This window comes from Nicotiana tomentosiformis, chromosome 11 (assembly GCF_000390325.3).
Source record: "Nicotiana tomentosiformis chromosome 11, ASM39032v3, whole genome shotgun sequence".
Lineage (NCBI taxonomy): Eukaryota > Viridiplantae > Streptophyta > Magnoliopsida > Solanales > Solanaceae > Nicotiana > Nicotiana tomentosiformis.
In genome coordinates, this window is record NC_090822.1 from 78,664,766 (window position 1) to 78,736,854 (window position 72,089).

Below are 72,089 nucleotides of genomic sequence, written 5' to 3' on the forward strand. Positions count from 1 at the left end.
CCGAAACTCACCCGAGGCCCCCGGGACCTCAACCAAACATACCAATCAATCCTAAAACACCATACGAACTTAGTCGAGCCCTCAAATCACATCACCTAACATTGAAACTATGCATCGCACCATGAATCGAACTTATATATTTTCAAATCGTTCAACTTCTAAAACCCGTGTCGAAACCTATCAAATTAACCCGGAATGACGTCAAATTTTGCAGGCAAGTCCCAAATAATATAACGGAGTTGTTCCAACTCTCGGAATCGCATTCCGACCCCGATATCAAAAAGTCCACTTCCGGTCCAAATCTCCAAAAAATCGACTTTCGCCATTTCAAGCCTAAATCAGCTACAGACCTCGGATTTATAGTCCGGACACCCTCCTAAGTCCAAAATCACCCAACGAAGCTAATGGAACCAACAAAACTCCATTCTGGAGTCGTCTTCACATAGTTCCGACTACGGTCAAAATCCTAAGACTTAAGCTTCCGTTTTAGGGACCGAGTGTCCCAAATCTCTCTGAAATATCTGGTAACCGAATTCAACCACACACGCAAGTCAATACACATAATATGAAGCCGCTCAGGGCCTTATGCCGCCGTACGGGACTTAAATTCTCGAAACGACCGTCCGGGTCGTTACATCTTTCCCCTCTTAAATAAACGCTCGTCTTCGAACGTGCTAAGAATCGCCTCGAAGTTTTTGAATTCACTGAAAGTACATATCCAACATACACCCACGGGGGACCCTACGTTACCCCAACCCACCTAAGCCTGAGGACATCATTCCAACTGTAATTTATCCTTTCTATCAACACCGAAAATCCTTAGAGTCAATATTCTCACCTTCCATTTATCTTCAAATGACTTGATTCTAAATCCATAACCGGTATCAGTCTCAACCAGCTGTAACAACTCATGCCTACATCCACAAGGTACGACCACACAACAAAACACACCACATATAGGCCCATAATAACATTTCTGATCACATTAGCTGCCCGAAATCAAAACTAGCACCTACAATTAGATCCATAACCGTTAGCAACCCATTTCAAACCTTCACAACGCTGACAATGATGCAAGCAACATGAAGACCTCATAACTATACACCCGAATTAACAAGTCATAACTGACACCACCGGGCACACACCCCGCAAGCCAAAACTCAAGAAGCACATAACGAAATTGACTAAATATGTAAAGAAAAACACATAAGATAAATATCAAACAAGCCCGACAGGCACAACTCTCTAATAATACCCTACTACGAATCAATTCAAAAGGAAAAATCAAAGTACATGAACAATTCGTAAGGATCTCATCCTGGTATCACCCTCCACCGCGACACGCAGCCCGACTCAAACATATCAAATCATATGGAGTCGCGAGGGTCTCGCCCTCAACTATGAATCACAAGTCGAATACACATCACACCAATGGAAATCTTCCACTAACTCAATTCTGCCAATAATATCTCAACACTTGCTAAATTCTCACCCTGGTAGAGTATCAAATCACAAATTATAACCAAATTTACTCAGGAATCACATCAAACCTACCATAATAGACAACGTGAATTCACTTATAGTCTCGTAACTTTCAATAATTAATAGAAATAAATGATAGACATGGCTATCACTCATAGAAACTCCCAACGGGGTAAACATCTAAACATAATACTAAATCATTAACTCATTCATAAGTGGAACAATAAGTAGGGGAATTCGCCCCGATAAGTAGGACCGAATCAAAATACGAATTGTGCCCCTCTGTAACAAATCAAAAGCATACATTTATGACATCATCTGGCGCAGTGGCATCGAGCCTACTATATGAAACACATCAACGGGTCGGGCCTTCCTCTCTTGGGCGCCCTCTACTCACCTGAATACTCTGCTGTGACACACTTGTCCGGAGTCTAGGACAATCTCTCACCCTGTGGCCGATATCTCCACACTCGAAGCAACCTATCTGCTGACGTGGTTGTGGGAACTGTGCGGTACGGGTAATCTGAGACCCATGAGCACCCGAAACACTCTGCGAAGCCTGAAGTGCAAACTGAACTGGCTGACCCACAAAACCTATACCATGTCGTACCCTGCCTCCAAAATAAGCACCAGTAGATCTCTCCGGTCTACGAGGCCTCCTCACCTCCCTGTCCTCTCTCTCCTGATCTCACATGTACTCTCTCTCACGGCCCCGCTTGTCCTCTTCCTCCTAATCCCACATGCTCTCTACACGGCGAGCGATCCCTACCACCTGCTGAAATGAAACATCTGACTCTAACTCCCGAGCCATGCTGAACCGAATATCATGCCTCAGTGCTTCAATGAATCTGCGGACACGCTCTCTAACTGTGGAGACCAAAGCAGGCGCATGCCTGGCCAAATCACTGAATCTCATGGCATACTCTGGCACTGACATAGTGCCCTGGAGCAGCTGCTCAAACTCTGTGCACCATGCATCTCGTAAGGTTTGAGGTACAAATTGTCTCAGGAACATCTCTAAAAATTGAATCCATATAAGTGAAGCTAACTCGGCTAGGCTACCCAACTCATATGCCCGCCACCACTGGTAAGCCGCTCCCCTAAGCTGGAATGTAGTAAAAGCAACCCCGCTTGTCTCCACAATACCCGTAGTACAGAGAATGCGGTGACACTCTTCCAGAAAACCCTGTGCAGTCTCTGAATCCAAACCACTGAATGTAGGCGGGTCATATTTCTTGAACCTTGAAAGTCTAAGCTGCTCTTCCTCAGATACTGATGCCCTGACCACGGGATGAACTGGAACCACAAGCTGTGTTGCCATGACACCTGGAACCTGACCAACATGAACTCGCTGCTCTGGGGTGGAGGCTGCGGGAGTCTGGGTTCCTCCCCTGGTCTGTGAAGTAGCTGGTGCAACCAGAATCAACCCCGCATGAGCCAATGTACCAAACGTACTCAGGAACTGTGCTAAGGTCTCCTGAAGTCCGGGGGTAATAACAGGCGCCTCCGGTACCTGCTCCCTAACTGGAACTACTGGCGGCTCTTCGACTGCTGCTCTGGTAGGTGCTCTGGCTATGACACTTACTCCTCGTTGACCTCTGCCTCTGCCTCTCGCGATACTTGCTCCGGGAGCTGCGTCGTCAATAACTGTAGCTCATGTCCTCACCATCTATGAGAGAATGGAATGATAAAAGTTCAAACTCCGAGATCAATAAGCTCGCACGATAGGAATGAAATAAGTGAGATTGTCCTAATAGTTTTGTAGTCTCTCGAAGAAAAGTACAGACGTCTCCGTACCGATCCGCAAGACTCTACTAAAATTGCTTATGACTCGTAGCACCTATGAACCTAGAGCTCTGATACCAACTTGTCACGACCCAAATTTCCCTCCGTTTGGGTATCGTGATGGCACCTAGTCTTAAGGACTAGGTAAGCCTAACAATAATTAAAAACAATGACATTATTTAAATAGAATCTCTTACAATTCCCAAAACTGGTAGTACAGGTCATAACCTCTACAGAGTTTTTGATAGAAAAATTCTAAATACAACTGTCCAGAAATAAGAATAAACAGTGCAAAACGAAAAGTTGAAGGTGACTCTGAAGACTACGAACGCAGCAGCAGGTTTACCTTGAGTCTCCACAGCGACAGTCCACACAGCTAGCTAATGAACAAGTACCTGGATCTGCACAAAAATGTGCAGAAGAGTAGCATGAGCACACCACAGCGGTGCCCAGTAAGTATCAAGACTAACCTCTGTGGAGTAGTGACGAGGAACAGTCAAGACACCCACTGGTCTAATAAACTGAACAGATAAAAGTACACGAACAACATAAGTATGATGTCTACATAAAGACTATGCAATATGGCTCACAGTACAGTAATGGCAACCAGGAAGGAAACAACAAGTATCAGCGGAATATCATGAAAATGACACAAAAAGGTGAATGGAACACAACCTAAATCTGGAATCACAAATACATCAAGGATTAATAATAACTCAGCAACTACAACGGCTTTTACATCAGGTTTTAGTCAGCAACTCCACGAGCTACCGAACCTCTGACAAATCACAACTTACGGGTCTCAATATCTGAACTCTAACACTTGGCCTCATGTGCCCTCGTAACATCTCATAACCGCACTGACGACTCATGTGCCAATAGAGTCATTCTCACATAGAAGGCAAGTAAACAAGGAGGAGCATCTATGCTCAACAATATCAAGAACACCTCTTATCCGATAAGAGTGCTTAACTACGTGTATACTTGTGCAAGTGTACTACCATAGTCCATATCAGCAATTAAGCATAAGAAAATAAAAAGAACGGACATCACGTAGAACATTTTCATACAGCTTTCACAAGATAAATCCCACAGAGTTATGTATACCACTTAACAAATATCAACAACAAGAATGCCCCCAGGCCACAGATCATCACAAATCAATCCCTGACACAACTCACATTGTCTCACCACGTGTGCAATAGTAACATAAATGCCCGCCTTGTCTCCCCATACGTGCATAATAATGTTTCCACCTTGTCTTGCCACATGCGCAACCCACGTCTATATATACATATCACGCCGCATGTGCAATTATCAATGGTAACAATAGCATGGCAGAAACCTCGTGCATCCCCACAACAAGTACCACATCAACAATGACAATGATACAAGGTACGGCAAGTAAATCAACTCAAGAACTTTAATTCACGAAGAAACGGTAGAACCAATTCACAAGGAATAACCATAGTAAAGAATGCTAGACGAAAAGAGAACAGCTCAACAAAGGGAAAACTAATGTGTAGCATCGATCCCACAATATACACTTCAACAACAGGGAAGCTAACACGAATCAAATAATGCCAAATAAAACAAGTCGACTAAGATATAGGATATCTAAACTTCTTTTAAGGTTGAGGAAATTACGAAGGATATTCAACAATTCAATTAAGGATAAGCAACGGAAAAATAATCATAACCTCAATTAAGACCGAACAATTATAGGATGAAATAATATAAATTCCAAATAAAGGTAAGCAGTTATGAATAGATAGCATGGCTATAAAGAGTTAACAGTTTCAGTTAAGGCACGTATGAATCAAGTAACAATAATAGTGGATCATGAAGCAATTGATTGTAATTAAGCAGGTAGATGTGAATCTAGTAATTAAGATATATAATCATAACAAGAACAACTGCATATTCAATGAATACAAGGACCAAAGAACCCTAAAAGGCCAACTTCCCACATATAAGTCTGTGCACGCACTCGTCACCTCGTGTACATGGATTACAATCAACATAGAAGACTCAAATCCTAAGGGGAAGTCCCCCACACAAGGTTAGGTAAGATACTTACCTCGAACCAAGCTCAAACGGTCCGTAAGAATGCCCTTTCCTCAATTATCCGACTCTGAATGGTCCAAATCTAACCAAACACAATTGCATATCATGAATACAACAATAATAGACTCATCTAATCAATGAAATCAATATTTTAACAAAAATTCCGAAATTCGCCCTAAAAGGTCGACCCGGGCCCATGTCTCGGAATCGGGTAAAAATCACAAAATATGAACACCCATTCACTCACGAGTCCAACCATATAAGAATTTCTCAAATCCGACCACAAATCTCCTTCCAAAACTCGAAATCTTTATTGAAGAAGTTCTTCTAATTTTTCACAATTTCAACCCCAAAAATCCGAAACTAAATGGACAAAAGAACTATAGATTAATGGAATACAACCAAAAATGAGTTAGGAATCACTACCCCAAAGCTTCCTCTAAAAATACCTCAAAAAATCGCCAAATTTCGAGCTCTCAAGTCCAAAAACGAAGAATGAAATCAAACCCTCGAATTTCACTTTTCTGCCCAGGCATGACCGCACCTGCGACATAATCAGTCGTATCTGCGCGACCGCAGGTGCTCACGGCCAAACCGCACATGCACTTCCTCTCGCTTCTGCGCGCCAAACTCCACTTCTGCGGAGCCGCTGATGCGCACAAATTCTCCGCACCTGCGGAAACTGTCAAGTCCAGCTCTTCTCGCACCTGCCCCTCAATCTTCGCATCTGCGGGCATCGCAGATGCAGAATTTTCCTCGCACCTGCGACCCCTGGCATTCTTCCATTTTTCCGCTTCTATGCTTGCCTCTCCGCACGTGCGCTCCCGCACCTGCAGTTTCTTCACCGCAGGTGCGAAAATACCAGAAGCCTGAAAACTTAGCAGTAACACAAATCAAACTTTTAATCCGTTAAGCACCAGAAACTCACCCGAGGCCCCCGGGACCCCAACCAAACATACCAACCAATCCTAAAACATCATACGAACTTAGTCGATCCCTCAAATCACATCAACTAATGTTGAAACTACGCTTCGCACCATGAATCGAACTTATAAATTTTCAAATCTTTCAACTTCTAAAACCCGTTCCAAAACCTATCAAATCAACCCGGAATGACGTCAAATTTTGTAGTCAAGTCCCAAATAACATAACGGAACTGTTCCAACTCTCGGAATCGTATTCCGACCCCAATATCAAAAAGTCCACTTCCGGTCCAAATCTCCAAAAAATCGACTTTCACCATTTCAAGCCTCAATCAGCTACAGACCTCGGATTTACAGTCCAGACACGCTCCTAAGTCCAAAATCACCCAACGGAGCTAATGGAACCGACAAAACTCCATTCCTGAGTCGTCTTCACATAGTTCGGACTACGGTCAAAATCCTAAGACTTAAGCTTCCCTTTTAGGGACTAAGTGTCCCAAATCACTCTGAAACATCCGGTAACCGAATTCAACCACGCACGCAAGTCAATACACATAATATGAAGCTGCTCAGGGCCTTATGCCACCGGACGGGACTTAAATTCTCGAAAAGATCGGCCGGGTCATTACATTTGCCTAGATCCTTCTTAGCCGCATTGCGGCTCCTCCTTTGCTTTTGCAGGCTCGCACCTGCGATTCCCACTCCGCAGGTGCGATTACACCAGTAGCAGCAGCTTCAGCTGCAATTCCTCAACTCCCATCAAACCGTTAACCACCCAAAATCACCCCGAGGCCTCTAGGACCTCAACCAATTATACTAACAAGTACTATAACTAGATACAAACTTAGTCTAACCTTTGAATCCCTAAAAATAACATCAAAAAACCAAATTACACCCGGATTCAAGTCTAAAGAACTTCTAAACTTACGAATTCCACAACGACGCCGAAACTTATCAAACCACATCCGATTGACCTCAAATTTTACACACAAGTCAAAAATGACATCACGAACCTACTCCAACTTCCGGAAATCCAATCCGACCCCGATATCAAAATTCCACTACCGGCCAAAATTACCAAAATTTTAACTTTCGCCAATTCAAGCCTAATTCTATTACGGACCTCCAAATCACATTTTGGACGCGCTCCTAAGTTCAAAATCACCTAACGGAGCTAACGTAACCATAAAAATTCAAATCCGAGGTCATTTTCCCACAAGTCGACATCCGGTCGACATTTTCCAACTTAAGCTTCCAATTAAGAGACTAAGTGTCTCCATTCACTCCAAAACCACTACGGACCCGAACCAACCAACCCGGTAAGACATAATACAGCTATAAAGTACAAAAGAAACAGAAATGAGGGAAACGGGGCTATAACTCTCGAAACGACCGGTCGGGTCGTTACCCAACGGATCAAAACACGAAAAGGAAATGCCACAACACAAGTCAACTCTCAAGTTAAACTTGTAAACCTTAACCTGCTAATTTCTATGCAATAGTGTTGGATCACGCTTGAGCCCCTTGTCTCCTAATTGTAATATACGTACATGTTCAAAATTATCATATAAACCTATCGTAACATTCAAATCATGAATCCGAGGTCGTGTACCCAAAATGTTGACTTTGGTCAATTCTCTTAACTTAAAGCCTATAGTTAGGGACTAAGTGCTCCAAATCACTCCCGAACCTCTCGGGACCGTAACGATGTATAAATCACGAAAAAACACAAATAGGGGAATGTGGCTCTAGAACTTAAAATAGCTGATTGGATCCTTATAATTTCTAGGCTCACATGGTAAAATATACACGTATCAATAAATTTATGATCCAATTCTTGTGATAACCGAATAAGCATATTTAACCTTCAAAAAGCTTAAAATGCTTTTTTAGTAAATTTACCTATTCCTTCGCATAAATTTAATGAAGATACACTATTAAACTAGGTGACTGTCCGCGTGCTAGGTTAGGTGACAAATATTTGAATACCTTTATGCTATATTTTCTACAATATTTAGAATTATGTTAACAAACTAATGAAACAACAAAAATAAGATCATTTAGTATTAGATCTTAAGAAATGTAGCTCAAAGTAACAATATAAAACAAGAAGATAAGTAGAATAAGAGAAGAAGAGATAACTTTCTAATTTCATCAAGTGTTCAAGTGTATCTCATATCACATTTCATGCCTTTATTTATACTATTACATAGAAGGTTACAAAAGGATTGTCTTAAACATGACATTAACAATTGAGATCATAGGGGAAGATCCTGGAGAGGAGTTATGGAGGTGTGAGAGTTACAATCATAATAGTGATGAGTAGTGGGAGGTTATTTACATCATGGGTGAAAGTTGTGGGAGTAGTGGACATCCACAATTACTATAGGTTTTACAACACTCCCCCTTGGATGTCCAAAAATAGATAATATGCCTCGTTAAAACTTTACTTAGAAAAACCATGTGGGAAAAAATCTTAGTGAAGGAAAAAGAGTATACATATCTGTAATACGCTTTATTTTTTTCCTCGTAAAAAACCTTACCAGGAAAACCCCGTGGGACAAAATCTAGGTTAAGGGAAAAAGAGTACAGCGCGTATCTTATTCCCTCTCATGAAAATATCAATTTATTTTTCAAAGACGCTGCATTCCAATCTTCTATCTCAACTTCTCAAATGTTGACATTGGCAATGCCTTAGTGAATAGAACAGCCAAATTCACATGAACGAATCTGTTGAACATTAATTTCATCATTTTGTTGAAGATCATGTGTGAAAAGAACTTTGGTGAAATGTGCTTTGTTCTGTCTCCTTTGATATATCCTCCTTCCAGTTGAGCAATGCAAGAAGCATTGTCTTCATATAGTGTAGTTGGATTATCTTTTTCATAATAAAACCATACATTTACTGAATATGCTGAGTCATTGATCTCAACCAAACACATTCCTGACTAGCTTCATGAATGGCTATTATCTCAACATGATTTGAAGATGTGACAGCTATTGTTTGTTTCTTTGAACTCCATGATATAGTTGTACCTCCATATGTAAACAAATAGCCTATTTGAGATCGGGCTTTATGTGGATCAGGAAAATAACCTACATCGGCATAGCCAATCATTTCTGACTTGAATTCATTAGAATAAAGCAATCCCATATCTATAGTTCCCCGAAGATATCTAAATATATGTTTAACACTATTCCAATGTCTTTTTGTTGGGGAGGAGCTGAATCTTGCTAATAAGCTTACTGCAAAAGCTATATCTGGTCGGGTATTGTTGGCAAGATATATCAATGCCCCAATTGCACTAAGATATGGAGTTTCATTACCAACAAGCTCTTTATCATTTTCTCAAGGCCCAAATGTATCTTTATTTATGTCAAGCAATCTCACAACCATTGGGGTACTCAATGGATGTGCATTATCCATGTAAAATCGCTTTAAAACCTCTTCAGTGTATGTTGATTGATATACAAAAATTCCATTTGTTACATGTTCAATTTGTAGGCCAAGATAAAATTTTGTCTTACCAAGATCTTTCATTTCAAATTCTTTCTTCAAACACTCTACAACCTTTGGAAGCTCTTTAGAAGTTCCAATGATATTCAAGTCATCAGCATATACAGCTATGATGACAAATTCAGATCCATGCCTCTTAATAAAGACACAAGGGCAAATAGGATCATTTTTGTACCCTTCCTTTAGCAAATACTCGCTAAGACGATTGTACCACATCCTCCCTGATTGCTTCAATCCGTATAAGAATTTCTGAAGCTTTATTAAACAAGTTTCCCTTGAACTTTTATGTGCTTTAGGAACTTTAAATCCTTCAGAGATTTTCATAAATATTTCATTGTCCAGTGAGCCATATAAGTAGGCTATGACAACATCCATCAACCACATATCAAGCTTTTCATGGACTGCCAGATTTATTAGATACCTGAAGGTAATTGCATATACCACAGGAGAATATGTCTCCATATAATCAATGTCAGGCCTTTGCGAAAATCCTTGTGCCATAAGTCGTGCTTTATATCTTACGACTTCACCTTTCTCATTTCGTTTTCGCACAAAAACCCATTAGTTCCCCACTAGCTTGACACCTTCAGGCGTTCAGACTATTGGTCTGAAAACTTTACGTTTTTCGAGTGAAGCCAATTTCGCTTGCATTGTATTTTTTTCATTTTGGCCAATCATTTCTCTATCTACATTCATCGACATATTTTGGCTCAAGATCCTCATCTTGTTGCATTACTTCAACTGCAATGTTATATGCAAAATTATTGTCAACAACAACATTATTTCGATTCCACCTTTCTCCCGTAGAGACATAACTTATTGAGATCTCCTCATTTTCATCATTTTCAGGTACTAGAACTTCATGTGAGGTCTTATCAATTATTATGTCTTTATGCTCCTCTTGAGCAATTGCCTCCATGTTATGATCAACTTGATCATTTTCTCCTTTCCTTTTTCAGGGATTCTTATCCTTGGAACTGATTGGTCTACCACGTTTAAGGCGTGGACTAAACTCATTTGCATTATCATACTGTCCAGCTGAGACATCAACTCAAATTGGATCATTTACAGTTGGAATATGCGATTTAGTAACCCGTGGAAGGTTAGTAAATGCATCTGGCAATTGATTTGCAATATTTTGCATATAAATGATCTTTTGAACTTCTTGTTCACATTGATTTGTACGAGGATCCAAATGAGATAGATATAATACGTTCCAATCTATCTCTTTTTCCAGCTGTTTATTTTCTCCCCCTAATGTTGAAAAACCTGATTCATCAAAATGACAATCAGCAAATCTGGTTGTAAATAAATCTCCTATCATAGGCTCTAGATATTTAATAATAGAAGGAGATTCATAACCAACATATACTCCCAACCTTATTTGGGGACCCATATTTATGCGTTGTGGTGGAGCAATTGAAACACGCACATCCAAAAATTCTTAGATGGGAAATATTTGGCTCCTGACCAAAAGCCAATTGTAATGGGGAAACTTCATGATAACTGGTTGGCCTTATGCACACAAGTGTTGCTGGATGCAAAATAGCATTTCCCCACACTGAAAGGGGAAGCTTTGTCCTCATTAGCAATGGTCTAGCTATTAATTAGAGGCATTTAATTAATGATTCTGCTAGACCACTTTGAGTATGAACATGAGCAACCGGATGCTCAACTTTTATTCTAGTGACCATACAATAATCAGTAAAGGCCTGAGATGTAAATTAACCAGCATTATCAAGACGAATTGTCTTAATTGCATAATCTGGAAATTGTGCTCTTAACCTTATTATTTAGACCAACAATCTCGCAAATGTCATATTACGAGTTGACAATAAGCACAAATGTGACCATCTTGTAGATGCGTTTATCAAGACCATAAAATACTTGAATGGTCCATATGGAGGGTGTATAGGCCCACATATATCACCATGTATACATTCCAGAAATGCAGGGGATTCAATCCCAACTTTAGTTGTTGGTGGTTTAATAACAAATTTTCCTTGAGAACAAGCAGCACAAGAGAATTCTTTAAATTGAAGAATCTTCTTGTTCCTCAATGTGTGCCCATTTGAATTCTCTATTATTTTGCGCATCATGTTAAAACCGAGATGGCCCAACCAGTTATGCCAAATGATAAAATCATTAGAAGTAGCAACGCTTTTGCTTACTATGGCATGTGATTCAATCACACCAATGTTTGTGTGGTACAACCCAGAACAAAATGCAGGCAATTTTTCGTGCACATATTTTTTTCCCACTTTTATTGTAGTAATATAAAGGTATTCAACCTTTCCTTCGTTAGAGGTCTCAACATGGTAGCCATTTTGGCGAATAGCTTTGAAACTCAACAAGTTTCTTTGAGACTTACTACAATACAATGCATTATTAATAGTTAATATTATTCCTCCAGGTAGTAATAAGGTCGCTCTTCCAGAGCCCTCAATTAACTTTGTACTACCAGATATTGTATTAACATAGGTCTTTTTCATAACCAAATAAGAGAAAATTTTCTTTTCTCTTAATATTGTGTGAGTTGTAGCACTATCCAAAAGGCATAAATCTTCATTACTCATCTTGGATCCAATTGAAGACTGGAGAATTTTATTTTCTTCATAAAAAAATATAAGTACACCATGAGAAATACGCAAAAACTAACAGCACCAACAACAACTTAAGTACTACTTGAAAATAAAAACAACTTTAGAACGAGACAAAAAATACTGAAAATAAAAATAACAACATAATTGCATTTTCCAGTAAAATGATTAAACTTTAGTTTTGATCTCCAAAGAAGTCTTCAACTTCCAAATGAGTAAGATCATCAAGGCCTTCAAAATCATCATCATTCAAAGCAAGATTTGCCTCGGCATTGTCATCATTTTTGTTTGAAGATCCTGCCTCAAAATTATTTTTAAAGGTCAATTGAGACTCCATTGGGGTAATAGCAGAAGATGCTCCAACATTATTTGCCTTTCTTTTGATGGAGTTTTGATAAAGCCTAACAAAATGCTCAGGTGCACGGCATTCAATTTTCCAATGACCTTTCATGCCACAGCGGTGGCAATTACCGTTTTTGCCTCTTGAAGGATTGTTTTGAGAACCCATATTGTTCTCTCGTTTGCCATGACCACCACGATTACGATTATTATATCGTCTCTTTCCACTTACATTCATATGGCCATGATAATTATTCTGTCTTTTTCCAGACTTATCACGTCTCACTACCATATTCGCTTCAGGAAGTTGAGCTGACCTTGTGGGACAGGATTCATGGATTTTCAGCAAAAGGGTATTATATTGCTCAGTCACCAGAAGGCATGAGATCAATTCAGAATACTTTTTAAAACCCCATTCACGGTATTGCTGCTGTAATACCATATTTGAGGCATGAAAAGACGTAAGAGTCTTTTTCAATAAATCCTCACCATTCATAACATCCCCACATAAATCAATTGGGAAGTTATTCGAATACAACAGAGTTATACTCACTTACGGTCTTAAAATCTTGCAACCGTAAGTACATTCACTCATATCGAGCCCTTGACAATACCGTAGCCTTAAGGTGATCATACCTTTCCTTCAAGCCAATCCACAATTCAAGTGGGATCTTTCACTATCAAATATTAAACCTTCAAACCTTCATCCAAATGATGACGAAAGAAAATCATGGCCTTCGCGTTGTCCTGGCTTGATGCCTCATTACCCTGAGTAATGGTGTCACCAAGGCCTTTAGCGGCTAAGTGAATCTCTGCATCGAGAACCCATGATAGATAATTCTTTCCAGAAATGTCAAGTGCCACAAACTTAAGTTTTGACAAATTCGACATAGTAAAAATTATCAAAGAAGATAAATAATTAGAAATCGTTAGTATAATAGCGTAAAGAATCTTAAAAATTGACATAATATCAAATTTGTGATCTATATACAGTAAAGTGATAATTCCATAGAAAAGAATACTATTTTTTCCTTTAAATTATTAGTATATCTTTGATGTTAACTAGAACAAAAATATCTTCTAATTTTAACAAAATTTCAATTGTCGAACAACATAAAACAAGTATTCTTCTATCAATTAATTCTATTAACATGAAAATTAGCAACTTTCACATGACAATCATGCAAATAACTTAAAATAAGGAAACATAGAATTATTTATTTTTACACATATCTAGAGATGTGAAAAATTATAAAACTGCATGTTAAAGACACTAATCATGAAATCAAAATATACAACGAAGAAAACAAAATGAACAAATATACCTGAACAACGAAAAGAGCTCAACTTCGTGCTAATAACGTCTTAAGAAATGTAGCTCAAAGTAACAATATAAAACAAGAAGATAAGTAGAATAAGAGAAGAGATAACTTTCTTATTTCATCAAGTGTTCAAGTGTATCCCATATCACATTTCATGCCTGTATTTATACTATTACATAGAAGGTTACAAAAGGATTGTCTTAAACATGACATTAACAATTGAGATCATGGAGGAAGATCATAGGGAGAGGTTATGGAGGTGTGAGAGTTACAATCATAATAGTGATGAGTAGTGGGAGGTTATTTACATCAGGGGTAAAAGTTGTGGGAGTAGTGGACATCCACAATTACTATAGGTTTTACAACACTCCTTCTTGGATGTCCAAAAATAGATAATATGCCTCGTTAAAACTTTATTAAGAAAAACCCTGTGGGAAAAAATCTTAGTGAAGGAAAAAGAGTATACATATCTGTAATACGCTTTATTTTTTGCCTCGTTAAAAACCTTATCAGGAAAACCTCGTGGGACAAAATCTAGGTTAAGGGAAAAAGAGTACAGCGCGTATCTTACTCCCCCTCATGAAAATATCAATTTATTTTTCAAAGACGCCGCATTCCAATCTTCTATCTCAACTTCTCAAATGTTGACGTTGGCAATGCCTTAGTGAATAGAACAGCCAAATTCACATGAACGAATCTGTTGAACATTAATTTCATCATTTTGTTGAAGATCATGTGTGAAAAGAACTTTGGTGAAATGTGCTTTGTTCTGTCTCCTTTGATATATCCTCCTTCCAGTTGAGCAATGCAAGAAGCATTGTCTTCATATAGTGTAGTTGGATTATCTTTTTCATAATAAAACCATACATTTACTGAATATGCTGAGTCATTGATCTCAACCAAACACATTCCTGACTAGCTTCATGAATGGCTATTATCTCTGCATGATTTGAAGATGTGGCAGCTATTGTTTGTTTCTTTGAACGCCATGATATAGTTGTACCTCCATATGTAAACAAATAGCCTGTTTGAGATCGGGCTTTATGTGGATCAGGAAAATAACCTGCATCGGCATAGCCAATCATTTCTGACTTGAATTCATTATTCATGATTTCTTGAATATGATCACTTTTGGAGAAATTTTTAGTCTTTCAATGAACCCTCAATTCGAGTCTTTGCAAATGTAAAAGTTAAACTCATTAGTTATACATTTGTTACGTGGACAATATTGATGTTATCCATATTTAACCTATTTCAAATATTTATTATCCAACTCATTTTTTTTTGGATAATATAGATGGATAACTATTTTCTTTATCTATTTTGCCACCACTAAGCTTAGACTAACAAGCAGTGGTATGACAGTATGAGCACCGCAAATTGAAAATGGAGGAATTCCTGTATAAAGGGTTTTATCTTGATTTAAATTAAATTCATCCTGCGAATTCGAATTAGTTAAATTATTGTTTTTTAATTACTGAAAAGGTTATATGTGTGTGTGTTTGGTTTGCACAAAATTATGGATTTCTCGAATTTACGTTGATTAATAGCCAATTTGAAAAGATCATAAATTTTAGTTAAGAGGCCTAAGCACAGGGTTTTATTAGTTATTGTACCATAATAGAATTTGGTCCCACCAATTCTCATTCAAAATAAATTAAACGAAAATAAAAAAAGGAAGATAGAGTAAATTAAGTAAATGTATCGGTTTCATATGGTTCGCATTACGTATGGTTATGCAATGAACTTTTCTTTTGAGAGTCTTTTGCCTTCTTTTGATTCGTGTTAATTTATCCATAATTAGGGTAAATGCATATGGGCATAATCTATTCTTGGTGTAAACTCACCCTTAAGAGAAGTTCCTTCGTAGTTTTTGGCTATTATTATTACATTAGTAAGGACTCCTTGATACGTAAGATATCCAGTGGCGAAGCCAGGAATTTCCCTGAGTGTTCAAACTGAAAGAAGTGAAAAAAAATTCCGACAAAAGGTATTCAATATATATTATATACATTTAAAACTTAAATTTTACCTATATACATAGTGTAATTTTTCGACGAAGGGTGATCATTTGACCACCTTAAAAAAATATGGCTTCGCCCCTGATGATATCTTTCTTTTTCATACCCTTCAACGTATCGTTTTTTATACTCTATCTTATTCTTTTTCAAGGTCAATAAACATTGTGTATAAATATTTCTTCCTTTCGCAATAAATTTTAATTAATTTTCTTAGCAAAAATACAATCGTTCTTCTAAAATCAAGTTGGTTCTTTGTTACTCTTCTAGTATTCCTAAGTCTACACTCTAGCATTTTTTGAAAGTTCATCACTTGACACAAATATTTAATAACACAAGAGTTCCTACAAGTTTTAATACCGATCCTTCTTTTTCCATTATATTGAAATCAAAGTGTTCTTTCTTCATTGATTGGATATTCTATCACGTCTTAAATAACGAAATATTGAAAAATAATGTTCAAAGGAATTTTACAAAATCGAACTCTGGGCTTAAATCCATGTTGATAGAAACTGGAGTGAGCTCAATCTGACAAAAATTCAAACACATATACAAGCTGATTCATAGCCTGTTTGTCCAAACTTCTAATATCAACTTATTTCAAAAAAAATATTGTTGGTGAGATATAGTTTGTGTTTGACTAATTAATTTGTAAATACTTTTGAATAGTAATTAGTATTTGGTGAAATTTTTAAAAATTACTTCTAAGTGTATTTTCTCAAAAGTAGCTATAACAACTTTTGTTTCTACTCAAAAACACTGTCGTTCTTCTAAGTATGTTCATGGTTCGGTTTGGGTCGATTTTTTCCTATAAAAAAATACTCAAACCAAGTAAGTCGGTTTTTTATCGATTCGTTTTTTGTCGATTTTTCAGTTTTTTCGGTTATTTATCGATTTTTTTCTTAAATATGAGACACTACCAAACGCATATTCCGGCGAGCACATTTTCAACGTAACACTATCAAATCAATTACTCTTTGAGAAATCTATCATTTACCAAGATATATTGATGATAATTGAATCAAATAGTGATGATTAATTTAAGTACTCAATTAAATATCGATTATTTTTAACATGAAATAAATTTTTGTACTTAGCAAAAGAAAACTACCAATCAAACTAAAATGTAAAGACAAAGAATTAGAATAATATAATAGTAAAGAACTAGACTAAAAATACAAATAACTAATATGTACCATTCAATTTTAGAAACTTTATATAAAAATATACATACATATATATATATATATATATATATATAGGTGTAATAATAAATTTAAATAGCTACTTTTATAGTCGGTTTGGTTCGGTTTATTTGGTTATTTTTTTTATTAAAACCAAAACCAAACCAAATTTGAACGGTTTTTAAAATTCAAAATCAAAACTAAACCAAACCTAAAAAGTATCGATTTTTTTGATCGATTTGGTTCGATTTTCGGTTTGGTTTGATTTTTCGGGTTTTTTTTAACACCCCTGCTTCTAAGTGCTTGACCAAACACCTTAACTTTAAAAACAAAAATCAATTTTTGCCCAAAAAAACAAAATTTGGCCAACACAGGCTGTCAATTTGAAAACTTTACATATGAGTAACTCTAGAGTCTAGACCTAACTGAATCGATCTGGTTAATATTACGGTAAGGGGTCGTTGGGTTTTAAAATAAACTAATAGTCGTACCCGCGCGATGCGCGGTCAAAATTAAAATTATTTATTAGCATATTACTTTATTTAAATTTTTGTATGCTATTTTATTTTTATAATATAATAGAAAATACATATTTGTTTATTTTATATTTTATTCTATTATTTTCAATAATATTTTCTGAATAAATAAACTTTTTATTTTTAAAAAGAAAAAGAAAAATTATTAAAAAACAAAGAAATTTTAAATTGGCAGTTTTTTATTTTTTGTAATTTTAGTTTTTTATTTTAAAATAATTTTAAAACTCCAAATTGAAACTACTCTTCAATTTGAGACAGTATTTTTTTTAATTTTTGTTTTTTTATTATAAAATATTTTATTTTATTATTTTATAAATATTTAAATTCAAAAATAATAGTCAATAACTAATTATTAACTAAATAACTAATTATTAGTTACTTATGCCACGTGACTTTTTTCTAGGTTGTCACTTGGCTTAAGGAGAAGACTTTTTCCTCTACTTTTAATAATATAAATATATAGATTATGATGTGATTAGTTATAATGTGATTCGTTTTGCCTCATTTTAAGTGACATTCTTTCCTCTTTTCCTAAAAATCAAGATATACTTTTATATTTAAGTTTAAGGTTACTCCCTTCGGTCCACTTTAAATAATTTTTTAATTCTTTTCACACATATTAAGGAATTTACTTTTTAGTATTAATTAACAATAAAATTGATCATATTAACATTAATTTGCTCACTAAATATATAACAAACTACTCCTAGACTCTTTACTACAAATGCAACTTTAAAATAAAGAAGTTAATTCCTTCGTGATATCTCAAAAATCAAATAATATGGATCAAAAAAACAAATATAAAAAATTACTTAAAGTGAACCGGAGAAAGTATTAATTATCTTTAATGATATAATTTATAATCATAAAAAAAATTCCTTACTTTAGACCATTTAAAGGTTTTTTCATTAAATTTTATATCCAGTCACATCATTACATAAATTGGGAACGGATAAAGTATATTAGATCCCTTGTTTTTAATACCTCGTCACTAAATTGTTTTTTATATTTCTTTTAATGTGATTGTCTATTCCTCCACAGATTAACGCTTATAGACCTTATCCCTTTTATATAAATTCCCACGTGCTTACATGTTTTGTGGGAAAGACAAGTTGCTCAGTCGACATGACTGGTGACTGGTCCCCACCAGTTGCAAATTGTTATCCACACCTAATTTCTCGTCATAAAATTCATCACTTAATAAATCGGCTTTTCTTCTCATTCTTTAGAGCACCTTATCTCTCTTCCATTTTCTCCTTATCAGATTGTTATTACTATTATTTTATTTTTTAATTTTATTATCACTGTTATTTTGTTTTTTACCTTAGTTATCTTCAATTTTATCAGTATAATTGTGGTTATTCCAGTTTTAAATTTTACGTTTTACTTCAAATTAATCAACTACTCTTAAATACTGGTAGTAATATCATTTCAATATATGTATTTTACTTCTTTTTAATTTATTTAAAATATATTATTTTCTATATTTGTTAAATTTTTAATTAATATTATTATTAATTTTTAATTATATATTTAAAATCACAATATTTAAAGTATATTTTTTATATGTTGTGCACAAATTTAATTTAAAATTAAAAGACTCAAAAGTCTTTTTTACATTGTTGAACGCCATGTCCAATCAAATTAAGAAATATAAAATAAAACTAACTAGAAGTAGGATTTATATTCTTTTCGAGTTTTTTTCTTCATCTATTCAAGTTTTGTTTTTTGTTTTTATTTTTGTTACAATTACATTAATATATTTGACTTACTTTTAATTATGATGATATTGTTACAATAAATCTTTTTATTTCTTCAATATCGACACCCTTTGTGAAACATTATGCGTACAACACTACAATTAAAAGAGTATGTCAGCAAAAGTGAAGTAACAATTTTTGAAATTAAAGATTTTAAAAAATTTGTTATCTTTTAAAACAGATTAAAATGAATAGTGTTTACCCTCAAAATCGGATAACAATTAAATTTGTATGTGGTTCTAAGGATACGTGAATTAACTTGACACAAAGCGATGGATTTAATTGCAATTGAGACTTCATATTTCCCCTATTCTTCCTTCATTCAAACTTTACATGCAAACCTTCTATCATTTGTATTCTGATTTCTTGAGATCATTTGTGAGAACTTTGTTTGTTTCCACCCCAAATCATCAAGCACACTGCTATAACTTTCTCTTTTTCTCATATTTCCCTCTATTTTGAAAGAAATGGCGAAGATCTCAAGAACCGTTCCCCAAAAGAAAACTACTTCCACATCAAGGTCGGCCGCCGAGGAGACCGTCCCACGTACCGTCGTTGAGGAACAAGCGGCGGAACCCCTTCTGAGCACGTTCATCCTTAGTGGGTGCTCGGTAACCACTGATTTTAAGGTTGAAAAACCTTCATCCGTACCGGGCCGGTGTGAGAAGGTCTCGAGGTACATCTGCTCGATAACCGAAGATATTCTCCCCACGGTAAAAAAGGATTGCAACTGGGTTGGGAAGGACATGGTGGTTCCCGGGCCCGATGAAGATATCACCACCCATGTCGAGGGATACTTAAGTATTTACACTTATCCCTTTACGCTAGGCCCGTTGGACTCGTTCATCATCGACTTCTGCAAAAGGTACGAGGTGTGCCTGGGTCAGATTCACCCTTCATTTTGGAGGATCATCATTCTTCTCTGGTTCTTCGTGAGTAAGATCGATGGATCCTCGTTCACCGTCGACCACCTTATACGTCTATACAGTCCCGACTCTTTCGGGGGGACTGATTAAACTTGCATGCCGGGCTAGTAAAGTTTCGCTCTCGAGCTTCGATGAAGATCGGGATCTAGGTTGGCTAGGTTGTTTTGTCTGAGTGAGGACCTCGGACCTGATCCCAGCAGAGTACATTTCGTTCCCCAAGAAGTGGAACACAAACGTAAGTAAAGTTTCATTTTTCCAAGATTTTATTTTACTCTCTTTTCCCTCTTTCTTATCGGTGTTTGGTGGTGGTGCAGCTATTGCTCGGGTCTTGAATGCAGTCCCTCGACTCAAGGAGTGGGTCGAGGGCATTATGTCTCAAAAGCCATATTCTGAGCGCGCATAGCGCAAACTTTCGAAGGGCCAGTGGGAGGCCCGTTCTCGTGGTGAGATACCTTTCTTGAGTGGACAACACTTGGGTCTCCTTCGTGCTGCTGAGTTCTTACTCGTTTCTTTTTTTCTTTGCAGGTTTTTCCAAGGATATCACAATGAGGTCTCCATCCAGTGACGTGGATTGCCCCGCTGAGTCCCCTGCTCTGGAGACAGGGTGAGGAGAAGAAGCAAAAAAGGGTTCCGAGTTCTCCAAGCTCGGAGAAGAAAAAACCGAGGAGGAGGCTGGTGCGCAAATCCAAAGAAAGCACTAGCGCCCGAGCGCTTCCATTGGACTCACTCCACCAGCTGAGGGACGAGTCCGAAGAAGAAGAAGAGTTTTATCTAGTGGCCCGACTGCCGTCGCAGCTCGAAGGGCAAGGGGCCTCTGAACCAGAGAGAGGCGGCACTTAATTGCCTCAATTCAGGGGGCAAATGAAGAGGCAGTGGCCGAGGCCTCTGAACCAGAGAGGGGCTAGGCAGTGGCCGAGGCCTCTGAACCAGAGAGGGGCGAGGCCGTTTTGCCCCAAGATAGGGAGGCTGACAAGGAGCCATGGCCGGTGCTTCTCGGGCATAGGACAATGCCCCGAAGGACGTACTTGGAGTGATAGATCTCTCTAAGTCGCCTTCGTTTACTGATTCCAAGATCAACGAGGCTCAGATGCTGAAAGGACGCCCCAGCGATGGGCCCCAAGGGGCGGCAGACCCCTTTCACAACTTTTTTATGGCTTAGACTATACCGCCATGAAGGATGTCACCGGGTTGGGTGACTTACCGGTGCCAAGGAAGATTCCGTCTTCGGGAACCAGTGGGCCTTCTTCAAGTCTGAAACTAGTCAACCGGTTCCTAGCTCCGAGTGCAAATCCTCAGCGGAAGCGGTCGGTCATCATGTCTATTCCGGAGGATGCCCAGGTCCTCTCTTCCCTAGTAGGGGTTGCCAGTTATCTTCGGTGCCTGGTGATTGAAGAGGATCAAGCCAAGATGAACGGGGTGGACGCCCTCTGCCTGTTCAACGAAGCACAACATGTGTTAAACCGGGTAACTTCGGATGCCTCTTGATGACTTCTATTCTATACCTAGATTAATTCGTAAATAATAGATTAATTCATAAATAATCGTAACTTTTTTTCTTTGTGTTTGTAGGCCTCGGTGCTTCACCACGAGACTTTTCTCCGATATCGGGAAGAGTTAAACCAATATGAGGCCGAGATTTGAGGGCTCACTGAGAAGAGGGATGCTTACAAACTTCTCAGCGAGCAATGTGAGGGGGAGGTTAAGAACCTCCAAGTCGAGCTAGAGGCGGCTCGGAAAGAGCACGCCAACTTGGTAGAAAAGGTAAAAGTCTTTGAGGTTAGTGACGACGAGCTAGACTCGGTGACTAACGCTCCGAACCTGCAGGTCCTGCAGAATCTTGATCGGATTGATCAGCTACGGGCAGAGATGGATGTGCTAAAGGTCGAGGCCGAAGAATGGAAGAGCAAAATGGACCGCTTGGCCTCAGAAAAGGAAACTGCTCGGGCATAATTGGATTTGGCTGAGGTCCAGCTTCGGGCTACAAAGGAAAAAGCCTTGGTGCAGACCAAAAAGATCGATGAGCTCCAGTCGCAGCTAAATTCAGTCGTCTTCGATTGAGGAACTTTGCCCAAGGAGCTTGAAATGGCAAAGTAGGTGGCCAAGGTGGTTAAAGTCGATGTCAATGAGAGTGTGGCCCAATATAAGGCCGATGCTGAGGCAGCCCAGGATCGAGCAATGGCTATTGCCGAGCACACGAAGCAGCAATCTCGAAGGGAGATCCTCGAGGAAATGCATGCTCGAGATTTCGACTTATCGGCCGAAATTGAGAGTGCCAAGGTGCTCGATGCCGAGGCTAAGAAGTTGACTTATCCTAAGGATGATGAAGATTCTGAGGATCTGGGTGAGTCTGAGGGCAGAGGAGACCCCGAAGGTCCTGGTGATGAGGCAGACCCCGGTGAAGACTAGGTCGTTTAAAATGGCTTGTACATTTTTCCCTTGTTTTTTATCTTCGTATTTTTTTTTTATGAGGCCGTTTGGCCTTTGTAAAAATTTGTATCGAGGCCGTTTTGGCCTTTGTAAAAATCTTTTGATATGTATATAAAACATTTTTCCCTTCAACAATTTCTGAGATTTTTCCTTTGCTTTATTATATATATTCGCAAAGATTAAAATGCCTTAGCATTAAATAGTTAGGTTATATTTGGAGGTTCGAACAAGCCTTGCCTTTAACATTATTTGGGTTAAGGCATAGTAGGGGTTCGGTGTAACAGAAATTTTCCCCCAACGTACTTAGATTTATAGTTTGTCGAGGGTAGCCTTTAGAACCGGTTAAGAAATTTTAAGGCCTTGTTGTTTTTCTTACGGGCCTCGGATGTCTCCAAGCCATTTTAATATGGCCATAGCCTTTTTAGTTCGGGTATTGCCCAGTGGGCTTGTTACCCCGAGTTATCCGGACTTGTCTAAGATAACAGTCCCTGAGTGGGGATGGCTGTAGCCTTAAAAATCCGGGCATTGCCTAATAGGTCTTGTGTCCCCGAGCTCCGATAGCACGGACCGTCCGAGTTTGTTTTCAGACGGTAGTCCCCGAGTGAGAGTGATTATTCGAACTCGGATTAGGGTGGCTCTTGGGCTTGATACCTTTAGGGGATCAAATATAGGGAATTCCTTAAGAAATGTAAGGAAATTTTTAAAGCTTAAGAAACTCGGATTAAGGTGGCTCTGCTTCATAATAGTTATACATGTGTACAAGTTTCGTGTCAGGGCTCGAGTAAATCCTATCTATGCGAGAACGGTTCATTTAACCGTTTGCCCCTTACAATAAATCCTATCGATCGAGCCGAGACCATTCAATCACGAATTTTCTTTCCTTTCTAAAGTCGATACCCGAGGGCAATGCCCTCCAGTATTCGAAGTTGATCATATAGAGAAGCCTCAGATACTGTTGATGTTATCTTTGATACCGATTCATGACCGGCCTTCAATTCTAAGTTAGAATGATCCACTGTTATCTCGTTAAAAACTTTGTCGGAAAACCCATTTGGGACAAAATCGATTTAAGGGAAAAAGAGTGCAACGCGTGCTTTCAGGCCTAAAAAATTTATGTCGCTCCTTGTTGGTTACCTGCAAGCATTAGTTCAAAATGTAAATAAAAGAAACGAATGGGGTCGTACCTTAGAAATAATATCGTTTCAGGTGAGTTATATTCTAGTTGTTCGGTAGTTGCTCGCCGTTCATTGTTCCAAGTTTGTAGGATCTCTTTCCGGTGATTTCGATAATTTTATATGGTCCTTCCCAGTTCGGCACCAGCTTTCCTTCGTTCGGGTTTTGGGTGCTTAGTGTGACCTTCCTTAATACTAAGTCCCAAACACTGAAGTGTCGAAGGTTGGCCTTTCGGTTGTAATATTTCTTGATCCGTTGCTTTAGGGCGGTCAACCGAACAAGGGTGGCTTCGTGATAAGTAGGTATTTTAACCTTTATTTGCTCTTTTTTACTTGTGTTTAGGGCCAAAATTGCGTGAAGGTATTCCCAGAAACTAATGTAATATGCTTGCTTGCAGGGATTATTCAAAATAAGCCAAATGAGTCATAATCAACTCATAAAGGAGTCAAAACTTGAACAAAAATCAAGCATGGGCCAAAAGATGTGAAACACGGACTGCACAAATATTGTGCAGCCGCGAGCACGATTTCGAGGTTCGCGAAAGGAAGATTCAGAGAGATGGATTTTTGGGCTAAAACATGAATGCGGACCGCGTCAAAAAGGTGCGGCTGCGAAAGTCCCTGCGCGGCCGCGATTGGAATTACACGGACCGCGGTTGCTGAAGTTCAGAGAGCTTACATTTTAAGCAAAAACAAGAAGTGCGGTCCGCATCAAGATTATTTGGCCGCCAAAGTCTCCTACGCGACCGTGAAACCCAGATCCAGAAGTGAAGAACGCAGACCGCGATTAGAATTACGTGGCCGCTAAAGCAGGAGTGCGGCCGCAGTCAGAATTACGCGGCCGCGTAACCTCCACGTGGGTATTTTTGTCCGAAATTTCAGCTTAGTATAAATAGAAATTTTTGTCATTTTTAGGTTATGTTGTGTATTTGCTGAGCACGTGAGACGGCTGGAACTTCCCTTTTGGGCAACTTTGTATTAGATTCACCTTTTAACATTAGATTTTCATCTTTTAATCTAGTATTATGAATTTTATCTTCTTTTCATCTTTGATTTCTGCTATTTTTATGATTAGTTAGACCCATAGCTAGGGTTGTGACCCAACCCTAGGGTGGGTGTTTGATGGGTACTGAATTTTAGGGTTTGAATATTTATGGGTTAGTGATATTTAGCCTAGTTCTTGCTAGAATTGTAGAATTAGTGGTTGTAAACACTTATTCATGCCTTTATGACTTAGTCTCTTCTTGAGAAAGAGATACTAAGTCTAGGAAAACTAGGCTAATAAGGAATTGGGGTGAACTCAAGAAATTGATAGCCCCAATTAAAGAGTTAAACCTAGATATAGTAATACCCGACTTGAGCTAATATCACGTGACTTGCATGAATACCCATTTGGACTTGAGAAAGCCAAATTGGGCAAAATCACTCAAACTATCGAGAGGTATAGAGTGAGTACTTGGGTGAGATAGCTATATCACGATCCCAAATTAATCAAGCTTGTCTTAGATTCTTACTACCCATTAGATGTCCATCCATGTGGAAGTCACTACCCTAGTCCTTTTAAACACTTGAAAACCAACATAAAAAATATTGTACTTAGCTTTAATCATTGCATACAATAGAATAGAATTAGAAGTAGAATCAAAACCAAAATGTGTGGAAGCGTAATTAGGAACAAAACACGCATCTAGACTTAGATATAAACCTAATTCCAAATCAATTAACTCCTTGTGGATTCGTTCCCGACCTTGTTGGGTAAAACTGCATCGACCATCCTCGCTACTCAATAGTAGTGCAGGCGTGGATCCGATCAATTTTTGGCGCCGTTGCCGGGGATTTATACGGTCTTAGCTATATATCTAACTATTTGTGTGTTTTGTTTTTCTTTTCTTCCGTTTTTCTAATTTTTGTGTGTCAATTGCTTTTAGGTACCAAATGGCTCTTAAAGAGGTCCTCGGACATATTCCTCAGGGGAAGGAGGTAGATGAAAATGAAGTGGATGAGGTTCATCTTGAACCTCAAGTACAAAGAAGAGGCCGCCCCCCTCATGATAACGTTCCAAACCCTCCCCCACCTCCTCCAAGGGCAGCACACCAGGTGTTGCCCAATGAAGGCTACGCAAGTGCAATAGTCCCGCCCCGGATTCGGGCGGGCAATTTTCAAATAACCAATGTCATGCTTACTCTATTGGAACAAAGGGGTTTCTTCTCCGGAGCTTCACATCATAACACATATAAGCATCTCAAAGATTTTGTAGACACATACTGGGGGAGAAAGCACAAGAATGTATCTGAGGACGCTTTGAGGTTAAGGCTTTTCCCTTTATCACTTAGAGGGAAGGCTTTAGATTGGCTTGAGAGGCTACCCAACCATTCCATCTCCACTTGGTATGAGTTGGCCGAGAAGTTCATAGCAAAATTCTTTTCTCCGGGACATATGGCAACATTGAGAGATGAAATCCTTGCTTTTAAACAAGAGCCAAATGAACTGTTACATGAGATTTGGGAACGGTACTGGACAATGGTCAAAGAATGCCCCAACAACGATATGATTGAAGCAATGATCCAGCAAACCTTTATAGGGGTATCAACACAACTAACCAGTGTGTGGTGAATCAGCTCGCAGGGGGTAACTTCATTAACACACCATATTCAGAAGCATGTGAAATATTAGATGAGATGGCGGACACATCTTCAGCTTGGAAAAGTCGGGCCAACGTTCCTCAGGGTGACCCTAATGTTATCCACCTTCACAAGGAGCTCCATGATCATGGACAAGCCATAGAAGAGTTGACAACTACCACGAATCAGTTAGCCAAGGCACAACTTCAGTAGGTTCAGGGGCCAAAGCAAGTAAATGTCATGGAAGGAGTGAATGTAATGGTTAACAAGAGGAGACAAAGAGGTCAACAAGTTTAACACAATCAAGATCAATTTGAGCAAAGTGGTAGTGGGTACAACAAGATAACTCTTATGACGATCAAAGTGAAGAGGTTCAATATGTGAACAATTACCAAGGTCAACAGAGCAATGCTCCAAATCAACAACAGTGGAGATCACAGGGAAACAATCAAAATTGGGGTAACCAAGGCCAAGGGAATTGGAATAGTGGCAACAACAACAATCCGAACAATTGGGGGAACAACAATCAAAATTGGGGGAATCAAGGAAATAACCAAGGCAATTGGGGTGGCAACAATAATAGTAATTGGGGAGGCAATGGAAACCAAGGGGGTTGGAACAACAATAATCAAGGGAACCGGGGGTCGGATAGAAAGCATGTTCAAGCAAATGATGGAAAGAAACGCCAACTCCGATGCCCAAATAGCCTCCCACAACACTTTTATCCGAAACTTGGAATTCCAAATAGGTCAAATTTCTCAAGCCTTGAATACTCGCCCTAAGGGGGCACTACCAAGTGATACGGTAGTAAACCCGAAGGGTGGAAACAATACGGGCCATGCTATGGTGGTGACTACAAAAAGTGGTAGAGGTGGAGTTACTAGTACCTCCAATCCAAGAAAGATCGTGAATGATGATGTGGTTGTGCAAGAAGAGGATGATCCAAGAAATGATGAGAATGTGAATGATGAAGTGAGGATAGACATTGATTAAAATGTGAAGGAGACACAAGATGATGTGAACCCGTTTAGGGAACACATGATAGACATACCGGATCCGGTAGTGCCCAAAGCCAAGGCTCCTTTGCCAAGGCCTCCTCCACCATATCCTCAAAGGCTCGCCAAGCAAAACAACGAGAACCAATTCAAGAAATTTATTGATATGATGAAAAGTGTGTCCATAAATGTGCCATTGGTTGAAGCACTAGAACAAATGTCGGGATATGCCAAGTTTATGAAGGACTTGGTAACAAAGAAGAGGTCAATGAACTGTGAGACGATCAAAATGACACATCAAGTGAGTGCCATTGTGCATTGCATTTCTCCAAAGCTAGAAGATCTCGGTGCCTTTACAATTCCATGCACTATTGGTAATGCTGATGTAACACCCCAAAACTTTTTGAAGTACTTAAGTGTAAAGCCCGGTAAATTTTGCAAAGAAAATAATGTTTCATGGTGCTGGACTGCGCTTACGTGTTTAAGGATTGTAGAAATTGTTCGCGGCTTGCAAGCTCGCCGCGGCTCGGACTTTTTGGGTTGAACAATGCACCGAAAAGTAAAGACATATTTTTGGCAAAAAAGTGCGTTTATGCGGTCCATTATGCGACCACAGAATCACTTTGCGGACCGCATAATGGCTACAGAGTGAGGCAGTTAATTGGGCCAGTGGAAAGCAATTATGCAGTCGACTATGCGACCGCATAACTGTTATACGGTGCACTATGCGACCGCAGAATAGTTAAGCAGACCGCATAGTGACCACAGACACAGTAAGATTTTTGGTCATTTTGGACAGCAATTATGCGACCGGTATGCGGTCCGCATAACCATTATGCGGTCGCATATGCGACCGCAGAACCCGTTCCGGAGCTCCATTTTTTGGATTTTAAGGATTGGGTTGTGTAGTGAAGGAAATCTTGTAGAAGAACCTTGTGGTTAAATTTGCATACCTAATGTTTGATAAAATGCTCAAAAGAGCTGAGATCATGAATATCTTCCTAATTGTTGTTAAATTTTGTTATGTCTCAAAATAGATTGGGATTGCTAGAATTTCATAACGTTGTGGTAATTTAAGGAAAGCTCAATTGAGGTATGTTGGCTAAACTTTCTCTCTTGGAATTGAATTCCATAATATTTTCGTGAGTTTCAAAGTATGGGTTATGTATTAAAATGTTGTGGCGTGAATCGTATTTCAAATGAAAGCTAGTATGCCAAATTGTGTGAGAAAATTTCAATATTCTTAAGACTCTTAATTGCTCATATGTGTACCTAAAATCTTGATTGGGAATGTCTTATTGTTGATAACCTATAAAGATGGTAGGAAGTAAAATCAGTGAATTGGGAATATAAAGTATGGCCAACGTGTCAATAGTGAAATTTATACTTGTGACCAGTGGTGCCAATGAAATAAAATAATGTGAGAAAGATTATGAAATGAGCTTTGACTCAACTATTCCAAAATTTACTTCGACAATATAATCGGCTAAAAGTTTATGAACTCAAGTGATGCCCATATGTGGCTGTTTTAGCTAATACTATGCTTTGTAAGTCTTTTTCAATGTGTTTTGCGTTCTTACATATTCATGAGTGAAAATTGTGTATGATTTTAACTTCTGCTTCGACTACTAATCATTTTACTCCATTTATTGGAAAGAAATCTATTGTGTTTAAAGCCTTCATTACTAATGAACTTAAAGTTGTGATTTCCGGAATATTCTACTTTTTGATAATTATGATGATGATCTATGAAAGGGAAGAAATGAAAGTGTGAAATATGAAATACGGCCATTGCGCCATGAATAAAGAATCATATGTATGGCCAAGAGAGCCAATAAAATAATAATGTTATAAGTGGTTGAAAGTACGGATAAAGTGATATGTGGTGTGAAAGGTTATGAGATGTACGTATTTGTACTTTGTTTCCAATGTGATATGAAATCTTGTGGACGGTCTATGAAACGCATAGGTACATTGTGATATGAAATACTGTGGATGGTATATGAACGCATAGGTACATTATGTTATGAAATCCTGTGGACGGTCTATGAAACGCATAGGTACATTGTGATATGAAATCCTGTGGACGGTCTATGAACGCATAGGTACATTGTGTTATGAAATCCATTGTGATATGAAATCCTGTGGATGGTCTATGAAACGCATATGTGTATTGTGATATGAAATCCTGTGGACGGTCTATGAAACGCATAGGTACATTGTGTTATGAGATCCTGTGGACGGTCTATGAAACACATAGGTACATTGTGTTATGAAATCCATTATGATATGAAATCCTGTGGGCGGTCTATAAAACGCATATGTGTATTGTGATATGAAATCCTATGGACGGTCTATGAACGCATAGATACATTGTGTTATGAAATCCATTGTGATATGAAATCTTGTGGACGGTCTATGAAACGCAAATGTACATTGTATATAAGAGTATAGGTGTACGGTATGAATAAACACTATGGACGGTCTACGAAACGCATAAGTGTATAATATGATATATGAACACTAAGGACGGTCTAATGAGACACATTATAGGTGCCCCTTTTGTTGTACTTATTTGTATAGGTTGTTTCAATTACATTATATTATGTGTTCCACGTATAGATCATGTGGGCATTCTATTTTGAAAGAGGATTTCTAGCTATACATACTAGTGCTATTCGACAGTACTAACGTCCTTTTTGCCGGGGGCGCTGCATCTGGTCAAGAAGGGCATTGTCCTCGGCCATAAGATCTCCAAGAACGGTATTGAAGTGGACAAAGCAAAAATTGAAGTGATATCAAGACTCCCTCCTCCGACTTCCGTCAAGGGAGTGAGGAGCTTTCTTGGTCACGCAGGGTTTTACCGTAGGTTCATCAAGGATTTCTCAAAAGTGGTGAACCCCTTGTGCAAGTTGTTGGAAAAAGATGCCAAGTTTGTGTTCAATGATGATTGCATGAAAGCTTTTGAGCTACTCAAGTATAGGTTGACTACCACTCCCATCATTACCGCACCAATTGAAGCTTACCATTTGAGCTCATGTACGATGCTAGCGACGTTGCGGTATGAGCGGTATTAGGGCAAAGAATCAACAAGATATTTCATCCGGTCTATTATGCAAGCAAAACAATGAATGATGCCCAAGTCAACTATACGTTGACCGAGAAAGAGCTATTAGCCATTGTCTTTGCCATGGAAAAGTTCCGCCCGTACCTCATGGGTACCAAAGTGATTGTGCACACCGATCCGCGACACTTCATTATTTGATGAGTAAAAAGGACTCTAAGGCTAGGTTGATGAGATGGGTTCTTCTTCTACAAGAGATTGACCTTGAAATCATAGACCGAAAAGGGAGTGAGAATTAAGTGGCGGGCTATTTGTCCCGCTTGGAAGAGGAGGAGAGGCCCTATGATGGCCTCGAGATTAATGATTCATTTCCGGATGAACAACTCCTCTCCGTGTCTGTGACTGGGATACCTTGGTTAGCCGATGTGGCTAACTTTCTTGTGACTGGTATTGTCCCAAATGAGCTCTCTTCAAACCAAAGGAAGAAGCTCAAACGGGACTGCTTGGATTATTATTGGGACGAGCCATATCTTTTCAAAATTTGCAATGATGGTGTTATCCGGAGATGTGTTCCGGAAGAAGAGCAATTGAGTATTCTTGAAGCTTGCCATTCCTCGCCCTATGTTGGTCACCATGGTGGGGCAAGAACTGCTACAAAGGTCCTAAGCTATGGATTCTATTAGCCTACCTTGTACAGAGATGCTAGTGAGCTCGTTAGGTGTTGTGATGAGTACCAAAGAGCCGGTGGAATTTCCAATAAGAATGAAATGCCTCTCACCACCATCCTTGAGATTGATATTTTCGACGTGTTGGGCATCGACTTTATGGGGCCATTTGTGAGTTCATGTGGGAACACTTATATTTTTGTTGCTGTGGATTATGTTTCCAAATGGGTTGAAATTGTGGCTTTTCCCAACAATGAGGCACGGAATGTGGTGGCTTTCCTAAAGAAAAATATCTTCAGAAGGTTCGGCACCCCAAGGGCTATCATTAATGATGGGGGTTTTCATTTTTGCAATAAAGCCTTTGACTACTTTCCAAATATGGTGTCAATCATAAGGTGTCAACCTCCTATCACCCCCAGGCAAGTGGATAGGTTGAAGTCTCCAACAGGGAGATCAATAGCATTCTATCCAAGACTGTTAATGCAAATCAGACTGATTGGTCAAGGAAACTTGACGATGCTTTATGGGCCTATAGAACAGCTTACAAGACTCCAATTGGTATGTCTCTGTACCGGTTGGTATTTGGGAAAGCATGTCATCTTTCGGTTGAATTAGAGCACAAGGCCATGTGGGCACTGAAGATATTAAACCTTGAATGGGATGTAGCTGCCAATCTCGGGGTAGAGCAACTAAATGAACTTGATGAGTTCCGATTCCATGCTTATTCCAGCTCGTCCTTGTATAAGGACAAGATGAAGTACTTACATGATAAGTATATTCGGAATAAAGAATTCAAGGAAGGTGACTTAGTTCTTCAATTCAACTCTCGGTTACGGATGTTTCCGGGAAAGCTCAAGTCGAAGTGGAGTGGTCCTTTTGAAGTGGTACATGTGACTCCTTTTGGTGCTCTAGATTTGAAAAACAAGAACGGTGAGATTTTTAGAGTCAATGGGCACCGAGTAAAGCACTACCTTGGAAATATTGATGATAGCCACGTTTTGGCATTGATCCATTTCAAATGATGATGGTAACATGCGTCGTGCCGCGACGTTAAATCAGGTGATTCTTGGGAGGCAACCCATGTGTTTTTCTTTCTTTTAATTTTCTTCGTAGATTAGACATTGTTTTGGACTAACTTTTTGTGAAGTGTATGTAGGAATTGGTTGTGCAGTGCAGATAATTGGCAAGGAAAACATTTGGCTAAGTGGTGAACTTTGGCGGACCGCGCTCAAAATTTCGCAGACCGCATGAGCACCTCGCGGCCGTACAATTCTACGCGCGGTCGCATAGCTGAAATGGGAAAAATGCTAACTCTCTGAAGTTGGCCTGTCAAAATTCCTTCAATGTTCGCGGTCCGCATTCAAATTTTTGCGGTCCGCACAAATTGTGCGGCCGCGGCCAGATTTTTGTGAACCGCGCCCGTGCATCTGAGGCAGACCTACAGAAAGGTAAAGAGTGCGGACCGTGACAAAATTTCGCGGTCGCACTCAGGTAAGGCGGTGGGGTCATTGGGTTCTGAGTATAAATAAGAGTTCTTAAAACATTTCACACTTTACGAACCCTAACCTCTCAAACTCACCTAAAGCACTGTGCATCCTTACTTGGTTTCAAACTCAACCTATTCTCATCAATTGTCGATTTCCTACCATATTTTACAACTGGTATGTTCATTTCAATAATTTGATTTTATCTTTTTCTTTTCTTTTCTCTCTGTTTTAATTTTTCTTTTTAGATAGGGTTAGAATCATGCCATAATGTCAAATTAATGCTTAATGTTTGATTAACATATGGGTAGTGTTTGTATGCATAATGAGGGTTGGGGTTAGTAACTTTGCATGTTTAATTGCTACAATTCTTGGGTAATTAGTGAAAACCTTAGTTTTAGGTGTTCATCAGTGCCAATTTATGTTGAATTTTGTGGCCGTGGTCATTCTTCCGCGGTCCGTGATACCCTAGATTCAAAGCACTGATGGTTGTTTAGAATTTGCAGTCACGGTCATTTTTATGCGGTCCGCGATTGGTCTCGCACCCAATCTTTCGCAGTCCGCGCATTTGAACTTCAGAGACTCTATCATTTGCCTTCGCGGACACGTTCGTTTTTATGCAGTCTGCAATTAGTCATTCGGGGCCGCACTCATTTTTGTGTGGTCCGCGGTTGATCAAGTTCAGAGAGCCAGTAGTCTGAGCCTGGCCTCTTCGCGGTCGCGATCACTTTTATGCGGTCCGCGTTGGGCAGTTCGCGGCCACACTCATTTTTGTGCGGGCCGCGATGCCCTATTCTGAGAAGCATTGTTTTTCATTTCATCTGTATTGCTTTAACACATGATTGAACCCCAATTCTAATTGTCTTTCACTACTTGTGTGTTGCAGAAAATGGTGCGTTCTCATGGGGGAAGAGACACTTCAAAGGGGAGGGCAGAATCCTCCCGAGGCCGGGGTAAAGGAAAGCAAACCTTACCTATAGCAACTCAAAGGGTAGTAGGCAAAAAGGCTACCCTCGTTAGACCTCCTGCCGACTCCTCGGACACAAGTGAATACCTCCCATCCCGGGAGACGTCTGAGGGGGATTCTGTACAACTACAACCGGGGGCTCAATCACAACAACTCCCCGACAGATTCCATTTAGTCGATGATCCTACCTCCTCCTCTAGTTCTTCTGATGACTCAGAGGGAGGTAGTAAGGCATCCGAACCATCTTCCCCACCTGCTACAACACCTGATTCAACAGCTGCCCTAATAAATGTTGATGATGATGACGAGGTCCTGGATGATGGGAGGGGGTGACACAATTATGGTAGGCCTGGCTAGATTAAAGAAGCCGGAGGTGTGGGCTGATAGGTTTGTAAGTGAGAAAGTGTATGGCAAATTTCGGTAATGGTGGCCCTAAAGGTCGCTCAGTCTTGAGCGACAATTCATAACAAAAGACCTAAGCCAGCATAATCCAAATGTCCTACGGTAATTTACGGAGAGAAAATGATGGAAATGGTTCACCTTCCGGTTGAAAGATGCCAATTAATACCTCGTCAATGAATTTTATGCCAATGTTTCCCACATCAAAAAGGGTACAAAGGTGATGAAGGTCCGGAACTTGAAAATCCGATTTGATAGAAACACATTGAACAGTTATGCAGAGTTTGAGGAGGTCAAGGCAGTGCAATATCTGGAGAAAGTAGCCTTAGGTGATGCAGTTCACCCATGGCTAGCTGAGATACTTGATATTCCGGGGACAACACCTGCATGGCTCACAGCTGGAGTTCAAATTATCAGAGCCACCCTTAACTTTGAAGCAAAAGGGTGGGCGACATTCGTGTGCAACCGTCTTGACCCGTGCCAGCATGAGAATGTCCTTCCACTCTCCCAGGCAGTATTGGTAGCTTCCATCATGGCCGGATATCCTGTTAATGTAGGAAACATGATGTCCTACAACATCTCCAATGCAGTTCAAAAAGAATAAAGATCATATCCCTACCCCAACTTCCTCACAGAGTATTTCCACGACCAAGGGGTAGAGCCGAGACATTTTGATGTGGAGGTGAAGGCTAAAAATCCTTTCTCATGGTACCACCTCCATGGAGTGAACAACCCTAAGTTCAAGGGTAAAGCCACTATCCCCACTAGCCAGTCTAAAGAGCCAGGGGTAGTGGCTAACGGGTTAGTTGCCGATCCCTCCACAATAGCCAGTACTTTTGCCGGAGCAGCTACCATGCCTCCTCCATGCTCCAGGCCATCCATCACAATGCCATTATCTGTTCCTTCATATTCTACCTACCCTCAGACTGCACTGCGGGTTTCACGGACACTATCCAGCCTCAACAACTGGATGCAGGCAGCTACCACAAAGCTGACTGTCCTATCCAGTGTAGTAGGAGCACAGTCTTCAACCCCATCAGAGCTTCAGGTACCTCCATCATTGGAGGAGTCTTTGAAGAAGATTCTGGACAACCAGAATAAGATTCTGGATGACCAGAAGAAGATCCGGGAGACTCTTGATACACATGGGAGGATTATCAAGGATTTGGGGAAGCAGGTGAAGAAGATGCGGAAAACTCAGGCATCTAAGGATTCGGTGGAGAAGTTGAGCAAAGAGGTTCAAAAGATTTTTTTTGCCGGTGATATTCCACTAGACATGATCATGGGGGAGACAGCCCCAACAACACCTACATCAGTGTATGAGGCATCAGATACAGCAGCTGGCCAGTCTGATGAGTCGGCTACCACTACACATATTGCTGAGGAGATGATCCAGATGATCAAGCACCCCGTGGTCCCCCAGTTAGAGGATGTGGAGATCCAGTTAGAGGACACGGAGGGAGCTGATGATCATATGATGTCTGAGGACCTCACTCATGTTCCTAACCCGATGCAGACAAAGACCACATAGGGAGTTCTCTTGACTCTCTAACATTTTCCTGATCTTATTTTGATATTAGTATTGAGGACAATGCTATTTTTTATTTGTGGGGGTGGTCCATTTTGATTTGATTTGTGATGACATTTGGTATGTAATAACTATGACACTATCTTTCTTTATCTTTATTTACCGTTATTTTCACTTTTGGTATGTATATAATTTTACCATTCAATGTATATATATTCATTTACATTATTTATATATTCGTTTACTCCATTTTGTACATATTCAATTTACTTTCTGTAGTTTACTTCATAACTTCTTTCATTATTTTTCCTTAATAGCTTAGCTTTTTATTTCTTCTAGTAGCTTCTTTTTAAGTTTTTAGCTTCTTTTTACAATATGTGTGAACAATAAGCCTTTGGTTTTCTTAATGCAATGGTTCTTTCCAAAGGTGGATGTTGTGTGAACCGGGTGGCTCTTCCCAACGATGGATGGCGTGACAACCTTCTTAAGGGATCGAGTTTGTTTTCTTTTTTATTTTGGTGTATATAGTAGTAGTAATGAATAAAACTGTCTCAAGCAGGCTTCACTTGGTACTAACACATTTACCTTCGACCTCATGGTTAGAGACAAGTTGATTGGCAAAGATTAGATCTAGTTGTGACCTTTAGACTCTTGCATTGACTAAAACAATCATCGAGTGATTTCCTTGAGCCATTTGTGATTTCCAATCTTAGTTAGGGTTGTTGTGGGCCCTCGACTCTATTTTTTTCAACAATCCAACAACTTAAGAGGTGAGGTATTGAATTGCAAGTCCAAGTCCCGTGCCAATAAGTCTAGAACTTGCCCTGAATGTTTTTCTAGGCGAAATTCTAAGTGTAGCTCGACTTGAGAAATGATTGTAGGATCCTTGGTCCAATTTGAACTTTGAAAGCTTCTGTACCCTACCAATATGATATCCCTAGTCAACTCCTTTGAGCCTAAGCCTTTTTCATTCAATAGCCACATTACAAGCCTTTATCCATTCTATAATGACCCTCTCTTGGCACCCAATCTTTCCTTAGCATTCATGTTAAACAATTGGCAAAAGCATAAGTTTGGGGGAGAGACGGGGAATTTGAAAGTGATAAAAGGTTCAAAGAAGAAAAAAGAATTGTTGAAAAGGAAATTCAAAGAAAATGAAGAAAAGTCAAAAACGAAATACATCCAAAAAGAAAGTGAAGGTTGAAGGGATTCAAAGAACGCAATGATGAAAAGCATGGAATGATGAAAAAAGGAGAAAACTGATTGTCATGAGTAAGAAAGAGTGACAGTGTGTCTCACTAGTTCCCCTAAGGAATAAGAAAATGACTCAAAGAGTCAGAAAGTATGAGCCGAAATGACAAAATGGAGTGCTTAAGGAAAGATGAAACCATCATAGTTCGATAAAGGCCTACCTTGATCCAAAAGCCTTCATTACATCCTGTTAAAGCCCTATATGATTTCAAGTTAAGTGAGCTTACATTAGTGGTGATTTACATAAGGAGAAAGATAATGGTACTTAGAGCCGGACTTGTGGCATTCTTTTGAGAGTGATGAGCGCACTTCTTCACAATCCTTATTTTGAGTGGTACATTCTAAAAAAGTAAGATTTGCTCATGGAGAGTAGAGGAGGAGAAGTTTGGGATCCACAATGACCTATGTAATAGAGTGAGCTTCCTTGATGAATTGATTCAACTCTTGATGCTCTAGTGTCACATTAGAACTATAGTACTCAAAAGGTCGTAACGTGATATTGTTGATAATTCATTTGTGTTGAGGGTAATTGTTAGTCCCAATTGATGCTTGATGGAGTCACCTTAGGCCAGCTGAAATATCCTTTTCTTTTTCTTGTGGAGATTGGAATTACCCTATTTGCTCGAGTACAAGCAAAATCTTAAGTTTGGGGGAGTTGATGAGTAGGGATTTTAACCTGGTATTTGCTCTCTTTTACTTGTGTTTAGGGCCAAAATTGCGTGAAGGTATTCCCGGAAACTAATGTAATATGCTTGCTTGCAGGGATTGTTCAAAATGATCCAAACGAGTCATAATCAACTCATAAAGGAGTCAAAAGTTGAACAAAAACCAAGACTGGGCCAAAAGATGTGAAACGCGGACCACACAAATATTGTGCGGACGCGAAAGCAACAACGCGGTCGCGAGCACTATTTCGAGGTCCGGGAGAGGAAGACTCAGAGAGATGGATTTTTGGGCTAAAACATGAACGCGAACCGCGTAAAAAAGGTGCGGGCGCAAAAGTCACTGCGCGGCCGCGATTGGAATTACGCGGACCACGATTGCTAAAGTTCAGAGAGCTTACATTTTAAGCAAAAACAAGAAGTGCGGTCCGCGCCAAGATTATGTGGCCGCGAAAGTCTCCTACGAGACCGCGATGGAAATTACGCGATCCATGAAACCCAGATCCAGAAGTGAAGAACATAGACCACGATCAGAATTACACGGCCGCTAAAGCAGGAGTGCGGCCGCGGTCAGAATTACATGGCCGCTTAACCTCCGCAGGGGTATTTTTGTCCGAAAATTTTAGCTTAGTATAAATAGAACTTTTTGTCATTTTTAGGTTATGTTGTGTATTTGCTGAGCACGTGAGATGGCTGGAACTTCCCTTTTGGGAAATTTTATATTAGATTCACCTTTTAACATTAGATTTTCATCTTTTAATCTAGTATTATGAATTTTATTTTATTTTCATCTTTTATTTCTACTATTTCTATGAGTAGCTAGACCCATAGCTAGGGGTGTGACCCAACCCTAGGGTGGGTATTTGATGGGTACTGAATTCTAGGGCTTGAATGTTTATGGGTTAGTGATATTTAGCCTAGTTCTTGCTAGAATTGTAGAATTAGTGGTTGCAAACACTGATTCATACCTTTATGACTTAGTCTCTTCTTGAGAAAGAGGGACTAAGTCTAGAAAAACTAGGCTAACAAGGAATTGGGGTGAACTCAAGAAATTGATAGCCCCAATTAAAGGGTTAAAACTAGAGATAGTAATACCTGACTTAAGCTAATATCACGTGACTTGCATGAATACCCATTTGGACTTGAGAAAGCCAAATTTGGCAAAATCACTCAAACTATCGAGAGGTATAGAGTGAGTACTTGGGTGAGATAGCTATATTACGATCCCAAATTAATCAAGCTTGACCTAGATTATTACTACCCGTTAGATGTCCACCCAGGCAAAAGTCACTACCCTAGTCATTTTAAACACTTGAAAACCAACATCAAAAATATTGTACTTAGCTTTAATCATTGCATACAATAGAATAGAATTAGAAGTAGAATCAAAACCAAAATGTGTGGAAGCATAATTAGGAACAAAACACGCATCTAGACTTAGATATAAACCTAATTCTAAATCAATTAACTCCATGTGGATTCGATCCCGACCTTGTTGGGTAAAACTGCATCGACCATCCTCGCTACTCAATAGTAGTGCAGGTGTGGACCCGATCACTTCGCGCCTCTCGTCCAATATCTCAAGGCTCATATTCATGGCCTCATCGTTCGATTCTTTGGTCGCGTATCGGAGCATGAGACTTGATTCTCCGACTTCAACTGGTATTAGGGCTTCAGCGCCGTAGACCAGCAAAAACGGGGTGGCTCGGGTGCTGAATTTTGAGTTCGTACGATATGCCCATAAGACTTCGGGCATGATTTCCTTCCATTTTCCTTTGGCATCGGGTTAACCGCTTTTTGAGGTTTTGGATTATGATATTGTTGGTCGATTCTGCTTGTTCATTCCCACTAGTGTGGTAGGGTTTTGATAGGATCCTTTTGATCTCGTGGTCTTCAAGAAATTTGGTTACCTTGCTACCGATGAATTGTTTCCCATTGTCGCATACAATCTCGGTCGACATTCTAAAATGGCATTTGATGTGGTCCCAAATGAAATCGATGACTTTCTTCTCCATGACCTTCTCGTACGCCTGGGCTTCCACCCATTTAGAAAAATAATCAGCATAAACAGTATGAATTGAGCCTTACCGAATGCCCAGGTAAGGGGGCAGATGATGTCCATTCCCCACTTCATGAACGGTCATGGTGACAAAATCAAATGCAGCAACTCCCCGGGTTGATGAATCATCAGAGCGTGTCTTTGGCACCCATCACATTTTCGCACGAACTCCTTCACGTCCTTTTCCATGTCAATCCAATAGTAACCGGCTATGATTACCTTTCGAACTAATGATTCGACGTCTGAATGATTCCTGCAGGTGCCCTCGTGAACTTCCATTAGGACGTGTTCGGTATCTCCCAGTCCTAGACATATCGCTAGTGGGCCATCTAACATTCTTCTGAACAAGGTTCCATCTTCGGACAAGCTAAATCGGGTTGCCTTCATACGCAAGGCCCTCGATGTTTTTGGATACGAGGGTAGTTTTCCAGTCTTCATATATTCTACATATTTTTTCTCCAATCCCAAGTCAGGCTTGTAGAGTTTATCTCGGCATGACCTTCTTCCACCACTAATCTCATTAGTTGCACGACTGCCCCCGAGTTGAGCTCGTTGTCCTCGACCGACGATCCTAAGTTAGCAAGGGCATCGGCCTCGCTGTTGTGATCCCGAGGTATATGTTGTAAAGTCCACTCCTTGAACCGATGTAATGTTACCTCCAACTTATCTAGGTACCTTTTCATTCGTTCTTCTCTGACCTCAGATGTTCCATTAACTTGGTTTACCATGAGGAGGGAGTCATACTTAGCTTCGATCACCTCCGCCCCCAAGCTTTTGGCTAGTTCGAGACCTGCAATCATGGCCTCATATTCGACCTCGTTATAAGTTAATTTCATAATCCTAACAAATTGTCTAACTACATTGCCTGTTGGTGGCTTCAATACAATGCCAAGTTCGAACCCTTTTGCGTTCGAGGCACCGTCCGTAAAGAGGGTCCAGATTCATGAAGACATCCCCGAGTTTACCAACAACTCTCGTTCGACCTCAGGTATTAGGGCCGATGTAAAGTCAGCCACGAAATCTGCCAAAATTTGAGATTGAATAGTTGTACGGGGTTGATATTCAATATCATACCCGCTTATTTCCACGGCCCATTTGGCCAATCATCCCGAGAGTTCGGGTTTATGCATTATATTTCGCAATGGGTAAGAAGTCACCACACATATATGATGGCACTGAAAATATGGTTTCAATTTCTTAGAGGCTCTTAGCAAAGCGAGCGCCAATTTTTTCAGGTGAGGGTATCTAGTTTCAGTCTCACCTAGAGTCCTGCTAACATAGTAAATTGGAAATTGCGTACCTTGCTCCTCCCGTACCAAGACTCCACTTACCGCTATTTCCTATACTTCCAAGTACAGGTATAACTGTTTATCTACCTTCGATGTGTAAAGTAGTGGTGGGCTCGATAGATATCGCTTGAGTTCCTCCAAGGCTTGCTGGCATTTCGGGGTCTATGAGAAGTTATTCTTCTTCTTCAGTAGCGAGAAAAATCAGTGGCTCTTATTGGAGGACCTCGAGATGAATCGCCCTAGGGTGGCTATGCGCCCGGTTAACCTTTGCATGGCCTTCACATTTTCCACCACCGTGATATCTTCGATGGCTTTGATCTTGTCGGGGTTGATCTCGATTCCCCGGTTGGATACCATGAATCAGAGGAATTTACCTGATCCGACTCCAAACGCACATTTCTCCGGGTTCAACTTCATATTGTACTTCTCCAATATGTTGAAGGTTTCCTGCAAATGTTTTAAATGGTCCTCTGCTCGCAGGGACTTAACCAACATATCTTCAATGTAAACTTCCATCGACTTTCCTCTTTGTTCCTCGAATATCCGATTTACTAGGCGTTGGTAAGTGGAACTGACATGTTTTAATCCAAATGGCATCACGTCATAGCAGTATGTTTTGTACTTAGTGATGAAGGAGGTTTTTCCCTGATCATCCGGGTCCATCTATATTTGGTTTTACCCGGAATAGGCGTCGAGAAAACTGAGGATCTCGTGGCCGGCCGTGGCATCGATCGTAGGATCGATGTTGGGCAAAGGGAAAGAGTCTTTGGGACACGCCTTAATCAAATCTTTATAGTCTACATACATTCTTAGTTTGTTCCCTTTTTTAGGGACTACCACTGCGTTTGCTAACCAATACAGGTATTTAACCTCACAAATTGACCCTATTTTAAGGAGTTTGGATACTTTGTCCTTGATGAAAGCATATTTGACCTCGGACTGGGGTCTCCTCTTCTGCTTGATCGGATGGAATTTAGGGTCCAGGCTTAGTTTATGAGTGGTTATCTCCGATGGGATCCCTGTCATATCAAGATGGGACCAAGCAAAACAATCTATGTTAGATATGAGAAATTGAATGAGTTTTTTCCTGAGCTCGGGAGTTAACCCCATGCTCAAGTATACTTTTCGATCGGGTAGATGCTTGATCAATATGACATGTTCCAGCTCCTCGGCCATTGATTTAGTGGCGTCGAAATCATCGGGGGATATAAAAGATCTGGGAACCCCATAATCATCATCCTTATCAGTCCCATGTTTATCCGGTTGGGTCATGGACGGTGTCGGTAATTGCTATTTGGCCTCTTGCTTTGCACCCGAAATTGATTCCTTTGACATTGTGAGTGTTGATATTGGTATCAACTCTTGGACTGCAAATATTTCCTTTGCGGCTGGTTGTTCTCCATAGATTGTTTTAATCCCTTATGGCATTGGGAATTTTAACACTTGGTAAAGAGTCAAGGGCACTGCCCTCATGTTGTGGATCCACTGCCTCCCAAACAAGGCATTGTACCTCATATCTCCTTTGATCACATAAAACTTGGCCTCCTCGATGGCCCTGACGGCATTCACTGGTAATGTTATCTCCCCCTTAGTGGTTTCACATGCCATGTTGAATCCATTCAGAACTCGGACTGCAAGCACGATTTGATCTTGTAGACCGAGTTGTTCTATGACCCTCGACCGGATGATGTTGGCCAAGCTACCTGGATCAATTAACACACGCTTAACTCGAGATTTATTTATAAGTACAGATATTACCAATGCATTATTGTGGGGATGCACTATCCCTTCTACATCCTCGTCGTTGAAAGACAAAGTTCCCTCTAATATATAATCATGAGTCCATTTTTCTCTTGTGATGGATACTTTGGTGCGCTTTAACATCAGCCCTTGAGGGACATCGACTCCACTGATGATCATGTTAATGACGTGTTGAGGCTCTTCTTGTTCGGTCTGTTTGTTAGAATCCCTATTTCTGAAATGACTCTTGGCTCGGTCGCTCAGGAATTCTCGAAGGTGTTCGTTGTTGAATAACCGGTCTACCTCCTCCCTCAACTATCGGCAATCCTCTTTTCTGTGGCCGTGAGTGCCATGATATTTGCACATCTGGTTAGGATCCCTTTGAGCTGGATTGGTTTGTAGAGTTTGAGGCCATTTGGTGTCCTTGATGTGCCTGATAGCTGATACGATGGCAGCAACATAAATATTAAAGTTATATTTTGATAACCTCGGTGCTTCTTTAGGCCCGATAGGCCTGTCGAAACCGTTCTTTCTCATAAGACCCCGAGTACTCTGACCTCGATCATTTCTCCTTTTATTTCGCATATAATTCCGTCTGGACCCACTGCTTCTTCGATCTCCATTGTAAGTCTGGTATCGATCCTTGTTTGACCTCGGTTCATGGTCGATATCTCTCTTAACTCTACCGATGGATCTGGTAGGATAAACGGACCCGGAAGGAGTCTCTAGTTGATAATATTCGACTCTGATTTTTGATTGATATCAGTTATGCACATCAGCCTAAGTAACAGCCGGATACTCTATCAGATTCTGATTCAACTGATGTGAGGCCACCGAGCTACGAACATTGAGTCCTTAGGTGAAATCTTGAATGACTCAATCATCAGCGACCGATGGCAGATCCATCTGTTCCATTTGAAACCGGGACACAAACTCTCAGAGAATTTTGTTATCCTTCTGCTTTACTTTGAAAAGGTCCGAATTCTTGGTTTCAACCTTAATAGCCCCGGCGTGTGCTTTCACGAAAGAATCTGTAAGCATGGAAAATGCGTCAATAGAATTAGGAGGTAAGTTGAGATACCATATCATATATCCCTTTGACAGGGTCTCTCCGATTTTCTTCAGCAAGACAGATTCGATCTCATCATCCTCTAAGTCATTCCCTTGGATGGCGCATGTGTAGGAGGTAACATGCTCGTTTGGGTCGGTTGTTCCATTTTACTTAGGAATCTCGGGCACGCGGAACTTTTTAAGGATCAGCTTGGGAGCCGCGCTCGGAGGAAAAGACTTTTGTACGAACTTCTTGGAGTCCAGGCCCTTCAATATTGGCGGCGCTCCTAGGATTTGATCAACCCTGAAATTGTAGGTTTCTACCTTCTTATCGTTTGCCTCGATTTTCTTCTCCCCTAACTCTATCAGTTTTGTTATTTCCTTGAGCATCTTCATGATTACCGGGTTGGTCCCCAACTCCTTCTCATTCGATCTCTCTGAGACCGGTTCATCTCGGTGAACAACTTACCGGGATGGTTCGGGCTCAATCCTACTTGGAAGGCGGCTCTGGTTTTGGAGTTGGGCTATCGCCGCATGTTGAGCCTATAACATTTCAAAGATTACCCGCAAGTTGATTCCACCATCTTCACCACCGTGTGTGCTTTATGCAACCGATCGAACATCCCTACGGACGTCGTCCTCAGGATCAGTGGGCAAATTTGCGTTGATGGCCACATGCGAGCTAACGTCGATTGGGTCTGCTGCCGGGACTCCGCCGAGGTCCACTGGGGGCACATCATTTCTGGGTGCTACGTTGTCGTTTTCTCCATGGTGGTTAGACTCATTGTCAACAAGTATGGGTGCTGATTGAGAGTTTGACATTTTTAGTTTTAACCTGAAATCAGAGACACTTCAAAGAACAAGTATAAAATAGTGTGTGTTATGGAAATTTGTATTTAATAACCACTATTATCCTTAGCCCCACGGTGGGTGTCAAACTGTTTACCCTCAAAATCGGATAATAATTAAATTTGTATATGGTTCTAATGATACGTGGATTACGTTGACACAAAGCGATGGATTGAATTACAATTGAAATAAATAGTGATAAAATAAATTCAAACCACACGAATTGAACAGTTACAACCTTGGGAGTTAAAACCACACGAATCCGTATCAGGACATAGATAAAATAATAGTTTAATGAGAAAAATAATATATTCCATTGGAATGCATGTTACAATGTCTTTTACAAGTGATCAGACCCCCTTTATATAGTAGGGAAGTCCTACTTTAGGTACAATTTTATAAAAGGTAAAAATCTCCTGATTTACTGATTTGCGGGTTCCTTATTGATACGTGTCGAGATTCCTGCCGCAAGATCCGACCGATTATGGATATTTTTGCCTTCTGTTATTTCAGCCTTCTGTGGGTTATGCTGATAACGTTACCTCGAGCTCGTTGGGAGTCAGGGTCGATTCCGGGATCACAGACTCAATATTCTCGATGACGGATATTCAAATCTCGGGTTCCGGCCTGGTGGGACCGTGGGTCGATCTTCGGTTCCTCATGTTCCGATCCCGATCTACCATGTTTTAGACGAGCCTCGTTTACACCGTATACAAATAGAGCATCATATAAAATAAAACATATCATTTATAAGAGAAAGAAGTTTAATACATGCATTGCGATGTCTAACGCATTATTTTCATTTACATATGGAGTCGAATGTAGCCATTTTTATGCTTCAATTGAATGCAAATTTTGTAACAAAATAGAGAGAAACTTCATGCATGTGTTGTCATCGATTGAGTAATCGCAACATGTCCACCTCCTGTAGCAACTCCTACTGTCGTCGAGAAACCGACGATAGCTAATTCATCAATTATATATTTTAACAAATAGAGAGATAATTAACAATTATTAAATTATAAATCATTCCACAACATAATTGTATACGGTTAAAACCGGTCTCATCTATTGCTTGACAGATCAGGACTGAAACGTGATGGTTTGAAGATCAACCCCGAATTATATCGAACTAAGGTACAAAGTTAGAGAGTGCGTCTTCAAGATCATCGAGACCGTAGCTCCGAAATCGACCCCAACTCTGATCAAGCTCAAGGAAATATTATCGGACCGAATAACGGAAGGCCGAAATATCCGTAACCGATCGGATATCATGGCGGGAATCTCGGCACTTATCAACGAGAGACCGACTATTTAGAAAATCATGAGATTTCTTACCTTTTGTAGAATTGTATCTAAAGTAAGACTCCCCTACTATATAAAGAGGGTCTGATTATTTGTAATAGACATTGTAACATGCATCCAAAAGCAATACACTATTATTTCTAGTTCTTATTATCTCGTTATCATGTTCTGACATCGATTGAGGCACGTTTTGACTCAAGGGTGCCAACCTTCAAGGCCAACACTATTCAACTTGTGTGGTTTTCATTCACTTTTCTGTCATTGAACTTAATATTAATCTGCTTTCTCAATTTGTGCCAAATTATATCTCGTATCCTTAAAACCTCGTATAAATTTAATTGTTATCCGATTTTGAGGGTAAACAGTTTGGCGCCCACCGTGGGGCTAAGGATAATAGTGGTTATTTGATACAAATTGCCATAACACACACTATTTTTCACTTGTTCTTTGAAGTGTCTTTGATTTCAGGCTTAAGCTCAAAATGTCAAACTCACAATTAGCACCTCTACCTACTGACGATGAGTCTGGTCACCATGGTGAAAACAATAACATAGCGCCTGGTAACGAGGTATCGCCCGTTTATCCCGTTGAAATTCCAATTGCGAACCCGTTGGACGCTAATTCACACGTGGCTATCGACACAAGCCTCCCTACTAACCCCGAGAATAGCATCTGTGGTGGAGCCTGGTCAAAAGCATAGAATACTCAAAATAATGAAGGAAACGTGGTCAATATACGGATGCTCGGTGATGCCTTTTGCTCGAACCTGAGCAGCCTCAGCATTTGCCTTGTAAACAGCCACCATCTCATCAGTATTGGACTTAGTTACTTTGGCCTCCGACTTGGCCGCTTCAAGCTCTGTGGCCAGACTTTCTCGATCAGAGATGGCCGAATTCAACTGGGACTGGAGCTCCTCGATCTTCTTGGAATGCGCCAAGGACTTTTCTTTTATACATCAGAGATGGACTTCAGCAGACACCAGTTGGGCTCGGGCAGTCTCCTTTTCTGAGGCCAAGCGGTCCATGTTCTTTTTCCATTCTTCGGCCTCAGTCTTTACCGCATCTACCTCTTCTCGGAGCTGCCCGATCTTATCGATCTTCTGTTGGACCTGCAGGTTCGGTCAATTAGTCACCATGTTCGATTCATCATCACTAACTTCAAAAATTCTTCTTACCTGCTCAACCAGGTTGGCATGCTCTTTCTGAGCCACCTTTAACTCAGCCCGGAGGCCCTTAGCCTCCCCTTCTCTTTGCTCACTGAGAAGTTTGTAAGCATTTTTTTTCTCAGTGAGCCCTCGAATCTCAGCCTCGTACTGGTTCAGCTCTTCCCAGTATCGGAGGAACATCTCATGGTAGATTACCGAACCCAACAAACACAGAGAGAGGAGTTACAATCATCTACAAAATAATCTAAGTACACACTAGAAAATGTTAAGAGGTATATGAGGTTACCCGATTTAATGCCTGTTGGGCTTCGTTGAACAAACGAGGCACTTCCACCTAGTTCATCTTGGCGTGATCATCCTCGGTCACCAAGCACCGAAGGTAACCTTCCACTTCTACGAGGGTAGAGAGAACCCGGACATCTTCCGAAATGGACATAACGATTGACCGCTTTCGGTCAGGATTCAAACTCGAGGCTGGGAACCGGTTGACTAATTTTGGGCTCGAGACAGGTCCACTCGATGGAATCTTCTTCGGCACTGGTATATTGCCTAAACTGGTGACGTCCTCCGTAGCGGTAGAGTTTACGCTATCAAAAAAGTTGTTAAAGGGGTCTACCGCCCCTTGTGGCTCTTCTTTGGATCGTTCTTTCAGCGCATGAGCATCAGCAATCATAAACTCAGTAAATAATAGCGAACCAGAGAGGTCTATCACTCCGGGTACGCCCTTCGGAGCACTATCCGCTGTCCTAGAAGAACCAGCTACAATCTCATTATCGACCTCTCTATTTCGAGGCAAAGTGTCCTCGCCCCCTTCTGGTTCAGAAGTTCGGCTAAAGCTCCTTCATCGACCTCCCCGAGTCGAGAAAATTCATTTTCAGCTCCCGCCGATTTGGAGGCCTCTCGTATCACGACACCTGACCGCACACGGGCCACCAGTTCGGAGTTCTCTTCTTCTTCTTCTTCTTCTGACTCATCCATGAGCCGGTGGAGTGAGTCCGAAGAGGGCGCAGGTTTATGCACCAGGCTTCTTTTTGTTTTCTTCTTTTTCGAGTTCAGAGAACCCGGTGCCCTTTTCCTTTTCTTCTCATCACCCTGCCTCAGAGCAGGGGACTCGAGAGGCACATCCTCGTCACCGGATGAAGGTCTCATAGGAACATCCATGAGGAGACCTGCAAACGAAAACGAAACTAATGAGAACTCAACGACAGGGGAAAAAAATCAAATATTATTAAATCAAAAAAGAAAACTTACCATGGGAACGGGCCTCCCACCGGCCCTTCGACAGTTTGCGCCACGCGTGCTCGGAATACTATTTCTATGACACAATGTCCTCGACCCACTCCTTGAGTCGAGGAACTGCATTCGGCATTCGAGCAATGGCTGCACCACAAAACTTCGATAATAAGGGAGGAAAAAGGAAAAAATTAAACAAATCTTTAAGGCAAAGTTATACTTACGTTTCATGTTCCATTTCTCATGAATTGGCATGTCCTCGGTCGGGATTAAATTCGAGATCTTCACTCAAACGAATCGTCCCTAACCAGCCTCGATCTCGATCCCTGTCTATACTCAAGAATGAGGCCTTACTGGCCCGGCGGGCAAGTTTTATTAATTCCCCTCGATAGAGTCGGGGACTGTACAGCCGCATGAGATGATCGAGGGTGAAGGAACACCCCTCGATTTTGTTTACAAAAAAATATAGGAGAATTACTATCCTCTAGAAAGAGGGATAAATTTGACCAAGGGCCACCTCGTACCTCTTGCTAAAGGCAATGATGATCGGGTCTAAGGGACCCATCGTGAAGGGATAAGTGTAAATACTTAAAAATCCCTCCACGTGGGTAGTAATTGCTTCCTCAGGCGAAGGCACCACCACATGTTTATCAGCCCAGTTGCAATCCTATTTGACCTTGGAGAGGAGATCATCGGTGATCGAGCATATATATCTCGAGACCGGCTCGCATCGATCCGGTACCGAAGAAGTTTTTTTGACCTTGAAATCAGCACCGGTCGAGCACCCACCAGGAACAAACACTTCGGGGTGAGGTTCCGCCTGGTCCCTCGCCGGCAGGCCGTGATGAAGAGGCAATTTCTTTTAGTGGAACTGCCTTAGAAGTTTTTGCCATTTTTATTTTGAATAGAGATGAAGAAGAGGAAGTTAAAAAGGGCACGCTTAATATTTTTTGGAATGAAGATAAGCGAAAATTCTTGCAAAAGCCTCCAGAAATCTGGTACAAGTGTTAGAGAATGCAAAGGTTTTTTAAGAACAAGAGTAAAAGAGATTTAAACGTAAAGTTTGAATGAATGAAAGTTGGAGTATTTATAGTTTGTAAACGACAGTTCAAAACCCATAATGGCCGACCAACAACTGACGAACATTTAATTCCATTAAAGACGTGACTGACGAGACGTTTTGTTAGTTTTGTCGTTTATGGCGTGAAGAATCGAGACGAAGATCGGAGGCTCATATCGTTTCTCGTCATTTACTCTCTGAAAAAGGAGCGGATACGGTCAAAATCGGGCTCATCTATTGCATGACAGATCGGGACTGAAACGTGATGGTTTGAAGATCGACCCCGGATTATATCAAGCCAAGGTACGAAGTTAGAGCATGTGTCTTCAAGATCATCGAGCCCGTAGCTTCGGAACCGACCCCGACTTCGATCAAGCTTAAGGAAATATTATCGGACCGAATAACGGAAGATCGAAATATCCGTAACCGGTCGGATATCACGGCGGAAATCTCAGCACGTATCAACGAGAGACCGTCTAATTAGGAAATCATGAGATTTCTTACATTTTGTAGAATTGTATCTAAAGTAAGACTCCCTTACTATGTAAAGAGGGTCTGATTATTTATAATAGACATTGTAACACGCATCCAAAAGCAATACACTATTATTTCTAGTTCTTATTATCTTGTTATTCTGGTTTGACATCGATTGATGCACTTTTTGACTCGAGGGTGCCAATCTTCCAGGCTAACACTATTCAACTTGTGTGGTTTGCATTCACTTTTCTGTCATTGATCTTAATATCAATTTGTTTCTCAATTGATATCAAATTATATCACGTATTCTTAAAACTGCGTATAGATTCAATTGTTATACGATTTTGTGGGTAAACAATAATAATATATCGATATTTGCATACGTGATATGCATGAAACTTCGTGCCTCTAATTGTGACTACCTAATAAAATTTTGACGAAAATTTCGAATAATATCTGAACACTTGAGTTGTCTCGGGGCAGGTGAAAGTCTCATCAGGATAAAACTCGCGAGTTGCTAAAGCGGGTGGGCACGTTTCGATTTCTCAATCGACGACAGCACATGCTTTTGTGGTACCACTAACAGGTAGGGGCGGTAGGGCAATGGCATTTGGTGCACAATATGTTTATCTAAATCCTCGCACGTGGTACGTTACCGGTACGACCGGCTATTCACCTGTTCTTCAGGTAAAACTGTCTCACTCCCCCTATTTTAGTAGACATGAAAAACTGTTCCATATGAATTGTCAATAATACCCTTGGTCATTTTTTTCATTACCAATTCGTTTGGTACATTCGAACATGAGTTAACGATAATAAGTCCCGGATAGAATTTGGATTTATTTTTATTTTATGTTTGGTTTGACGTATTATTTAATCGCAGAATAATTTTTACATTAAAATTGTGAAATTAATTATCTTATATAAAATATAAAATAACTAATTCAATGGAATATTCCACCCGACGAGAAATTCCATCATTGAACCAAATGACTCCTACATGTGTTAATAATGGAGAAACGAAGAAGGCAAAAACTTGCTTTCTTGCTTGTTCCTAAAGGGATGAGTAGTTCCTAGTTTTTTCTTTTACTTTAATAGTATTATTATTATTATTATTATTATTATTATTTCATTCACCCAACAAGTTAGCAACGTAACTAATAGTTAGAGGGGGGGGGGGGGGGACTAACAGTTAGGAGATCAATTAAGAGATCATTAAAGCTGAGAATGGCGATCTATTAATTATGGGGTGTTTGGAAGTTTTTTGGTGATTTTGATGGATGGAATATCTTACTAATAAAGCTTTTTGACTTATTGATATTTTTATTATATTATATTTTGAATATAACACAAACGTATTATGGACATCTTGAAATTAAGATAGAAGTCATGCAACACTTTCGAATTTATTTATTTCAGAAAAGGGGATATCTAACACATGTGACGATTTTTTTTTCTTTTTTAAGAAGTTGAAACTTAGATGAAGAAGGAGAGTTGTTGTAATTAATTACTAGATTGATGCAACTTTTCAATGTCTGCAACATAGTGTGTACAATTTTCAAATAAATAAATAAACAAAATTATCACTCCCTCAGTTTATTTTTACTTATCCATTATACTAAAAATATATTTTTACTTTTATTTGTTTATTATACTAAATCAAGAAAAAGAATTTTTTTTTTCTATTTTATCTTTATCATTAACTACTCATTTCCCAAATCATTTCTCAAGACTTTTATAAATACTATTATTATTATGGATAAAATTATAAAATATATAGTACTTTATTATATTTCCTTCAATGGAGTACAAAATAAAAAATCAGCAACTCAAAGTAAACGAAGGGAATATTATTATTTCCCGAGAAATGTTAGATTACGAGACTTTAGACACCCAATTAGATGAAAAGGAGAATTCTACTCGCAGTTAATTTTTGGCAAAACACCTAAAAGCCCTCCTAAACTTGACACGGATTATTAGTTACAGTTTTAAATTATTCGTGGTCTTAATTACCTCCTCAATTTGATCTTTTGAGAGTCATTACACCGGACGATCTCATCCCAGGAAAGTGGCATGCACTCGCCTACCACGTGGATTTTTCTGTCTATGTGATATTTTTTTTTAAAAATAAAATATATTTTTACTTTTTTAAGTATGTTACTTTTTTAGATAATATTTTTCGAATAGAATTTATAATACAACTTGGATAGAACTACATTATTTAGGCTAATTTATTTTTTATTTGGATAAAAATAATAATATTTTAGTTATACTTTTTTTTTGAATTTGACTGAAAATAAAGATTTATACAATTGAAATAAATAGTCAAGGCATCTAAAAAGTTATAAAAAATACATAGTTTGAAATTTATTATATTGGCTATAAACTTTTATATAGCTCTAAATTATGGTGTTCTAAAAATATGTTTTATTTTATAAGTTCATTATTTTGGCTATATATTTTTTATTTGGTAAAAAATAATGGAGCTATGGCTAATTTATTTTTTATTGGTTTGACTCGAAAATAAAATACACTATTTAAATAAATAGACATTATATATAAAGAAAAAAACAGAAAATATATACAACTGATACTCCATTATTTTTGCTAATAGTTTTTTATTTGGCTAAAATGATGGAGTTCCTACAAAACATTTTACAAATTCGGCCAAAAAATAAAATAAAATATGCAGTTGGAACAAGTAGATATTATATCTTAGAAGAAATTAAAAATAATAAAATGCAGAGTAAAATCTACATTGTATGTTAAGATGAAGCAAGAAAAAATACATAGTTGTAACAAATAAATTATATATATATATATATATATATATATATATATAACTAAATGATAATTAAAAGTTAAAAAATAACATATTTGGAAGCTAATTTTTTTAATTTTTTTTACTTCCACGTGCTTGCATTCTCTTTACCACATCAGCATTTATGGGATAATAACTCTCAAAAGACCAAGTTGATTGATAATTAAGACCATAAATAATTTAATATTGTAACTAATAATGTGTGCATATGAAGGGACTTTTAGGTATTCTGCCTTAATATTTTAAACATATATGCATAGGAAGGCTTAAAGAACACGTGACTCATGACTGTAATTATGTAGGGGGTACTACCGTCATCTCAAGTTTAGAATTATTTTTGTTTTCTCTTTCTCATCATATGACGACCAATTCGGCGTAATTAAAAAGATCTTAATTATATACTCTCTCCGTTCCGGTTTATATGAACTTATTTTATTTTTGGTTAGTTTTAAAAGAATGATCATTTTTTAAATTTAAAAATAAAGCTTAAACTTATAATTTTATCCTTAATGAGAAGCTTTTATAAACACACAAATACTCTGAGTCCTTTTTTAATTTGTTTAAAACCACAAATTTCAAAAGTCTTTATTTTTTCTTAAACTCTTTATCCAGTCAAACAGGTTCACATAAATTGGAACAAAGAGAATATATGTGTTGTATGAAAAATAATAATTTTTAATAAGTATTAATTAGTAATTTAATAAAAATAAATAATAACTTATTATTACAGATTAAAATTTACTCATATTATATAATTTTTTATATAACTTATCCGCGCTTCTAATTTAAATCCAAAAACAATATGAATACAGAAAACGAAGTGCATACGCACCCTAAAACGAAAAGGAAAAACGTTGATTAAGCCACTAATAAATATAAATATAAATATAAATAAAGCATATATAAAAAGAAAGAAAGAGAAAAAAGCCATCAACTTCTCTATTTGCTGCAGTTAGAAGCATATAGGCTTAAAATAAATAGACATCGCCATTTCTCTTTCATTCCTTCTTACTTACCTTTTTCTTTGGGTTTCTGGGGTTTGGTGTTTTGAGCTTTTGTGGTTTTGATCTGCTTCTTTGTGAGGTTAAAACTTTTGGAATTTTAAAATTTAGGTATTTCTTGAAATTCTTAGAGATGGAGAGAGATTTTATGGGACTGAATTCTAAAGGTTCTGTTGTTGTGGTTAAGGAAGAACCTGTTGAAACCTGCAAAGACTCTGGTTCGTTTTTTTCTTTCCAATTATGAATTAAACTGATATTTTTTCTTTGTTGTAAGTATAGAATTGGGAACTTTAGTAGTATTATCTAATTTGTTATGTTCTTTAATGCATGCGTGTTGATTCCAGTTGAAATTAATGTAGACAGGTGAAAGAAGAATGTTTCTTTTGGCTCTATGTATTTATGCTGCCTAAATTGAGTATTTTGTGTTGTTAAAACTTTCTTGTTTCCCCTGTTGTGGGGCTTTATATTTCTGTGTGGTTGCTTGGTGACTTGGTTTTGCCTATAAAGATACAATTTCCTTATCAAGATTTTGTCTAGCCTGGCAAGAAAAGAATTTATAATTGCTAAAAGCTAACTTCTGACTTCTGAGTTTCTGGTTTAGTAATTTTTTGATTTTCCAAAAGGTTTTAAGTTATACACTTATCAAAGAAAGATCCTTTTGATATAAGAACAAATAAGGAATTCGGATTGAAGTCTGAGGATGATGGTTAGATTAATTGATTTTCCATCGTGAAAAAGGTGTGTATGTCCTAAGAAGTTTTTGCTGAATTTGTTTCTGGTAGTTAATGTTTTTTTAATTAAATCTAAAGTAAGCAACTCTTAATTATTTTTGATTGAATTGGACAAAATGAAAGATTTCCTTCTTATTCTGAGGTAATAAGTTAATCGGATGATTGTAGTTTTTGTAGTAATTGTTTGTAGTATGTATTATGTTAAAATGATCCTCTTTTGTATCAGGGTTTCGCTGGCAGTTGTCGAGCAAGGTGGGTATACCTCATTTCATGTCTTTGAGCTCTGCTCAAGATGAAAAGCCGTCCAAAGCTCTATCCGCCGCAGATGGAGTTGACAGTTGTCTCAAACGTCAGTCTGGTGAAATCCAGGTTTGTAGAGTCCCTTTAATTGCACGAGGATCGTTTATATATAGTTGTATAAGATCTGCATGACGTGCAAATGAGAACACTCAATTTTGCCATGTTTTTAGCGAAGCTATTTGTCATTAATGTTTCACAGAAGTTTTAGCTTAAGTCACGGGAGGAAGATTAACCAAAAAGTGGCTTCGGCTTATCTCTCCTTTTTGTGTCATTCATGTGCGGAATTATACTCCGAATTAGTTTCCAATTGCAATAAGTTGTCAACGTTCTCCTACTTTTATTGTGTATGGATTTCTTTCAAAATGATTTGCACCCCTTTTAAATCCACTTGGGAAGAAAAAATTAAGTCACCACGGGTAACAAGGAACTTGTTTTAGCTTGACACCTTATAATCTGCAGCAGAATGTGCATGCAATGCATCTTTCCCATGATGTTAAGATGCTTCCGTTTAACATCAGCAATCCCTCCTACAAGACTCATTTTGGTGCTACTGGCCAGATATCTGCAGCTGCGACAATGAAGCAGCAACTTCTTGGGGGAATCCCTGTTACAGCTCCTCATTCAATACTTCCATCGAGTGGCTCTGTGGCTGGGATAACTGAACCTTGGTAAGTTCACCATTTCGTGCACACAGAGCAGACTGCATATATTGTGTTATGGAAGTCGTATTTGGTAGTGATAATGAGCACATCAATATGCAGTTAATACCAATGATGACTGTAATGCAGTTGCTCGTGATGCTATTAATTGAAAGACATACAAAAAATTAAGACAACTTGGCTAGGAAAGTCCCAGTGAATTAAAACAGAAATTGAATTTTTTGTCTAAAATGTTGTACATCTTTTGCAGGTTTAATTCCAAAGGTTCTGCAGCACCTGCTCAACTGACCATCTTCTACGGTGGGACGGTCAATGTCTTTGATGATATCTCCCCTGAGAAGGTACCGTCTTTCTTGCTCTCACGTGCACACAAACTGATATAAATAAAGGGCAGCATTAACCAGTAAGAAAACGCAATGAGCTAAGTTTCTCTGAGGTTTATATTTGCCTGGGTATATTACGCAGGCACAGGCTATTATGTTTTTGGCTGGAAATGGTTGTGTTCCTCCTAATGTGGTGCAACCAAGGTTTCAAGTTCAGGCATCTACACCCAAACTTGCTGCTGTAGACGGCACTTGTGTGAACCAAACCCCAAACATGCTACCTGCCTCAGGTCATTCCAGCCCTATGTCTGTTTCTTCTCATCCCATTGGTCAATCTGCTGGCAATTCTGGAAACAAAGATGACATGAAGATATCTAAAACTGCAAATATTTCAGTGGAGACTCCAAAGATTGTGACATCACTAGGACCTGTTGGGGCGACTACCATAATGCCAGCAGGTATATCTGACATGTCGGATTGGAAACTCAGAACATTTTTGTGACTTAAAAGCTTTCCTTTTTGACACTTGCTAACATACTCTTGTATCGAGATATTGCTAGTTGTATTGGATTGACTGTACTACACTAGAAGTCCATCCCGTCCTCCATAATGCCCCTTAATCCCTGTGCTTTATTTAGTTTTTCCTCTTGGCTACCTCTTGTAAGATTCCTCTTAATGCTCTTCAGTCTTCAATAGCCTGCTTTAACCCAACCTCATTGCTTCTTATTATATACATTTTCTGCAGCGGTTCCACAGGCTAGAAAAGCATCTCTGGCTCGGTTTCTGGAGAAGCGGAAGGAAAGGTAAATTAAATGTTTCCTGTTTTACGTTCTTGTTTTGTTTTATGCTTTAATTTAGTTGTGCATGTGCTGTATAACTATCATTAGTTCAGGTGTGCCTTTGCTGTATAACTATCTTTGGCTAGCTCTCTCGTAGCTTTCTAGAAATTATTGAATGCGTTAGTATGAAAGGATCAATCTTTTGGATAGTAGATGAGATGACCACCGAAAATATAAATTACCGCAAAACTAATTGTTCTTTCTGATCGTCGTTGACCATTTGAAATATGGTTTATAGCTTATCTGGCATTTGCTGAGGTATTATTTCAGTCTAAGATTTGAGACACATATAACTGCATCTCCATCAATTGGATACTCATGAATACAACACGAACACAATGTAAGAAAGTATTGAGATTTAAGTGTCAATCATGTTTGCAGGGTGATGAACGCTGCACCATATGGCCTCAGCAAGAAATCGGGTGAGTGCTCCACCCCTGAGTCTATCGGAGTTGGTTTCTCTGCAACTTCCAGTGTTGGTACTAGTCCTCTGATAGCCGGTAAGGAGACCTAGCTAAGATGTCTGAAGGCAGCCTATTGCCATAAACCAGTGAAGCATAATCTATTTTATTAAGCAAGTTAAAAGCTGTAGCTATCAAGTTTTGCTGTTTTAATTGTAATATCAACTTGGTTAGCTTTAGCCAGACTTCCTAGTATCCAATTTGTTTGGTCTTTTGCTGTACTTAATTCTCTTTCATCTGAACCTGATGGAGTTCTCCCATCGAAATGACTTCAACACTTTGTAACTATTCATTCCGTTACATTATGTTTCACAAGTATATATTAATATTATTTAGTAATTACATGCTTCCTTATAGTTTTTATAGTCCATCATGTGGGCGCCAACTCCAAATTCTCTCCTTTTTTTTTTGGTCAAAATGGAAGGTTGTTCTCTGGGCCTCAACAAATACTTTTCAAGTCTTCACGAGGATTGACTCGAGTAGTTTTAAACTTTTTGGGGTTTTAGGTACTATAAACCAAAGTTTTGGATCTTCTCTTTTTCAAGATTTGATTTATCACTCTGCAAATTAACCATTGCACTCTATATTCGTTTCGCAAAGTGACACGGAAACCCCTTATTTGAAGCCAAGTTTAATTTGCTTTATGAGAATATTATGTCTACCAAGTTATAAATGTGTTGTGTATCTTTAAACAAATAAGCTTCCTTTCAAATTGGAAGAATAATAAATTGGTGGAAACAAGAAAATATTCTATTTGAAGGTCAAATATCTATTTTGGAGCAAACATGCTAAGTGGGGTTTGGACATAAGAATTGTAAAATTTCAAAATAGGAAAAAAATAATTTCAATTGAAAATGGTATTTGAAATTTAGAATTGTGTTAGGATATGAATATAATTTTGGGTTGTTTTTGAAATTTTATGAGCGAAAGTTTTGAAAAACAGCTTTATGAAGTTTTTTAAATTTTTGAAAATTTATAAAATAATTTTAAGGGAAAATTAAAATTTTTATAAACAAATACTGATTTTGAATTTTTTTTTTTTTGAAAAAAGTAAAAAAAAATTTATATCCAAACGGACTCTAAAATTGGATATTTTGGTGGAGATAAGGAAGAGATTGATTTAACGTCACTATTCACTAGTTGTCAATACACAGCTTTCACGTGCAAAAGGGTCAAAATCATTAAAAGCTTAAACATGATCCAACCATGTCTTTGAGTGGCTGTCCTTTTTATACCATATATTTACATTATACTTTTATTATACGGTGGTAGTTGATATCAAAATCTTTTAAGTAACTCATTGATTGATGATATTACTTTACAAATTATAGCACGTTTTACATTTTCTTTCCCTTCCATGGGCCCAAGTGTTTAGTGATTGCTTGGCAGTTGTAAATTTGTGTCGTACGTGTCACGAATTGACCCCAAAACATGCTTTTACTCGGAGTCCTAAACCAAAATGTGATTTTTTTGGACAGAAACGATCGAAATGTGTGAAAAAAATATAGTAACCAAAATATGTATAACGCCATTTTAAATGGCGTTATACCTTAACGACTGTTTGTCCGTTAAGGTATAGCGCCCTTTAAAAGGGCGTTATACATGAATTTGAAAAGACGGGAGGTATAACGCCTTTTATTATCGCGCTATACATATTTTGTGGGCCCATCAATAATTCTTCTGGGCTTAACTACAATAACAATAATTCACATGGGTATAACATCCTTATTTAAGACGCTACACGTAAAAGCAGTTGTACCCCGGGACTGGTGTTTGCCCTTTTTAAGGAGGTTAAGAATTTTCTAAAAATCCATTCATAAATATTCTCAAGTCTTATGAAATGTTCTTCGTTAAGTTGTTTTGCATTTTGTCATAATGTCTGAAAAGCGAAAAGTAAGGGTTTCATTATATTGAGGGGTAAGGTTGTGGTGGCGAATAACTCAATAACATATAGTTTATCTCCACAGTGTCATGTTAAGTTGCCACTTACAATGGAGTATGATACATTGGTATCATTGTTATGTAAAAAAATGAGTGTGAGCAAACTCAGGTATTTGTCTAATATCTGATCGGCATGGTGGTATTTTAAGCTCTGTACAGAATTTACGTGCATAGCAGGAACCGTATACCTACCACCGTTACTGTGTGAGGCACCTGAAGCCCAATTTTCAGAAGGCATATCCCAACAAGGATTTGCATGATTTAATGTGGATGGCTGTAACAGATCACCAAGAGTGTAAATTCAGGAGGCGCATGGAATCTATCAGGCAGGAAGACGAGGGAGCCTATCATTTGTTGATGCGACATGAGCTTGACAAGTGGAATTTGCATGGGGATGGTGGCAGAATATGGGGAATTCTGACTACAAATGTGTCAGAGTCTTTCAACGGGTTATTGAAGTGTGCACGAGGATTGCCTGTCACTGCCATGGTGCGGATGTTATTCAAACATGGCGGAGAGGTTTGTTGAAAGGGCTAGAGATGCATCGTCATTGATGGAAAGGGGTGTTGAATTTATGCCAATACCAATAAAACGATTTGATAAATACAGAAAGCAATCACATTGGCATTCATTTTTGTAGAATTGCAACGAGCGAAATATTTTTGAAGTTCGCACCACTATCCATCACAACCGGGAAAATAATACACACACTGTTAATGAAGCAAGAAGGTTATGCTCTTGTAGAAAATGGTCCATTTACCACATGCCGTGCTCACATGCCATCAAGTGGTTTCAGCATACAGGTTTAGGGGCAACCAACTACGTTGATAAAAAATATAGTATTGTTGCATACTTAAACACCTATAGTGGACAGTTGCAGCCAGTGGGTGCTGAGCATTATTAGCCGCCGGAACCATTGAAAATGATGTGTAACAAGGACTATATACGTCAACGACAGATGCAAAAAAGAACGCGTATACGGAACCAAATGGATATTGGTGATACCGTTTATGCGCGCAAATGTGGCATATGCTCGCAAACAGGACACGATCGTCGTAAATGTCATTCAGCTGGTTTGGTGGCGGTGGTAATCCAGCTCCTGGTGGAAGTTCATCTAATGTGCCCAACTATCAAGAATACATATAGTGTTTTGTTTTCGTAATATAGTTATAATAAGTGTATGTACTTGTCTATCTTGCTGAATGTATGAAATAAAATTGTGTTTCCATTGCTGTTAAATCTTATTGATATTTAACATTAATACTTCAGTGCAACAATCTAACATAAAACCATTTAAAAAAAATAATTATCTTATCGACCTGAAAAAGCTCCTCGCTTGCAAAAGCTATCTTCTGGAAAAGCTGTATTGTACCCGAAAGAATCTTTAACACGCGAAGTATAGCGCGGTGAAATACTACATTATGTGGGTTATCTTGTCGACGTTAAAAGTTGCTCTCCTGCACCCTAAACCCTAAACACTAAACCCTAACTTCTGAAAAAGTTGTATTGTACCCGAAATAATCTTTAACACGCGAAACATAGCGCGGTGAAATACTACGTTATGTGTGTTGTCTTATCGACCTGAAAAGCTGCTCGCCTACAAAAGCTATCTTCTGGAAAAGCTGTTTTATACCCGAAAGAATCTTTAACACGCGAAGCATAGCACAGTGAAATACTACGTTATGTGGGTTGTCTTGCCTATAAATAACTAGCGCATTTTAGTTATTATCTGCGCTTAACAAAAAAAAATAGCAAAACTTTCCATAATTTTTTTATTTTTCTTGCATTAGCAAATGTCTAGACGCAATGACCAACCAAGGTGTTATTATGGCAAACATCTGATTTTGAAGGCATGTTGGTCTGATGTTAATGTTGGGCGTAGATACTGGATGTGTCAACAATTGTTTGGACGCAATGACGGAAATCATTGTATGTTTGAGGAATGGTATGATTAACCCATTAACCAGGAATACTACAAATCATATTTACAGTATGTTTGAAATATGAACAGTGAATACCAACGTCAAATCTCTGAAATGCAACGAGAAGTTGCGGCAGTGCAGGAGAAACTAAAAGAGGCGGAAGAAGAAAAAAATAAAATGAAAGATAAATTTAAGTGGTTGGAGCAGAGAATAATAGGCGGTAGTGACTAAACAAACACATGTATATGTTGAGTGTAGTATTTTATCTTTATATTTTCCGTGTCATGTATTTTCATTAGTTGTACTGAATTTAAATTATGTTAAGTTGCTATGTTTGTGTTTGTGTTGTAGTATTAAAATAACAAAGAATCGGATAAATAAAAATATAATATGCATATAATGTAAACAATAAAAATTGTTGCTATTATTTACTGAATGTCATATGTACATAAAATATATAAAAAAATCAATGTGTCCCACATCCTGTATGCTTTAATGCAGCCGTTGGCCTAAGGCGCATCCCATCCCGCCCAACTACGCTATCAGGATCATCCTCATCACGTTGCCTCTTTATCGGAGGATGCGCTGCAGCATGATCGTCAGTAGGGCTGGCAGGCTCGGTAGAAGGGGTCGTCGGTCTAGCAGTAACCTACTCAATAATAAGATATTTTAGTATATGAAATATATATTAGTAATGTACATGTTCAGTCATAAAAATTTAAATTGTCTTACCATGATCTTGTCGGGCTCCTGAATATAAACATCCATCGCAGCCAGGTCAGTATCGCACAAAGTGGTCTCCGTGACGGGCGAGGATGAAACCTTAATAAAGAAAAACATAAAGATATTTATGGCTAATTAATGAGATAAAAACAAATTTAAATTTAATAGTAATACAAACATGCATGCGCCTGTGAAAGATCCCCAACATCCCTCGATGATGAGCCATAACTCAGCCGGCACCCACTATCCACATCTCGTGATGGCTGATCTCAGCAACGGTCGATGGGCCTGGAAGATAAAAAAAATACTGATCCCAATCCTCTCGCGTAATGGTCGTGCCCGCGATCAACAATGGAGTTGACGGGGTCACCTGCGAAGTCCCTGGAGTGAGTTGAAGCTGAAGGCTGAATGACGGCATGCTGCTATGAGAGTGGTCTGGTTCATGGAGGTCACTCAGCTGATCAACTCCAACATCCTCAATATGTGCCTCAACGCCCCCTTGTTGGGGACCACCTCATCGCCGACCCCACGACATCGTGGGACACCGCTACCTCGTGGGACATCCCTACCTCTCTAGGCACGCCTGCCAAGTTGACCACGTTCCGGCTCCACTGGTGGCCCATGATGGTACTGCTTTGGCACCACATACTCAGCCTTGTATCCTAAGCGCTCATCATCTCGGGCACGCCTCAATGTCCAGGAAGTCATATCGGTAACCTGTCGGCCATACTCGTGCAAAGCGGTTGCTCCCTTGACGGTATGCTGCTGTATCCACAGTCCCAACTGGTGGAACAGATGTAGGCCAATAGCTAGCACAACATATAAAATATAAATTACGGAATGCTAGGATAACGCTATAAGTAAGTATACCAAATGACATACCAGTGCCTCGTGCCTCCCAGCGTATGGAACTTACCGACCGCCAGCGCGATAAACAGGATTCCTGACGAAAAGTCGGGTAACGCTGCAGTACTATCCCATATACTCATGCTCACCATCCGTACGGTCAGGTGGAGGGGGTGGCGAAATCAGGTCATGTCGATGGTCTCAAATATCGATCTGTGCCTCTAGCCATGCCACATATGTCTGGTCAACCTTGGAACGATCATCTCGCTAGTAATTTGCTATATGCCAACTGGGCAGTGGTGGTACAAGCTGTGGGCGACCAAACTGGCAAAGTACTCGCTCGGTGGCATGATGCTTGACAATATCGAGACACATCAACGGGATGGAAGAGCTCCACATAATTCGGTCGGTTGAGCAATAATCAGGCAAACCAGCTATTAGCTCGTCGCTGTATGGCCTCCAAATGAACTATTAAGTAAAACAGGAAACGTGAGTATACGCAACACATATAAAATCAGGCCAAGTAAAATTAGTTATATATTTACCTATGCGTCCTCCAGCAAATCCAACAAATCCCTGCAATAGGGGAGATTATGTCGAGCCTCGTACTCCCGTCCATATCCTCGTCTATCAACCCACCTCCTAGCTAAAGGGATAAACGAAGGTGGTGCATCTGGAGATAAGGGTGATAGAGGTGGCTGCAACTGTAGGACCGCTCCCAGGCCCAAACCTAATATATAACGTGGACATAAAATTTAAGGTTTATTTTTACTAGGTATGTTATAATGAAGAGAGTATTCGACTATGTTTTCACCTGCATCAGCGGCAAAAATACTGCAATGTCTCGCTGGGTTCCCATGCTCGCCCGACATATCTGCCTATACAAGTAACCGAGAACAACAACACTCGAGCTGTAATGATATAAATTATCTAGCCGCTCAAGATGATGAAGAAATCCCAAGCTAACTAGGTTCCCCGAAGTGTTCGGGAACAAACGAAACCAGACATAAGCAACAACAATAACCTCGTATACCGGTGAATATGAAGCTCCGGTGTATCATCTGTGATGTCAGCGTGCATCACCTTCAAATGCTGCCGGACGGGCGTTAACTGCAGACGACTAGCCCCAATCAATGCAATCTCATGCGGTGGCTGGAAACCGGTAAGCCGCTGCAGCATCTCCAGGTACTGCAAACCCGTATACTCTTTGATGGCATTCGGCAAAGCAACAAGGTGTCCATCAACAGGCAGCCCATACAGGACCTCTATGTCCTGAAGCGTGATAGTGGCCTCGCCAATGGACAAATGGAAATTGTGCGTCTCCGGTCGCCACAGCTCTATCATGGCCGTGATCAATGACCAATCCAGCTGCAGCTGACCGATCTCCACAATCCTATAAAAATTCGTATCCCGGAGGCGCCTGACTATACGGGGATGGAGAGGGTGGTCCCTGAGAAAGCCCCACATATCGTCTACTCTCCTGGCGCGGAACGTCTGGGCAGTAACTGTCCCTCCCATATGTGGGACGACCTATGATCGCCCTGTAACAACAGTAGCTCCAGCCTGGCAGGTCCGGGATGCAAAGGCGGAACCTCCATGTCTTCTACTGTAAATTACATGTTGGAAATATTGTTATTTTCTCATACTTGGTCCGAAAAATATTGTTGTTTTCTCATGTTATTTTCTTACGATCGTTGACTATAATTGGACAGAGTTTGTGTTTGAACTATCAGTTTTTTGACGTATTTTGGGATATAAGAGATACTTAAATGATTAATTTCAATAACTACAAGGACACTACGCTAAAGGGCACTATATTTTACTATGCTAAAAGAGCACTATATTACAAATACAAGCACTACATTAGGCCACAAGATACCACTATAGGGATTTAAAGTAATAATTTATCTATTTTACTAGTCTTTAAGCAACTAAATAATCTAAACTGGATAAAAATAACAAATAAATTTAATCACAAAACATTCACGAAAATACATATACCACAGTAAAAAGTAACTAATTAACATTTTTTAACGACTAATAATAATTTCTCTATTTTTACTAATTTTTTTAGCACACTAATATCATAATCCGGATAAAAATAACAAATTAGTTAAATCGCAAAATAATCACAAAACAACATAGAATACATTAAAAACAACTAATATGCATTTTTTATACGAGTTTTAACAAAAACTAAGTCGGAATACCTCAATTTAAGGTTTTTGAAAAGTTGAAGATTTGGTGATTTGGAGCCGAAACGAGCAACCCACTACGAGATAACGCCTTAGCTAGGATGTGGGACCGAGAATATTTACTTTTTGTGGGACGGGTGGGCTCCACTCGAGCTTTTTTCGTTGACAATAGGGGAGGGGGGACTGCTGTAATTGTTTTGTTTTAATTGGGGGGGGAGGGGGGAGTTATGGTTTGGTGGGGAAGGGAAGGAGCCGTTTTTTATATGGGTATAGCGCCGTTTATTAAGGCGCTATACTATAACGTCTTAATAAACGTCGCTATACCTCCCGTCTTTTCAAATTCACGTATAACGCCCTTTTAAAGGGCGCTATACTTTAACGAGAAAACGGTCGTTAAGGTATAGCTCCCTTTAAAAGGGTGTTATACATATTTTGGTTACTATTTTTTCACACATTTCGATCGTTTGAGTCCAAAAGAATTACATTTTGGTTCGGACTCCTTTTATTGGGTGTCCCTATTTCAAAATATGTGAAAAATAAGGGGAAAACCAACGGCAATGAATCAGACCCTTTTCTATGTGGTACTTTCGAACCACAAGATAAGAAAATAGTTTGGCTTAGATTTTTGCATGTACTAACCACCCTATAAGTGTTGGTGTGACAGAAAATATCTTGGTTTCTTGAATTATTAAATTGTTTTTATCCACAGATACTAACCACCCTATTACTCTTTAAAACAAATGCACTCAAGAAGAGCTGCACTAGATACTTTGCTTAAAGGCTTATTTTGCTGCTGCTATCTATGATATATGGATTGAAAGGAACATTCGAGTATATCAAAACAGAGCTACGTGCAGAGAGACAATACTGCATAATTTGAGGACTACTATATGCATCAAGGTTAGGAGGAATAGAAAACTGTTTGATTTTGTTTGTTCTTTATAGGTTGTTTTATAAAGAAGGCTGATAGTGTCATAGGGTATGTTCTAAGAAGGGTTTAAACTGGTTGTTTGCCATTGGTTTTGTACAGTTACTTGGTAATTAATAAATGCTTTAATTTAAAAAATTAAAAAATAGTCAAATCTTTTGGCACAAAAGTGCAAAGCAACACACTTCAATTTGTAAGGACCACAATAACCAGCCTTGTGAGACAATCTTATTGGAATCTCTAGAAGATTTCGATATACTATATTAAAAACACGAATGTTCTTAGCGAAATGTCGTTCCTCTTTTTTAACCTTCTAAAATAGAGTTTATATTAAACAAAATAGTCATTTGATTATTTTTTAATATTTAGAAATAATTATTTAATTAATTTCCAACTATTTAGGGATAGTCACTTAATTATTCACACTACAGAAGTTTTGTTAACTTTGAACCCGAATTATGTTTAGGAGTATTAAATTCCTCCTTTTAGGTTTAGGAGAGTTTTCTATAATTAATAAAAATTTTCTAATCCGAAAAAAGAAAGAAAAATAAAGAGTACAACCTTCAAAAAAGAGAATAAGAGAGTACAAGAACAAAAGAAAATTGAAAATAAAAGCTACACCGATTACAGAATGATAATTATGGTAACTTTATATATAACTGGCAACTTTATATATGATTTCGTGTCTAATTTATACTAATTATTTTCCTTCACTTAATTAGTAGGAGTAACTTGGTACTTGCATAACCTTGGTCCTAATCTTGGTCCGTCTTCCTCTCGCAATTGTTACTTTTGGCCTTCTCAACCTCTTAGATTATGAGGTTTTAGGTTTTAAAAGCTTTTGGATTTTTGGAAGCCCATATTGTACATAAGTTCTTGCTTTTAACTGATACAGCGTATTTCTATCCTTTTTCTTTTGACAGTAAATCTATCTTGTCTAACTGTTTTATTAGGAGATATGTGTAAAGGTTTAACTGAATATTTTAGGACGTGCTTTCTGATCAATCCAAAATTTGATCCTAATAAACTACTATTGTTGCACTTTTTTAAGAATATGACTTTCTAGATATATCATACTTGAGGTATTTGATATCATAGATATAGAATAATAGAACAATATGCTTTTTGAAGCTAAAAGAACAATACAACCTACATAAGAAAAAGGACTCATCTCATAAACCAAATATCGTCGGCTGCGATTTTATTATCTTTATTGTTGAATATTTTAGTATAATGTCATGGCTCATCTCATATTTATGTTATTTTATTGAAAAACACCTTATATAGTTATGTCTTACTAGGATTAAAGAAATATTTGGAGCACAAATTTTATGTCTTGTGCTATGAAGACTATGGGAAAAAAAACCCGAAAAAACCCGAAAACCCGAAAAATACTAGAAAAACCGAGATTAAAAAATCCGACTTTTATTGGTTTGGTTTGGTATTTAGATTTAATAACCCGATACAATTGGTTTGGTTTGGTAATTAGAAAATCCGAACCAACCCGACCCATGTACACCTCTACATAAGATTAATCTCACAAAAAGTTATACTCACTCCGTTTCAATTTATGTGAACCCATTTGACTGGGCACGAGGTTTAAGAAAAGAGAGAAGACTTTTGAACTTGTGGTGTAGAATGCAGCACATATATTTTGTATGGCTATAAATCATTGCATAAAAGTAAATTATTTCCAAATAATGAAAGATGTCATTCTTTTTGGCACAGACTTAAAAGGAAATATGTTCATATAAATTGAAACAGATGGAGTATCACCTTTTCATTTAATTCTAACAAGACACAAAATATATAGTTCTTATTTTTACCTAACCTTTTATATTTTGGATATATCACTACTAAAAATCTGCTAAAAACCGACCAAATATTTCCGATCAACGTTGGTCGGTCAAAAAAAGCGATCAAAAACCGTCCAGGTTGGACGGAAACTGAAAAAAAAATAATATTTTTTTAAAACTAAATACCGACCAACGTTGGTCGGTAAATTGGTCAACGAATTGACCCAGCTGGTCAGACAAGAAAATTTTGGATTACCGACCAACGTTGGTCGGTAATCTGGATCCAATTTTTTAAATTTTAATAATTATTTTATTATTTAAAATATTTTATAATATTTAAAAATTTATATTTAAAATTACCGACCAACGTTGGCCGGTTAATGTAGGGGAAGCATTTACCGACCAACTTTGGTCGGTAATTGTTATTTTCTGCAAAATAACCGACCAAAGTTGGTCGGTTATTACGTCAACATTGGTCAAACTTTCGAATTACTTTTATATTTACTATCTAAATAATATAAATGTAATTCGTTAACACTTTTGTAATACAAAAAATGAATACACTAACATATACTATATATAACATGCTATTTGTAAATTGATTCATCGACTTATAACTTACTTAGATGCATCGATGAATATTTAAAATAAAACGTTTGACCTATATTGACTAATAGTAAAAACAAAACGTCTCGACCTATATCGATTAATCTAGCTATGCCATGCATTATTAGTGATGAATGAATAAAAAATAAAAGAATTAATACTAAACATCTTTGACACACACACACACACACATATATATATATATATATATATATATATATGGATCACAAATTAAATAAACGAAAGAAGCTATTAGTATTAAGTAAACGAGTTAAATTAATAGGTCAAACATGGTCAAACTTTAACAAGCTATATATATACACACACTAACATATACTATAACAAGCTATATATATAGTTAAAGTATTACAGTGAAGTGTGTTTGTGTGTGTGTGTATATATATATATATATATATATATATAGATATAGCCGTATATATATAAGAACACGAAGCGCTAGGACCACAGGGTCGGGTTCTTTAATTTTAGGGATAGACTTGGGAAGATACTAATTAGTATATATATACTTTATCATCAAATATATCTATTTGTAAATTGATTCATCGACTTATAACTTACTTAGATGTATCGATGAATATTAATCGATGATTCATCAAAACGTCTCAAACCTATATATCGATTAATCTATGTCATGCATTATTAGTGATGAACGAATGAAAAAAGAAGTTATTAGCATCAATTACAATATAGTGTATATGTGTGTGTGAGAAATTACTCACATACTTAATTATAACTTAGAAAATTTACTTAGATTGATGCTATTATATTTTATTAAAATTAAATAGTTAATATAATTATTTATAAAGATTATGCTTATAGTTTATAATTATTTATAATAATTGTATAGTTAAATAAAATAAATGCTTGTAGTTTATAATATTTTTTTATAGTTTATAATATTTTAAGAAAAAAACACAAAAAAAAGAATTTAATTTTTTTTTAAAAACCGACCAAAGTTGGTCGGTTTTTGGTCAAACGGTCAACACTTAATGTACCGACCAAAATTATCGACCAACTTTGATCGGTAATTCTGAAATCAGAATTGAAAAATGGGGGAACCCCCATTTTCTCTCTTATTTTCCCCTGTCCTTCTCTATTTCCCTCACTCAAAACCTTCCCCTCTCCTTCTCCGTCGTCGCGCCGTCACCGCTGCCAGTGCCACTTCCGCCCCTCTCCTTCTCCATCTCCTAAAAATTTTAGGTTTGAATTACAACCCATTTATTTATTATTTCTAGGTTTTGTTAATTAGTTATGAATTAGTTTCAATTGATTAGTGTTTCAATTATTTGAACATTGCATTTTATTGAGGATTAGGGTTTAGGTCTTGTTTTAATTAGTTTTGTTAATTAGTTTTATTAACTAATTAGTTTTGTTAATTAGTCAATTAGTTATGAATTAGTTTAGTTTAGGGTGTTTCAATTTTGAGTTTGTATTGTCTTGAATAGTTTAGTTAGAATTGAATTATTAACTTTGTATTGTCTTGAATAGTTTAGTTAGAATCTAGGGTTTACGATTTGTTCTTGTGAATCGAACTTTTAGAGTATGAGTTGAATTTCTATAGTTTAGTTAGTTTATGTTTAAACCCGTAGGATATAAATTGAAATTTTAGTTTTTAGAATTTGTTCTTGTGAATTGAACTTTTAGGATATGAATTGAACTTTTAAGATATGAATTGAACCTTTTGGATATGAATTGAACTTTTAGGAAATAAATTGGTGTAATTAGGAGCCAATTATTATCTTGAATTAACTAAAAAAGATATAATTAATTTATAATTATAAAATAAATTAATTTGTTCTTGTGAATCGAACTTTTAGGGTATGGGTTGAATTTCTTTAGTTTAGTTAGTTTATGTTTAAACTCGTAGGATATGAATTGAAATTTTAGTTTTTAGGATTTGTTCTTGTGAATTGAACTTTTAGGATATGAATTGAACTTTTAAGATATGAATTGGACCTTTTGGATATGAATTAAACTTTTAGGATATAAATTGGTGTAATTAGGAGCCAATTATTATCTTGAATTAACTAAAAAAGATATAATTAATTTATAATTATAGAATAAATTAATTTATTCTTGTGAATCGAACTTTTAGGGTATGTGTTGAATTTCTTTAGTTTAGTTAGTTTATGTTTAAACTCGTAGGATAGGAATTGAAACTTTAGTTTTTAGGATTAGTTCTTGTGAATTGAACTTTTCGGATATGAATTGAACTTTTAAGATATGAATTAGACCTTTTGGATTTGAATTGAACTTTTAGGATATAAATTGGTGTAATTAGGAAAAAATAATTATCTTGAATTAACTAAAAAATTTATAATTGTAGAATAAATTAATTTGTTCTTGTGAATCGAACTTTTAGGGTATGAGTTGAATTTCTTTAGTTTAGTTAGTTTATGTTTAAACTCGTAGGATATGAATTGAAATTTTAGTTTTTAGGATTTGTTCTTGTGAATTGAACTTTTAGGGTATGAATTGAACTTTTAGGATATAAATTGGTGTAATTAGGAGCCAATTATTATCTTGAATTAACTAAAAAAGATATAATTAATTTATAATTATAGAATAAATTAATTTATTCTTGTGAATCGAACTTTTAGGGTATGGGTTGAATTTCTTTAGTTTAGTTAGTTTATGTTTAAACTCGTAGGATATGAATTGAAATTTTAGTTTTTAGGATTTGTTCTTGTGAATTGAACTTTTAGGATATGAATTGAACTTTTAAGATATAAATTGGACCTTTTGGATATGAATTGAACTTTTAGGATATAAATTGGTGTAATTAGGAGCCAATTATTATCTTGAATTAACTAAAAAATATATAATTAATTTATAATTGTAGAATAAATTAATTTGTTCTTGTGAATCGAACTTTTAGGGTATGGGTTTAATTTCTTTAGTTTAGTTAGTTTATGTTTAAACTCGTAGGATAGGAATTGAAATTTTAGTTTTAAGATTTGTTCTTGTGAATTGAACTTTTAGGATATGAATTGAATTTTTAAGATATGAATTAGACCTTTTGGGTATGAATTAAACTTTTAGGATATAAATTGGTGTAATTAGAAAAAATAATTATCTTGAATTAACTAAAATATATATAATTAATTTATAATTGTAGAATAAATTAATTTGTTCTTGTGAATCGAACTTTTAGGGTATGAGTTGAATTTCTTTAGTTTAGTTAGTTTATGTTTAAACTCGTAGGATATGAATTGAAATTTTAGTTTTTAGGATTTGTTCTTGTGAATTGAACTTTTAGGATATGAATTGGACCTTTTGAATATTAATTGAACTTTTAGGATATAAATTGGTGTAATTAGGAGCCAATTATTATCTTGAATTAACTAAAAAGATATAATTAATTTATAATTGTAGAATAAATTAATTTTGTTCTTGTGAATCGAACTTTTAGGGTATGTGTTGAATTTCTTTAGTTTAGTTAGTTTATGTTTAAACTCGTAGGATATGAATTGAAATTTTAGTTTTTAGGATTTGTTCTTGTGAATTGAACTTTTAGGATATGAATTGAACTTTTAAGATATGAATTGGACCTTTTGGATATGAATTGAACTTTTAGAATATAAATTGGTGTAATTATGCTTAAATAATTATCTTGAATTAACTAAAAAAGATATAATTAATTTATAATTGTAGAATAAATTAATTTATTCTTGTGAATCGAACTTTTAGGGTATGGGTTTAATTTCTTTAGTTTAGTTAGTTTATGTTTAAACTCGTAGGATAGGAATTGAAATTTTAGTTTTTAGGATTTGTTCTTGTGAATTGAACTTTTAGGATATGAATTGAACTTTTAAGATATGAATTGGACCTTTTGGATATGAATTGAACTTTTAGAATATAAATTGGTGTAATTAGGAAAAAATAATTATCTTGAATTAACTAAAAAAGATATAATTAATTTATAATTGTAGAATAAATTAATTTGTTCTTGTGAATCGAACTTTTAGGGTATGGGTTTAATTTCTTTAGTTTAGTTAGTTTATGTTTAAACTCGTAGGATAGGAATTGAAATTTTAGTTTTAAGATTTGTTCTT

The 72,089-nt window shown here is 38.0% G+C and overlaps 5 protein-coding genes across 7 annotated transcripts; 2 read left to right on the top strand and 3 right to left on the bottom strand.

Moving 5' to 3' along the window:
• Window positions 1-12,549: 12,549 nt before the first annotated feature.
• LOC104105320 (uncharacterized) lies at window positions 12,550-13,604 on the bottom strand. The gene is made up of 2 exons (XM_009613583.1): window positions 13,407-13,604; window positions 12,550-13,143 (listed from the first exon to the last, which is right to left on the bottom strand). Exons 1-2 carry the CDS (start codon window positions 13,602-13,604, stop codon window positions 12,550-12,552), a joined length of 792 nt encoding a protein of 263 aa, XP_009611878.1.
• Window positions 13,605-27,717: 14,113 nt separating this feature from the next.
• On the top strand, window positions 27,718-34,187 carry LOC138901724 (uncharacterized). The gene is made up of 5 exons (XM_070189507.1): window positions 27,718-28,059; window positions 31,422-31,822; window positions 31,909-32,333; window positions 33,136-33,140; window positions 33,774-34,187. The coding sequence occupies exons 1-5, from the start codon at window positions 27,718-27,720 to the stop codon at window positions 34,185-34,187; spliced, it is 1,587 nt and encodes a 528-aa protein (XP_070045608.1).
• An 8,274-nt stretch (window positions 34,188-42,461) lies between these two features.
• Window positions 42,462-42,962, bottom strand: LOC138901725 (uncharacterized). Its single transcript, XM_070189508.1, has one exon. It carries the CDS (start codon window positions 42,960-42,962, stop codon window positions 42,462-42,464), a length of 501 nt encoding a protein of 166 aa, XP_070045609.1.
• A 10,591-nt stretch (window positions 42,963-53,553) lies between these two features.
• On the top strand, window positions 53,554-57,395 carry LOC104114144 (protein TIFY 6B-like). Of its 3 annotated transcripts, none has more exons than XM_009624521.4 (7): window positions 53,554-53,961; window positions 54,701-54,843; window positions 55,333-55,442; window positions 55,684-55,774; window positions 55,899-56,214; window positions 56,502-56,559; window positions 56,977-57,395. In XM_009624521.4, exons 1-7 carry the CDS (start codon window positions 53,877-53,879, stop codon window positions 57,107-57,109), a joined length of 936 nt encoding a protein of 311 aa, XP_009622816.1. In that variant the 5' UTR covers window positions 53,554-53,876; the 3' UTR covers window positions 57,110-57,395. The 3 variants fall into 3 exon arrangements, with proteins under 3 accessions (XP_009622816.1, XP_009622815.1, XP_009622814.1); XM_009624520.4 differs by having other exon boundaries at window positions 53,647-53,961; window positions 55,237-55,442; XM_009624519.4 differs by having other exon boundaries at window positions 53,657-53,961; window positions 55,234-55,442.
• Window positions 57,396-63,454: 6,059 nt separating this feature from the next.
• On the bottom strand, window positions 63,455-64,006 carry LOC138901726 (serine/threonine-protein phosphatase 7 long form homolog). Its single transcript, XM_070189509.1, has one exon. The coding sequence runs from the start codon at window positions 64,004-64,006 to the stop codon at window positions 63,455-63,457; it is 552 nt and encodes a 183-aa protein (XP_070045610.1).
• Window positions 64,007-72,089: the final 8,083 nt, after the last annotated feature.

Coding starts and splice junctions, on each gene's coding strand:
- LOC104105320 (XM_009613583.1), bottom strand. CDS start 13,604: ATGTCGAATTTGTCAAAACTTAAGTTTGTGGCACTTGACATTTCTGGA. Junction 13,144..13,406: donor ATTTGGATGAAGGTTTGAAG/GTTTAATATTTG, acceptor ATGGTATTACAG/CAGCAATACCGTGAATGGGG.
- LOC138901724 (XM_070189507.1), top strand. CDS start 27,718: ATGATAGACATACCGGATCCGGTAGTGCCCAAAGCCAAGGCTCCTTTG. Junction 28,060..31,421: donor GCACTATTGGTAATGCTGAT/GTAACACCCCAA, acceptor GGATTCTATTAG/CCTACCTTGTACAGAGATGC. Junction 31,823..31,908: donor CAACCTCCTATCACCCCCAG/GCAAGTGGATAG, acceptor TGATTGGTCAAG/GAAACTTGACGATGCTTTAT.
- LOC138901725 (XM_070189508.1), bottom strand. CDS start 42,962: ATGATCATCAGTGGAGTCGATGTCCCTCAAGGGCTGATGTTAAAGCGC.
- LOC104114144 (XM_009624519.4), top strand. CDS start 53,877: ATGGAGAGAGATTTTATGGGACTGAATTCTAAAGGTTCTGTTGTTGTG. Junction 55,775..55,898: donor ATGATATCTCCCCTGAGAAG/GTACCGTCTTTC, acceptor TATATTACGCAG/GCACAGGCTATTATGTTTTT. Junction 56,560..56,976: donor CTGGAGAAGCGGAAGGAAAG/GTAAATTAAATG, acceptor TCATGTTTGCAG/GGTGATGAACGCTGCACCAT.
- LOC138901726 (XM_070189509.1), bottom strand. CDS start 64,006: ATGGGAGGGACAGTTACTGCCCAGACGTTCCGCGCCAGGAGAGTAGAC.